The sequence below is a fragment of the Aethalodelphis obliquidens genome, unplaced genomic scaffold, assembly GCF_003676395.1.
Source record: "Aethalodelphis obliquidens isolate GAN/ISIS:26980383/991018 unplaced genomic scaffold, ASM367639v1 scaffold7, whole genome shotgun sequence".
NCBI lineage: Eukaryota > Metazoa > Chordata > Mammalia > Artiodactyla > Delphinidae > Aethalodelphis > Aethalodelphis obliquidens.
This window is the reverse complement of record NW_020837951.1, coordinates 7,116,777-7,183,616: the sequence shown is the minus strand read 5'-3', so window position 1 is coordinate 7,183,616 and position 66,840 is coordinate 7,116,777. Positions and strand designations below refer to the sequence as shown.

The following is a 66,840-nucleotide window of genomic DNA, read 5'->3' as shown; positions in this document are numbered from 1 at the left end:
GGCCTCCCCACTGCAGGCCCGAGAGCTGGAGATTGGGGTGCACTGGCGGGACTGGCGGCAGCTGTGTGGCGTGGCCTTCCTGAGGCTGGAGGACTTCCTGGACAATGCCTGTCACCAGCTCTCCCTCAGCCTGGTGCCGCAGGGGCTGCTCTTTGTCCAGGTGCCCACTGGCCCCTGCCCTCTGACCTCGTGGGCCCTGGCTCCGTTAGAGCAAAGAAGGGCCTTTGAGCCTGTGCTCTGCACCCACACGTAGGAGTGGAAATTGAGGCCCAGAGGGAGGAGATCTAGAGGAGGGAAGGATTCCCAGCCCCTCTCTGAGGACTTCGTGGGAGCCTAGCGGCCTGCATCCTTGTCCTGTCTGCCCTGCCGCGTGTGTGACCCTGGACCACCTCTCTTCTCCGGGCCTCGGTTTCCCCTCTGGTCCCAATGAGGATGTTGGATCCATCTCTCTGAGTCCTTCTGGCTCTTGTGTCTGTTGACATGAGCTCAGGCTGGGAGCCTGGAGGCTGAGGAGGTGCCCGTGGCAGGTGGGGTGGGAGGGGACTGGTCTTCAGCCCTGCCCCCTGCCCCCGCAGGTGACCTTCTGTGACCCTGTCATTGAGAGAAGGCCCCGGCTGCAGAGGCAGAAGCGCATTTTCTCAAAACGCAGAGGTGTGGAGTGGAGAAGGCTGGCTAGTAGGGAGCAGGGCTGGGACCCTTAGGAGACCCCGGGACTGAGCCCCCTTTTTCCCCAGGTCAGGACTTCCTGAGGGCTTCCCAGATGAACCTCAGCATGGCGGCCTGGGGGCGCTTGGTCATGAGCCTACTGCCCCCCTGCAGCTCTCCAAGCACCATCAGCCCCCCGAAAGGGTGCTCCCAGACCCCAGCCACACCCCGGGGGGCCGCCGACCCTGCCTCACCCAGGTGAGGAGCCTCGCCCCAGGCTGTCTGCTTCTCTGTGGAGTCACCTCACTCCAGATGCAGACAGTGCCTGTCCCCGTTGCTCGCCCTCTGACCCGTCTCTCTGTCTCACGCGGCTGTGGGTCCACCCCCGCCCCCGCATTCCATCCGCCTGTGCCCGGTCGTGTGTCTGCTTCTTCCCCACAGTAATTTCCCGCCCAAGAAGACCCCCTTGCGAGAAGAGATCCAATCCCCACCCAAGCCACCGCGCCTCTACCTGCCCCAGGAGCCGACCCCCGAGGAGATGCCGGTGAGCGGCGGCAGGGCTGGTCATGCTGGTGGCTGTCTGGGTGGGGACGGCAGGGCTGGAGGGAAGAAGGAGAGGAAGCCCCCTCTGCCCTGAGCCCCTCTGCCCTCACAGAGCACCAAACGCCCCCACATGGAGCCCAGGACTCGACTCGAGCCATCTCTGCCAGCCTCAGCCACCAGGTACCCCTGGCAGGCTCACCTTGGCGTTTGAGAGAGACATCTGTCCACTCACTTGGGTGTTTGCATGTCAGGCGTTCTCACATCGCCCCGAGCTCTTGGCTTGCTCTCAGGTTCTCACTTGCGGAGCCCACGTTACTGAGCTCCACCTGCATGCCAGACCCCAGGAAATGGCAGTCCTAGGAGCTCCCACCCGGCCTCTCCAGCCCCTGCCCCTCTTGCCTCACAGGTGGGGACAGCCCAGGACCAGGCGTGGAGGGAGGGTTTGGAGTGGCCCTTGGCGGAGCCCCAGCCCTTGTCCCAGGGGCTTCCTGTACCCTCTCTCTTGCAGGAAACCCCCCCGGCTTCAGGACTTCCGCTGCTTGGCCGTGCTGGGCCGGGGCCACTTCGGGAAGGTAGTGGGCTCATGAGGTGCAGTGGAGGGGGGTGGGCAGGCCCCGACACACGCTAGCTAGGGGGACTCTGGGGTCTGTGGGGCAGTGGGTGGGGGAAGTAGACTCCTGTACTGCCCACCTGGAGCCCAGTCTCTCTCTGGTCCCCAGGTCCTCCTGGTCCAGTTCAAGGGGACAGGTCAATACTATGCCATCAAAGCGCTGAAGAAGCAAGAGGTGCTGAGCCGGGACGAGATAGAGAGGTGTGTGCTGAGGCCAGGGGGTTCCCGGCATCCGGGCACGTGGAGGGTACCCAGGATGGCAGGCCTGGGCTGGTGGCCCCGGAAGGCAGCTGAATGCTACTGGGGCTTGTAAGAGGTGACCCTGTGGGGCCAGCCAGGCCTGGGCTCTCTTGTTAGCAACTGCAGTTGTTAACTGTGTGCCCTTGGGCAGGTCCCCTCGTTTATGCACCTCAGTTTCCTCATCTGTGAAATGGGAACAGGGTGGTTGTACAGGTTCAAGACCTATGTAAGGGACTTCCCTGGTGGTCCAGTGGTTAAGACTCTGCGCTTCCACTGCAGGGGGTGCTGGTTCCATCCCTGGTCGGGGAACTGAGATCCCGCATGCCACACAGCGTGGCCAAAAAAAAAGACCTGTGTGAGCTCCGGATACACGTGAACCATCACTCTAGCTGCCTCTGGCACTTTGACTTAAGAGCCAGTGACCCAGGGGTGTTGTGTGGGTGACAGGGCGTAGTCAGGGGAGGTTTTCATTCCCTTTTGGGTTCCCTCCTTCCCTCTAAAACCCACACCCTCCTCTTGCAGCCTGTACTGCGAGAAGCGAATCCTGGAGGCTGTGGGCCGCATGGGGCACCCCTTCCTACTCTCCCTCCTTGCCTGCTTCCACACCTCCAGCCACGCCTGCTTCGTGACTGAGTTTGTGCCCGGTGGCGACCTCATGATGCAGATCCACGAGGACGTCTTCCCTGAGCCCCAGGCCCGGTGGGTTCCCACCTCTCCTGTACGCCTCTTCCAGCAAGCCTTCCCTGCTTCCCTGTACCTGGCGACGCCTTCATCCTGCTTCCTCCAGGGTGCCCATCAGCAGAAGAGCATGGAGTCAGGGAGGCCTTGGTTCAAATCCTGGTTGTCAACCCTCATAGCGTTTGTGACCTCAGACCTCAGTTTATATAGCTGTGAATTGGGCTAATGATAACTATTTCATAGGCTTGTTGCATGGATGAACATAACATTTAGAAATTGCTGAGCACAGGGACTGGTGAGCAGTAAGTAACCAACAGCTGGTGGTGTTATTTCTTGCCCAGCAGAGTGGGCTCTGGAGCCCGGATTCACATATCTGCTCAGCCACTAGCTGTGCGACCCTGGGTGTGTCATTTACTGGGAGTCTGAGATCCTCGTTTGAAAAATAGGCGTGACGGGTGTCCACAGCAGGCTGCTGGGAGGATGCCAGGGTCGGCGTGAGGATACTCGGTGTCATCCCTGGCACAATCTCAGAGCCCAGGAAGGGCAGGCTGTTATCTGGAGGAGCTCCACCCCTGCTACACATGAGGCTCCTCCCAGTCTCTCACCCCCACATGACTCTGGCAGGGATATCTGGGGTCCCCAGGCCATGGCCATCCTGGTGCCTCCCTGCCCTGTCCCCCACAGTCCTGGGCCTGAACTACCCCCTGCCCCAACCCTCCAGGTTCTATCTGGCCTGTGTGGTCCTGGGGCTGCAGTTCTTACATGAGCAGAAGATCATTTACAGGTAACTTGCCCCCGAGATGCTGGGGGAGTGGGCGAGGGGGCAGATGCTACCCTCCTCCTGGGCTGCTCTAGGGTGGGGCCGCTGTTCCCTGGGCCTCAGCGCTTCTTAGCCCCTTTGATCTGCCCCGCCTTTGCCCTCAGAGACCTTAAGTTGGATAATCTTCTGCTGGATGCCCAGGGTTTCCTGAAGATCGCAGACTTTGGGCTCTGTAAGGAAGGTGGGTGCCTCCTGTCCAGGATCCCGTCTTTCAGTCGTGCTCACTCAGTCCAGGCCAGCAGGGTGGTGGGCAAGTGGCAGCTCCCAGGAAATCTGCCTCCCAGCCCTCATTCCAGGGACTAGCTGGACACATTGGCTCGTCCTTCCCAGCCCTAAAAGCTCTAAAAGAGCCCCTTGCCCTTGGCCAGAGGGAGCTCCTGGGCCGGGAGAGGGCACTGGGTTCTGCTTTCTGCGTGACCCTGGCACACGAGCTTGTCTGAGACTCAGATTCCTCATCAATCAAGTGGCATAAAAACCGTTCCCACCTCCGAGGGTGTGGGGCAGGGCTCGGCACAGGTTCAGACATGGGGTCATAAGGAGGGTGGGTGCTTGATTCTTACAGCGAGAGGTTCTTGTGGGTAACACACCACGCTGGCATCAGTGTGGATGTCGGTTTGCAGGGATTGGCTTTGGGGACCGGACGAGCACCTTCTGTGGCACCCCGGAGTTCCTGGCCCCTGAGGTGCTGACCCAGGAGGCCTATACGCGGGCTGTGGACTGGTGGGGGCTGGGCGTGCTGCTCTACGAGATGCTGGTGGGCGAGGTGAGCGCTGGACGGGGTGCTGGTGGGGCCTCCAGGTCGGGTGGGGGTGGGGGGGGCCCACGTACCCTGCTGAGCCCCATCCCTGCAGTGCCCGTTTCCAGGGGACACCGAGGAGGAGGTGTTTGACTGCATCGTCAATGCAGAAGCCCCATACCCGCGCTTTCTGTCGGTGCAAGGGCTTGAGCTCATTCAGAAGGTAATCGCGGGGACTTCCCCGGTGGTCCAGTGGTTAAGACTCTGCACTTCCACTGCAGGGGGCGCGGGTTCAATCCCTGGTCGGGGAAACTAAAATCCCGCAAGCTGCGTGGCGCGTCCCCCAAAAAACAAAACAAAACAAACTCTTTAGGAAAAAAAAAAAAAAAAAAGAAGGTAATCACCGCAGGGTCCAGGGCTGGGCCGACAGCTGCTCGTGGCTCAGGGATCCCTACCCGAGAGGCTGGAGAGGGGGAGGCGGGCAGGGCCTGGGGCCCGAACACCCTGAATGAGCACCTGTCCTGTCCCCCAGCTCCTCCAGAAGTGCCCCGAGAAGCGCCTGGGGGCAGGGGAGCGGGATGCTGAGGAGATCAAGACACAGCCTTTCTTCAGGGTGAGTGGCCAGGGCCGCAGTGGTCCAAGAGCCTGGCACAGTGGGAGGCATCGAGGGCCCGCGGGGCTGCCGCTCCCGTGGTCTGAGGCACCTCTACCCTTGCCCCCAGACCACCGACTGGCAGGCCCTGCTCGCCCGAGCCGTCCGGCCCCCATTTGTGCCCACCCTCTGCGGCCCCACAGACCTGCGCTACTTCGAGGGCGAGTTCACGGGGCTGCCGCCTGCCCTGACGCCGCCTGATGCCCGCAGCCCCCTCACGGCCCGCCAACAGGCTGCCTTCCGGGACTTCGACTTTGTGTCCCAGCGATTCCTGGAGCCCTGAGGGCCTCCCGGGCTCTCTACCCCCTGCCCCCCCGACGGTTGGAGCCTCTGCTTGCCCGCCTTTCTGCCCGCCTGGGCGCCCCGGTATTGATGAGCCCTTGGGACTCAAGGTGGCGGCCACGGGCTGCTGTCGTGGGCTTTGCTCAGTCACCGGGCAAAGTGCTGCCTCCCCTCCCTTCTCCCGACCACCTCTCCCCTGCCCGTTGCAAGACCTGGACCCGAAAGGGAGGCACAGCGAGGAGCAGTTTGGTTTGTTTTTTTGAATACTTGACTTGCTTTATGGATTATTAAATTTATAAAACTGTGCACTGGAGGCAGCCTGGCTTGGGGTGGGGAGGGTGGAAGTCTCCACAACCCAGGTCCTTGGTGCCCAAGCTCCCCATGGGTCCTCTTCCTCCTCTTCTGCCTTTGAGGCAGGGTTCTGTCCTTCAGCTCCACCCTGAGGCCTGGGAGGAGTGGGCAGCAGTGAGGAGGTCCAGGCCCTTGGAGCGCTGATGCCCCCGGGTGCAGCCCCTCTGGTTTTCAGGCACAAGACGGTGGCCCGGCCTCTAGCAACCCTAAACATCCTGGCTGCTGCCTTCCTCGTCCTCAGCCCAGAGGGTCTCCCAGGACCCCGAGGGCCATCCACAGAAGAAGTGGGCCAGGTTGCGGGTCAGGCCGCGGTCGAAGGGGTTGCCGGGGCGCTGGCGGAGGTAGGCGATACGGTGTGAGGAGATGAACTCCCAGGTGGTGGTGTTGCTGGCCACCAGGTAGAGGTGCGAGGCCAAGAGCAGGCTGGCCACCAGGGAGAAGAGCGACAGCAGCAGGAAGGTGGCAAACAGGAGCCCACTGGACCGCAGCCAGAGCCCCCAAGGCCGGAAGAAGCGGAGGCCAGACCTGCAGGGAAGGAGGGGGACAGGGACCCAGAGCTGGCGGATATGTGGTTGGCAGTTTTGCTCCAGGGACCCCAGGTGGGCCGGCCATTTGGGAGAGGGTCCGAGGCCCCTGAAGAGGGAGCCTGGCTCTCTCCACACCTGGTGGGTGCCTGCTGCCTGCCCCCCACCCACCACCCGGGGCGCTGGGGGAACCCACCATGCCAGGTACAGGCCCCACAGAAGCACCACCAGCTGCAGCGCCAGGTAGGCCACGAACACTGGGTGATTGCGCTCCCCCACGCAGTTCTCCATCCAGGGACAGTGGTGGTCATATCGGCGGACACAACGACGGCACTCACGGCAGTGACGCGCCCGCAGGGGTTGCTGTGGGCACACAGGGAATCAGGCCTCAACACTGGCTCCCTTCTGGACCCAACAATGTGGGCGGGAGGTCAGGGCTGGCATCTGGGAGGCCTTCCTGGAGGAGGGATGAGGCCAAGGAGCCTCAATCTTGCCCGACCCTCCCACGGAGGTCCCTGCATCACCCACCAGCACCATGCAGTATCTGCAGCGCCGAAGGGGGATGGCCTGAGGAACCATGGCTGTCTGCTCTTCCTTGGCCTCCTCCTGAAAATGGGGGGACACAGTATGAGATGGGGTTCCCTTGGGAGGCAGAGGGCACTGGTGGGTAGCTCCCTTGGGGGCCAGCTTAACTCTGGGTGTGCACGTTTGGGGATCCATCCCCTGTGTAATGGAGGTGGTAGAGTGGGGGCAGAGTGCCCTGGACGGCGAGGCTGTGTGACCTTTGCCAGTTACTTCCCCTCTCTGGGTCTTGGCAATTTCCTCATTGTAGGATGGGGCTCTAGGTCTGGCAAGACGATTCCCTGGGATTCCCTAGGAAAGCCCTCAGCACAGGGTCTAGCATGAGATTGTTACTGGGGCCTTGAGTTCCCTGTTGTGGGGGAGGAGATGTTTGGGAGCCCTGGTTACCTGGGGCTGGGGCAGGACATTCACGTATCCCGGGTCCATGAGTGACACAGCCAGGTAAAGCAGCAGGGAGCCCAGTACCAAGAGCAGGAAGGTGAGGGGCACGAGCAGCTCCCCCTGCTCTTCCCACTGCCGCAGCGCTGGAGAGGCCAGAGGGGGAGAGTGAGGCTGCGGCGACAGAATAGGAGGGTGCAGGTGAGGGGTGCAGCTGGAGGGGGGAAGTGTGTCCCTGGCTGAGGGAAGGCCTGGAGTTGGAGTTTGATGAATGGTCAGGTGTGGCCACTGCATAGGGTGCAGGAGGGAGAAGTTCACGTTCAGCAAAAAAAAAAAAGCAGCAGTTCATCTACACTCTCTCTGGAGCGCAATAGAGAACCATGGAAGGTTATAGGGTCAGGTATGTTTCTGAAAGCCCTCTTACTGCTAGAGAAAAGATGGATCAGAGGGGAGGCTTATCTGGGACATGGAGCGGAGCGTGTCTGGACAAGGGCAGTGGCAGGAAGGGTGGAGAAGAGGGGATGGACAGCAGGGTAAGGAGGCTGATGGGGCCAGACTTGGCTGGATGTGGGGGAGAGGGAGGAGGGGTCTGGCTCTGAGATGCGGAGAAGCTGGCCAGGTCCAAGATGCCCAAGAGACAGAGGAGGGCAGGGTCGGCAGGCTGGCTGGGATGCTGCAGAGGGACAACAGGGGAGCCCAGGCAAGGAAGGGTCCAGCCCATGGAGGTGACTGAAGGATTTTGGGAGGCGGGGGGCTGAAGAGCGAGGGGCAGGAGACGGCCAGACAGCCGAGTGTGGCCAACTCTGGTGCCCCTTGACTGTAAAAGGGAGCGGAGAAGGAAAGGGGGTTGCACTGAGGGGGGGTTCTTTCTGATGGGGAGACTGAGCAGGTTTTTAGGCTAAGGGGCAGAGGCAGTGGAGGAGACTTGAGGTCTTGGGAGGAAAGTGAGAACGCCCCCGGTCCGGGGTTTTATGCTGGAGCAAGGAGGGATGATGAGTGGGGGCTGTGATGGTGGTAGTGAGGGAGGGTGAAAACTTGTGCTGGAGGTGGCCACAGAGGTGGCCTGTGGTGGGTAAAGAGGAGGAAGGGTGGAAGGGGGTTGATGGGATGAATGAATGCTACGAGGGCGAGAATCAAGGATGAGGACGTGAGGGACAGGCTGCTCCCCTATGCGGTGTTCTCTTGCCTGAGGCTGGGGAGCCTGGACTTGGGCAGCTAGTGGCCACAGGGCTGGGCGGGACGCCAGTCCTTCATCTAGTTGATCCTCGGAATCTTGGGAGTCAATTCCTGGGAAGGGTCGGGCGGGTCCCAGGATCAGGGGAGAAGGGGGCTCGAGTCGGTCGTCGGATCTGGGGCACCGGGTGGGTCCTGGGACAGACAGGGTATCTGGCAGGGATCAGGAAGATTCTGGAATTAATTAGAGATCAACTGGGTATTAGGCAGAAAGCAGGTGGCTCTTGGAATGAGAGATGGGGAGGGGGCCTCAGGATGTGGAGGAGATTGGGTGAATCCCAGGATCTCTTGGGCTTCGGCAAGGGACTCAGTGAGACCCAAACATCTAGGGAATCATGCGGGATCGGGGGGGTCCAGGGTCGCGCGGGGTCCGGCTCACCGGTATCATGCAGGAAGAGCACCAGCGTGATCCCCCAGGTCAGGACGGTGTGCCCGGTCCGCACCAGGACCCCAGGCCTGAGCAGCGCCCACGGCGCCATCGCCTCTGCCCGGGGCCCCACCCGGAAGAAGCGCTCAGAGGGGCGGGCCCTCCGAGGGAGAGGACCCACCGCCACCCGGGGATTGGAGGAGACAGGCTGTGGGCGGGGCCGACTTGGGTGACGGAGACTGCCTATTGGACGATAGCTGCGGCCGAGTAGGCCCTCGAGCCCACAGGTGCCTGAAGAGGCTGAGGGCGGGGCCGGCGCGCGCGCAGCCGGTAACTCCCCCAACCCCACACCCCACCAGCCAGGTAACTTTCGAAAGCCGGGGAGCCGTCGGGAGCCTCGACCCAGCCCCACTGGGGTTCCACCACCAGCCCCAGGGCCACAGCCTAACGCATGCGTACAGCTTCCTGGACGCTTCAAAGATCCAGGTGTTGTGACTTCAGGTTGCAGAATTGTGCGCGGTTCGGAGATGTGACGCCTGAGGCCTCGAGAGGGGCAGGACTCGCCCAAGGTTGCGCCGTGGTGATACCCTTACCTCCTATTCATTTTCAGATATTGCAGATGGGATGAGAGCAGAGTGGAGGTACGTGGTGCAGATTCTGGCTATGAGGGGCCCAACTTGGGTCAGAGTCAGAAATCCCAGCACTGCCTCTTCCTACCTGTATGAGTTTGGGCAAGTTACTGAACCACTGCGAGCTCTGTTTTCTGTCTGTGTAATGGAGATGATAATAGTACCCCCCTGCTGAGGTGGTTGGAGGACTTAATAATGGAAATAAGAGTGTCTAGCACAGGACTGTCTTGTCTCCCCGGCTCTAAGCCAGCACCTACACCCTTCAGCCTTGCCCAACCCAGGGCTTCAGGCCAGGGAGGTCCCAGTGCAGCTTTGGTTTGTATAGAGGTGACTGGGTATTTTAAAGGGAGAATGAGGGAGTTGAGATGGGGAAGGGTAGGGGCTTGAAGAGACTCAGAGCAGTGAAAAATTACAAACAGTGGGTCAGGGTAAATGCTGATTAGGCCAGCTGTGTCTGCTATCTGGCAATAATTGAAGTTCAGCTTCTATCCTCCCACAGAGACTGGGAGACAGAGGCCTGATCCTTCCTGATGATTACATTTTAAAGGGATGGCTATCAGGTCCTTGAGAAAGACACTCCTGAGTTGTAGGAGGTACAAATACACCTCAGAGGGACAGAGAAAGCATTCACAATTGTAAGCCCTTTTTAGTAAATGCTCTAAGAAAGGGTGGTCAGGGTGTTGGTTAAAAACAGTAAATTCTTTTGGCAGCCTGGAGCTTTCTCAGGCAGGCACTTTAAGGGGGGGCTAGGGTCATCCTAGGGATGTGACCTTGAGCTGTTAGAAGCTATGTTAGTGTTTAAGTCTTTTAATGTCAGAGGTGGGAGTGAACGAAATCACTTGCGCTGAAGTCTGTAGTTGTTTGTGTTTTTTTGCGGTATGCGGGCCTCTCACTGTTGTGGCCTCTCCCGTTGCAGAGCACAGGCTCCGGATGCGCAGGCTCAGCGGCCATGGCTCACGGGCCCAGCCGCTCCGCGGCATGTGGGATCCTCCCGGACCGGGGCACGAACCCATGTCCCCTGCATCGGCAGGCGGACTCTCAACCACTGCGCCACCAGGGAAGCCCTGAAGTCTGTAGTTTTTATAGGCCAAGGTTGTGGCCTAGTGGAGAAGAGGGCCTGGAGCCTGGCTACAGTTTGGCCTAGGAGAGGGCCTTTGTCACTGGGCACTGGGGACACACCACCTGGCATGTTTGGGAATGGTTCCACTTGATCTGGGACCAGCACCTAGACTGTTCTTTGGGGAAGAGCTCTCCCTTATTGGGTGCAGCCTCAGTAGTACTTCAGGGGCACGGAAGTCACTGCTGATATTTACACTGGGACAACAGGTGTAAACCAGGACCATCCTGGGCCAAAGCTGAGTCATCTCAGGATTTGGCCCCGGCTCCTTCATCCCCTCCTGCTGGCGCCCTCGCCCTCCACTCTGCTGCAGCCACATAGGCGGCTTCGTGGTTCTCCCTGCGAGGTCTTCTCCTGGCAGGGCCCTCTGCCCAGGACACTCTTTCCCTGGACCCCTACAGCCAGGCCTGGCAGCCCGGTCTTTCTGCTGGATTCAGCTCGCATGTCTCCGCTTGTGAGAAGCCTCCCCTGCCCAGGATACCACACTGTCCCTTATCTGCACGTATGCTCTTCCGTCTCCCTAAGGGGCTGTGGCCCAGCTAACTCCAGCCTCTGCTGCACACTCCCACCGGCCCACAGGAGGGACCTGCTCTGTGCTCCCTTCTCCCTGCTCCTCACACACTGGGTCATAATCTCGTATTTAACATTTGTCTCTACCATCAGACAGCCATTCTGGGCGGGGGCCCTGTTGGTCTGTTGCCAGCTGTACCCTCAGTGTCTGGGCACAGGGGTGTGGAGAGGCTGCAAAGGAAAAACAGGTGCTCCAGCCCGATCTGCCACCTGTCACCAGTCTGCAGTTGACCCTCTGGGCTGGGCACACAAACTGACCCAACGCAACCTCACTCAAGGCCCACTGCCTGAGCCAGCCCAGGGCCCTCTCCAGACCCCATCCCTTCCACAAAAAAAGACACTCTGCTCCACTTTGCACAAAAATGTATTTCTGTGACATCCCGAAGTACAGACATTTACCCAGGCCCCAGGTGGTAATGCAATGCAATGTGAGCTCTGCCCGGGGCCTGGCTCAGGCCACGTGAGCATGGAAGGGAGGGGCAGATGTGGCCCATCTGCTAAGCTGAGGGACACAGGGCAGCTGGCCCTTCCCACGGCTGGGAGCGAAAGACCCCAGGGGAGAAAGGCCAGGTGCCTCTCCCCTGGGCTGCTCATCCAGACCGCTCTGTCTGCAGGCAGAAACACCAGGAGAATCCAAAAACAGGCCCAGGGAAGGAGGAGGGAAGAAAAGCCACCCCTCAAGGGCCACCTGCAGAGTCAGCTCTGCTCCCCAGCCCCTTGTTCCAGAGGGGCCTCCTCACCGCCGTCTGTGCCATGAGAAGCAATTCGGAGTGACATCAAGGGAGGACCACAAGATATTTCAAGATACGTTTGTGTCTCACACTTCTCTGAAACAACAGCACGGAGGTTTCCGAGGGAAAGCCTGGGGTCAGTATGGGAGGGGCGCGGGAAGGGCCCCGGAGGGCCGGGCAGGGCCGCTGCAGGATGTGCCAAATGCTGGTCTGGAGGTGTCTGCCTGTTGCCACCGGGAAAGGGTGGCTTGGGGACCTCCTGCCTGTGAGAGAGGTGTGGGGTCCTCTGGGCAGCGGGGCAGGCAGGGGCGAGTGAGGCAGGCTCAGTTCTGCTGGTGGGGTGCCTGGGCACCATGGGTGCTGCGGGCAGATGAGGGGTAGGGGGTGAGGGGAAAAAGCCCCTGGCCCCAGGAGGTGCTGGCTTCCAGGGTGGGGGGCAGGTTCTGGATATGTTTGGCAGAAGGGGCAGTGGAATCTGCCTGAATTCTGACCAGCCCTGGGCTGGGGCCTTCGACAGCCTGGGACCTGGTGGGAGACTAGGAGGCAGCCTCCATAGCAGCGTGGCCTCAGGCAGGCCTGGCCAGAGGGCAGCAGAGCCACTGTGCGCTCCACTCCTCGAGGGCCCTCTGGGGCTGGGACTGCCTGGACCTAGGCAGGTACGGCTTACTTGCTCGCCCCAGAGGCCCACAGCCGAGAGCACCAAGGCATTTGGGAGACCCAGTGGGGTTAGTTGTAATCTCCAAACCCCATCAGCTGCACCCAGGAACCTAGAGGGCGTTCTCAGGCTTTGGTGGGTGGGTTAGGGTGCTGGAGTGGGCTATCGAAAGCCCACTGCCTCTCCTAACAGGAAGGGAGGCCAAGGTCAGAGGTTACAGGGCGAGGGCTGGACACTCACAATGTTACAGGCATTTAGTCTGGCAGGGGTAGGAGTGAGTGTGGCAGCGATGAAGGCTTTGAGTTGGGGCTTGAGAATGGCCAAGGAAGCTGCGAGGACTCAGGGAGTGTTTCTTTTGTTTTTGTACAGAAATCATACACACAAAACTTCACACTTCCTAACCAAAAAAAAATAATATATATATATAATATATATATATAAAATATATATATATATAATATATATATATATTATATATATATATATATATCTCACTAATGTTAAGGAAAAGCGTCGGTTGTGCAAAAGTCCCCCTGTGTCCCTTCATCCAGTTGGGAGGCTCCCCGGGTGGGGATCTGCCAGCTGGGCTGCTTGAGAGTGCTTCCTCCCAGCCTCGTGGTCCAGAGCAGTGGCGGCCGTGGGGGCAGAGGCCTCTATCTGGATGTGTCCATGTTCTCCTCTTTAAAGTTACTGCAGTGCTCAATCACCTTGCTGGAGACAATGAGAGAAAGAGGATTGGAGGGTGGGCTGGGGTTGGGGTGGGCCCAGCCCCTCCCAGCTGATCAGGCTGCGGGATTTGTTAGCCAACGGTAACCATGATGTTGACGCTGAATGAGATGAAGTGTACAAAGTGGTGGGCAGAGTGGCCAGCATGTGCGGGGTACCCAGGAAATGGTACTCGTGGCCACGAATGCCATCAGCCCCGCGTGCTCCCCTCCTACTTCCCCAGGCCCCCTTTCCACCTCTCAGTGCCTGGGCATCTGTGGTTAGGGGCGTCCCTGAATCAGCTCAGGCCTAACCTCCAAAACCTTCTGGTCTTTTTTTCAGCAACATCTTCCTTCTTCACCTTTTCCCTGTACACCCAGGCCTTTTTCTTCCCCAAAGTCTACTGGTGATCCCCAAACTGGCTGCGCATCAGATTCACCCAGAGATCCTGCTCCAGCAGCAGGTCCGGGTAGGGCTAGGGCAGCTGTGCTTGCACAAGTACAAGGGCCCGACACCCTGCAGCGGCCAAGTCCCCGTGCAGCGTTTGGGAGTCACCCCTCATGCTCAGATCTCGAGTTTGTCTCTCACTCTAGTCTGCCCCTTGGGAACCGCCGTCAGGTGTCACCCTGAACCCTGCACGGCCTTCCCGTTCACACTAAGCCTCTGGGTTGGTGGCGGGTGTGTGTGTGTGTGTGTGTGTGTGTTCACGGCAGCCTTCATGTGCTAAAGAGGTGCCTCAATGCCTTTTAGGAAGTAAGGGATGCCTGGGGTGGGACAGGACTGGTGGTGAACAGGCAGAGGGATTTCTCCTAAGCACCCTGCCATCAGGCTGGCCAGCTTGGGTACACACCTCAAGTCTTACAGAGATGTTCAAAGTGACTGGGGTAGGTTACGGGTCAGTCTTACCCAGTGCTTCTCAAACCTCCTGGGAGCCCTGTTGACAATGCACATTCCCAGGCCCACCGGAAAAGAAAATCTAGGGTGGGACTGAATGTTTTTAACAATCTTTTTAGGTGATTCTTTAGGGAGATTAAGTTGGAGAACCACTCATTTTACCATTCTCAAACTCAGACCAATCTGTCAATTAAATGTTTAAGCAGTGGGCTTCCCTGGTGGTGCAGTGGTTAGGAATCCGCCTGCCAATGCAGGGGACACAGGTTCGAGCCCCGATCCGGGAAGATCCTACATGCCGCAGAGCAACTAAGCCCGTGCGCCACAACTACTGAGGCTGCGCTCTAGAGCCCACGAGCCACAACTACTGAGCCTGCGAGCCACAACTACTGAAGCCCGCATGCCTAGAGCCCATGCTCCGCAACAAGAGAAGCCACTGCAATGAGAAGTCCGCACACCGCAACGAAGAGTAGCCCCCGCTCGCCACAACTAGAGAAAGCCTGCGCGCAGCAACAAGGACCCAACATAGCCAAAAATAAATAAATTAAAAACAAAAATAGCGTTTAAGCGGTGCCTTTTTTTTTTTTTTTTTTTTTTGCGGTACGCAGGCCTCTCACTGTTGTGGCCTCTCCCGTTGCGGAGCACAGGCTCCGGAAGCGCAGGCTCAGCGGCCATGGCTCATGGGCCCAGCCGCTCCGCGGCATGTGGGATCTTCCCGGACCGGGGCACGAACCCGTGTCCCCTGTATCGGCAGGCGGACTCTCAACCACTGCGCAACCAGGGAAGCCCAAGCAGTGCCTTTTGCCCACAATAACTGCAGAAACAGCCAGTGAGTAGTTGTCTGGGGAGCCTCTGAGCTCCAGGCCCCTCCCCCACGATACTCTTTATTCTGCGCTGTGCTTAGAACTGGGTAAACTTAACTCTGTTCTCTTCTAGAATGTATCCCGGGGAAAGCAAGGTCGTTACTGCTGATTTCGACATGTAGCATCTCTGAGGGTCTCTCTTGTGCACTGATGGGTGTGAGATCCCGGTAGATGATATTTTAGACCCGGTAGTGAAAACGACACAACAGAGGAAGGCCTTGATGGCCCTGCCGTGTCCGGGGCCTTCACATTCAGAAACTCATTTGCATTCTGCCTGATCCCTATGTATTTTACCATACTGTGTCCTCTCTTTAGTTGGAATGTCTTTGGCCAAAAATAATGACAAGTTCTGACCTGACTTGCTAATGCCCAGGGATGAGAGGACGTAAGAAAATAAAGCTTACAGATGAGGGCAATGACGCTCCGCTCAGAGCTTGGTCATCCAGTTTCCGGCCGCACTGTGGCCAAAATGACACTCAGGGAGGCCCCAGCTGGACGTCAGTATGCTGTCCACCTCCTCACTCAGCTCTGAGTTGCCCCTGGGAATTTCAGCCATTCCTAACCACGAGAGGGCTTGGCTGTGTCCCTCGCTCCCCCAAGTCTAGGCTCCAAGCAGAAACACTGCCAGTCTCTCACCGGGCCATTTCCTTGGTCTCTTGCCGCGCGGTTGCCATCTTGATCATGTCCCTCAGGAGGGGCATTCCACCTTCTTTGATCAGCAGGGGGCAGTACTTGTCCGCTATGGATAGGGACAGACAGCAGGTGATCAGGGTGGGATTTCTATCAGCCTGTTGCTCAGAAACCCACCCTTGCTGCAAGAACTGCCCTCCCAGAAGGCGGGATGAAGACTCGGCCCTGAGTGAGGGCACTGCTGCAACCGGCCAGGAGCCATGTTTGCCCAGCCCTGGGGCCCAAGTTCTGAGGCCACCTGGGGGAAGCAAGGGGTGAACCCCTTGGAAAAGGCTCTTCCCTTCTTTGCCTCACTGTGGCATTTCCCCCCGCCAAATGTCACCCAAACCAGCACCTTCTACTCTGAGAAGTTTTTGTAAAAATAGAGCTTCCTAAGCACTGCCCTTGGCTATCCTGATTCAACAGATCCAGGAACCTGTTTATTTGTACTTTTAACAAAATATTTCCAGCCAGGATGGAACCACCAGGGCTACCTATTGGGTGGCTTCATGGCTCACTCCAACAGAGAACATTCTAGGGCTCGGTATCCAGGGCTATACGCTCCACGGAGAACACGGGCATGTCAGTGGCCCTCCAGCAGCTCTATGTCGTAGGAGCTATTTTTATCATCTCCATTTAATGATGAAAGAGCTGAGTTTCAGAGAGATGAAGTAATCCACTCAAAGTCACTCTAGAGGCTTGTCTGAGGGAGTCTGGGCTCAGGGCTCTTCCTCTGTGCTACACTGCCTCTTTGAGGTAAGGTGCTACTTTTTAGTAAGACTAACCTCAAGGAATAATAGAAAATTGGCAAATGCTTACTGAACAGCTGGGATGTGCCAAAGCACTCTTCCAAACACTTTACATGTCTTACTTCATAGCAATCCTATGCGGAAAGTACTATTACTACCCCATTTTAAAGATGAGGCAAATGAGGCATGGAGAGGTTGAGAAACCTGCTCAAAGTAACACAGGCAGTCTTCCCCCAAGGCCTGCACTCTTATTCACGCTGCCAGTAGCAGGACTGAGCAGTATCCAGGCACCAGGGCTCAGCACTTTCTGCTGGTTCTCTTTTCACATCAACCTTATGAGGTAAGTGTTATTATCCCCATTTTACAGAGGAGAAAACTGAGGCCCAGAGAGGTTAAATAACCTGCATGAGATCACATAACCAGTAAAGGAGAGAACTAGGGGTCAAACCTGGTCTGCAATCAAAGTCTCTTGGTGCTGCACCCTCTTTTTCCTCTCCCCCAAAGCCACTGAGCAGAGGACAGTTCAGGCTCTTCTAAAAGGGGGTGGGAGTCTCTCCGAGGAAATGAGTGAGACCTGTTTTCAAGTTCTCTCCTGTTCTCTCGGACGTCTGTTTCCTCGGGGGTTAGTTCTTGGTTTGGGTTGGTCTTACCCTGCCTTACAGAAGGCATGGAGATTTTTGACTATTCACTTGTATGGAAGCAGGAAACATTAAGAAAGCTGTCTGGGATCTCTGGATGGGCTGGCTCATCTGCCAGGCCTGCTTCTGCCGATGAGGCAGGGGCCAGCCATTATGCTGGGTGTCCCACCAGTGCCAGAAAGCGGAGGGCTGGGTGCTGAGACGCAGACACTGACACCAGCTCTCATAGTACTTCCACCCGGATTATCACCTCCCTGAGGGCAAGTCTGCTTTCAGCCGATGAGTGAACAAAGGGTTAGTGGGTACTCACGGTAGACAGACACCAGGTTGTACAGGGCCCAGGTGGCCCAATGCTGGCTGACAGGTGAGATGCCCTGGGGAAGGAGGCGAAGAATTGGCTCAAATGACCTATAGGAAGAAAAATCAAGGTCACTTTTTTTTTTTTTTGCCACTCCGTGCGGCTTGAGGGATCTCGGTTTCCTGACCAGGGAATGAAGCCTGGACATGGCAGTGAAAGCCTGGAATCCTAACCACTAGGCCACCAGGGAACTCCCTCAAGGTCACTTTTGATGCCGGGCATTGTGGGGGGAGGTGCATTGTCTCTTGTTGGGGGTTTGTCCTCACTGAAGGGTCCCGTGGACAAATGATGAGCAGGCCAGTAGGATGGAGGGGACGGGGGGCACCCGGCCCTTCAGGCTCCACAAAGAGAGCGCCCTGGTGAGACAGGTCATGAGCACCCTGGGAGGTGGGGGACAAAGGACCCTGGGAAGCAGAAGAGATTGACCGCACTTCCCATAATGGCCTTCTACTACGCATCATCTGGAGTCATGGTCCAAAAGCCTGAAAAATGTATGTGCAACCTCCACCCCCTCCCCGGGCCAGCGATTCCACTTCAGCTCTCCTCTGAAATGACAGTAATTGGAGTGTCGGCAAAGCCACGAGCATGAGCCTGTTCCTCCCAACACGGGTTTTCAACTTCAATGTCCATCAGTACAAGATGGCCCAGGTGCACACAGAAAGTGACTCAGTCATAAAACGATGAGGGAGACGCATAGCTGCGGCTGGAAATTCACACTCGAGATAGTAAGACTTGATGCCAGCTGGACTGGAGGTAATTAAATCTGTGCATAGAAAACTGCTGGAAAGGGAGACGCCAGAATGTTAGGGGGGAGATGCTCTTTTAGGGAATGAATGGTTTCCGTTTTGTTTCCTGCTGCGTGTCTGTATTTTCTCCTTTTTTTTTTCACAACTGGACAAGTATCAAATGTTTGTAAACGACAGGCTTTGGGTACACACAGGTGTCGACGTGAGGAAACAGGCACCAAACTGTAGAGGTGAGATGTGCGCATTTACATGCTGTGCTCTACGTGGACTATACCTCGGTTAGTAACACCTGACACAGGACTAGGAGGAGGGCAAGCAGCTCGCACCAGACCTTGTTGGGAAGGAGCATCCTGTCCTAGCACTTACCCCACGTCCACGTCCCACGCCTCCCCACTCCGCACCTGTAATTGATATTTCTCCGTGAGTTGATGTCCCAGCTCTGGATGGCTGCCCACATGCGCTCCTCTACCTCCTCCCGCTGGGGTTCACAGATGCCCCAGGCCTCAGGGCCATCAAACATGATGTGGGAGAGGACGCCACAGGCATTGTAGGAAACCTCAATCCCATCAGCCTTGCTCTCCAGCAGGTTGCTGCCAAGAAGAGAGAAGAATGGAGTCCTGATCCCCAAGTCCCTCTTCAGATACCAGCTGCTGGACCCCAACTAAAAGACCAGATACCAGAGGTACTATTGATTTCTTTATCACTTATCATTTGTACCCAGATGACTTCTAAAGGGTATATAAGGTCGCTTAAGGTAAGGTACAGCTACAACAGGACCATTTATGGAGGATTGAAAGAATAAGAAACTGCATCATAGAGTGAAGGCGGCATTCCTAACAGAAATCTAGGCTAACAGCAGTTACTGGAACTGAGCACTGACTAGAGCTCTGAGCATCCTGGCAGCCAAGGCAAAAAGGAAAAGAAGAGAAGTACCAACCTGAAGACACTGATGAATTGGGAAGTCATTAGCTGGGGCCGTAGCTCCTTCACCTCTGCCACATTCCCCAAGAGTCCTAGCATATTCCGATGCAGCTCCTGCTTCTCTGGGAACTCCTGGCAAAATGAGAGCCATTGGGGGTCGTATCAATGAGTACTTAATTAGTGTCTGATACTGGTAACCTAGAAGCTTTACGAGCATCTGTCTGGCCATTTCAACTAGATAGACAAAGCGGGGAGGGGGTGGGGGCGGGTGCAATCTGCTGCTCTCCTACCTTCCGGTACACCTAGGACAGTGCTGGGTACACACTACAAGGGATTAAAGTGGTAGAGCTCCCTGCCACAAAATCAAAGGCTGAGTGGAGATCTGACCTATAAAATTATGAATGGGACAAACATGATTCTATTTACCAAAGCTCAAAATATTAGTCTAAGGGAATACTTTTGGAAACTAGAGCAAGACAATCAAGAATGAGTTTTAGGATGAACAGACCATCCTACTGGACAGAATTCTGTCTGGCTGATACCTCAGTGGACCCCAGCCAGACCTGGAGAGTCTGAGAAATCGTGCTGAGAAGGACGGGTCTGAGTTCTCCCTTGGAGGGAGGGCTCTAAGGGAGCGCCCAGCCAGGTCGTCTGGGTCAGGGAAGACCTCTGGAGCTCCTTCCTGTTGGCAGCAAATCCTGGGTTGGCGGGTCTGTGAGTTGACCCCCGCTGCCCTTCCATGGGAACCATGGGGAGAGGGGTTGCTGGGGGACGTGGGGACAGAAGAGCGGCCAAGCGGGAGTAAGGAGGCTTCTGGAGAGGGCGCTACCTTCAGGCAGTCCAGGAAGAGCTTCATGCCGTTGAAGTTAAGGAACATCTCACAGTTGTCGGGGGTCTCATCCGTGATGTTCCACAGGGCGCTCCAGGAGAACTCCATCACCTGGTCACACTGCAGCGGGGAGAGGGCTCAGCACAGGTTCACCTGGATGGGCCCCCAGGCTCCTGGCACCCGGTGACAGGGTCCCCTGACACAATGTGGACACCCCCCCAGGGGCAAGCCAGTCCCTTCTCAGGCTAGGGGAGGGGCAGGGTGGCTCCATGAAGACTCAACTTACTATCTTGTCCAGCAGCTTCTTCTGAATCAGCTTCAGCATGGTCTGTGGGCAGAGAAGAGAACTTGCCAGGGGGGCCAGGGCTTCAAGAGCTACCATGTCCCCCAAGAACCAAGAGGGAGGGAAGAGTCAGCAATTCTATTCCTGTTAATACATCCCGACAAGACCAAATCTGCCTCTCTATTTGCGAGGCTGTTGGGAGAAGTACCACCCATGGACCTGATACTTGGCATCAGGACGCCTGGGTGCTAGTCCTGGCTCGAGCCTGACCCCACGTGGCTGTGGGCACGGCCCTCCTCCTCTGTGGGTTTCAGCCTCCCCAGTGATAACTGAAAGGAGGAGACTGGATGTGCCTTCCTTTCTTCAGCAAATATTTATTAACTCCCCACTGTGCACCAGGCCCTGTGCTAGGAAGTGCCGGGGACGGGATGATGGAAGGAACAAGCACGGCGTCTCTCCCTACGGAGCTCACAGCCAGTGGGGAGGCTGATGTTAAACAGATAGGCCCTCAGATATTTATTTAATCCCAGTTGGGAAGACATAAGAGGGGCACTTGGTCTGAGGAGGCAGGAGTGACTTGTACAGTGGGACCCAACAGGAGAGTGGAGGGGCTGGGAGAGGATGACAGAGTGTTCTCTAGGTGGAGGAAATCTACGGGTCATCAGCAACTTTCACCGTTAGGAAATTCTTCCTTTGGAAGTAGCTGGTTTTTTTTGGGGGGGCGGCTGTTCCACGCAGCACATGGGATCTTAGCTCCCCAGACCAGGGATCGAACCCACAGCCCCTGTATTGGAAGCTCAGAGTCTTAACCACTGGACCGCCAGGGAAGTCCCAGGAAATTCTTCCTTTGGTCCGGCCCAAATCCTCCCTTTGGGCAGTGGGGCTGTGGAGGAGGGAGGGAGACGCAGCCCCCGCCGCGCGCGCACGCACCACGACAAAGCCCATCTTGCCCACGGCCTCCTTGTGGTCGTTGTCCACCTGGCAGACCAGGGCGTTGCACAGGTGCACGGCGATGCGCTGGATCGACTCGTCCTGCCGCGTGGGGTTGAGGATGCTGAGCAAGAGCTCGTTGACTCGGCGGTACTGGAACTCCAGCTCCTCAGGGATGCTGAAGTTGCAGAGGGTCAGGCAGCAGTTCCGCTGGACCTGGGCGGGGCCAGGAGACAAGCGGAGCACAGTCAGGGTCAGCCGTGGGAGCTGGACTTGAGGGGCTCCCTAGAGGTGTGAGATCATCCAGAGCTGTGGTGGTCCACGAAGGCTGCCTGGAAGAGGAGACTACGAGGCTTTTTTTTTTTTTTAATATTTTTTAAAAACGTGAGCTGTAATATACAGAAGAGTGCATAAAACACAAATGTATAGTTTTGCAAATAATTATAAAGCAAACAAGCTTTTCAACAACCATGTAAACACCATTTGGGTCAAGAAACAACATTGCCAGCACCCAGAAGTCCCCATATGTCCCTTCCTGGTCATAAGCCCCTCTCCCCACGAGAGAGCCCCATCCCTGCCTTTCACTTGAAAGATTCTCTAGCATCTTGTGGCTTTTTGTTCAACCACAGGTTTGCAAGATCAACCATCTTGTTATAAGTAGCTGAAATGCATTTTTTTTCATTTGCAGTATAGAATTCTAATTTATTTATGCAGTCCACTGCTAGCGGACGTTCGGGTAGACTTCAGTGTTTGGCTACTTCAAACAATGTCCTGTACGTGCATCCTGGTGTCCACGTGTGTGGGCTCCTCTAGGGCACCCACGCGCAGGGTGGAGTTTCTAGGTCACAAGGTGTGCACGTCTTCAGCTTTACCAGGTAACACCAGACTGTTTCCAAGGTGGCTGTACCAGTTTATACTCCCACCAGAAGCACAGAAAAGTTCCAGTCACTCCACATCCTCAATTACTCTTTGTGCTGTCTGTGGGTTTCTTTCTTTCTTTATTTTACAGTATTCTCAGTGCATTTTCCTCATAATTTCCTTCCATGCTTTCTCAATAGATACTGGAAGTTCACCATACTTCATTACTTATATAAATTAGAGGATATCCTAATCCTCTAATTAACTTGTTAACCCTTGTTAACTCTGTCCTTTTTCTCCCCCACAATATACATATATTTCATAATTTGAGAAAAAAAATTATTTTAAATCATAAAAGCAATACTTACTATAAAAATTTCAAAAAATACTATCTGAGTACAAAGTTATAAAGTCCCCCACTTAATTCTTCAGAAGTAATTGCCGTTAAAAGTTTGATGCAGGACTTCCCTGGTGGCGCAGTGGTTAAGGATCCGCCTGCCAATGTAGGGGACACGGGTTCGAGCCCTGGTCCAGGAAGATCCCACATGCTGCGGAGCAACTAAGCCTGTGCGCCACGACTACTGAGCCTGTGCTCTGGAGCCCGCAAGCCACAACTGCTGAGCCCACGTGCCACAACTACTGAAGCCCGCACACCTAGAACCCGTGTCCCGCAGCAAGAGACGCCACCGCAATGAGAAGCCCACGTACCACAACAAAGAGTAGCCCCTGCTTGCCGCAACTAGAGAAAGCCTGCGCACAGCAATGAAGACCCAACGCAGCCAAAAATATTAAAAGAAAAAAAAGTTTGATGCACAACCTTCTAGATTTTTCTACCATGGAAATACAAATGTATACTTGGGGGAGGGGAGAGGCGAAAGAAGGTTTTATCCATATTGGTCCAAAACTTCTCTTCACTTATCAACATGCAGGGCCATCCATCTTTCCATGTTAGGATGTACAGATTTACCATCACATCCCATGATGTGGGCAGATCTTACGTTAATCTTTCAGGTCCAGGCACCTATTGCTAAAACATTTTGGTTGCCTCTGACTTCTTATTTAATCAAAAAGGGAGGATGTACATGTATCTTTTTCCTCTAAGAACATTTCTAACTGTGGAATTTACGCCAAAAGATAAATGCATTCACAGTTTTGGCAGGTTCTGCAAGTTGCCCTGTGAAGAGGTTGTTCAGGTCACACCTCACCAGTGGAAAGTGCGAGTGTGTTCTTCCCCTGACCTTTGTCAACGGACATCTTCAATCTCTCGAGTCAAAAAGTGATTATCGGGCTTCCCTGGTGGCGCAGTGGTTGAGAATCTGCCTGCCAACGCAGGGGACATGGGTTCGGGCCCTGGTCTGGGAGGATCCCACATGCTGCGGAGCAACTAGGCCCTTGAGCCACAACTACTGAGCCTGCGCGTCTGGAGCCTGTGCGTCTGGAGCCTGTGCTCCGCAACAAGAGAGGCCATGACAGTGAGAGGCCCGCGCACCGCGATGAAGAGTGGCCCCCGCTTGCCACAACTAGAGAAAGCCCTTGCACAGAAACGAAGACCCAACACAGCCAAAAATAACTAACTAAATAAATAAATTTTAAAAAGTGATTATCTTGTTACTTGAATTTCTATTTCTTTGAAAGAGTTTATGAATTTGCGAGTCTTCAGCTAGCATTCTTTTCTCGTTAAAAAAAAAAAAAAAAAGACAAGCCTTTTACCTGATTATAAAATCAATCTCAATGCAGGAAGAACTGTTGCTCTAAGGTCTGGAGTTGGCAGGCAGTGGGAAAGGGGGCCTTCTCATCCCTGCAGAGACTATATCCCCACCAGAGCCTTTCTGGAGGACAATGCAAGAACACGTACCAAATGCTTTAAAAATACACAAACCCACTGCTCCAGCCATTCTCCTTTTTAGACGTGTCTCGTGAGGAGCATCAATTACTTGTATTCAGCAAAGCCTTATTTGAAATAGCAAAACATGAAAAGCAACCTAAATGTTCAACCGTGGGGCTGACTCAGTAAGTGCAGCCCGTGTATTCGGGGGAGCCCCGTCCTGCTGCCCCTCGGGGATGGGGCTTGACCACTGCCTCTGAGCCCCAGCACAGAGTCAGCACCAGGGCAGCCTCTCCTTGAATGGGAACACTTCACACTATGCCGACACCAACAATTAGGAAGCCGACTTGTTCAAACCAGCTGCCCCGGGGGGGAGGAGAGCTGGGATTGGAACTTTCACTTTCTAGTTAGTGCATTTTCTATTACTTGAATTTGTTTTCTAAGCATTAGGTATCTCACTTTTGTAATCAGAAAAGAAACAATGCTTTTAAAATTTTGTTGTAAAATGTTTTGTTGATATGGGAGATGTTCACATTTACAAGACGCTGTTGAAATGAAAATCCAGGTTATACAACAGTACACACAGAATGGTCCCATTTACTAAATAAATATGCACAGACTAAAAGCCACAACAGTAGATATCCATCGTTAATCTTGGCTCTCTGTGTGCTGGGATTACGGGTTGTTGTTGTTTTTTTCTTTTATACCTGTAATTTTTCTCCAGTAAAAATTTTGATTACTTTTATAATAAAAGCAGTTATTGAAAAAAATACCCACCTCAGCAGAGTGTCACTGGGCAGGCTAAGGAGTTAGCACGAGCAAAGGCCCAGAGTCAGGAGGACAGGGCCCCTGGGGGAGGGTGGCAGTGGGCGATGGACTGGCCGGGTGGGGCCAGGTCCCAGGGCCCTGAATGCCAGGTCCCAGAGTCTGGCAGCGATGCCGCGGGAAAGGGGGGTTGGGGGGGGGCGGTACAGAGCCAGGAGAGAAAGGGCGAGAGCAAGCATGGCACCGGGAGGGCTCTGCGAGCCTGCTGGCGAGGCTGGGGCACACAGGGTGAGCAGGAAGTGGGGTGTCTGGGTCAGAGCAGGCAGCGGGTGGGGGCTCACCGTCACCTCCTGGTAGGATTCCATGCCATTCAGCACCACCTGGATGACCTGCCGGCGCAGCTTGATGCTCTGCTCTGAGCGATACTCGGAATTGGTCAGGTAGAAGAGGGCAGCGCTGCCCGTCACTTGAATGTTCTTGTCATACTTGTGGCACTTGAGGGCCGTGATGACCAGCTGTATGAAGACAGAGTACGGGCCGGGGTTGGCCAGGCCTGTCCAAGTTGCGCGGGGACAGGCCTGGGGCTGTGAGAGGGGCTTGGATGGTCCTCTGGGGCAGGGCTCAGCCTGATCCTGCTGCCTGAGGGCAGAAGTAGGGGTTGGGGAGCAGAAACTGGGGCAGGCCACAGTCCTGGGACGAGGCCAGTGCTGGGGCAAGTTAGGCACCGCGAGGCGGGGCTGGGGTTTGGGAGGCGGCACGGCTGGTGTCCTGGGGAAGAGGAGGGGTGTAGAGGAGGGAGTGGTGGGAATGCACCGGAGCCCGAGGGCCCCCAGGGTCGGGACTGACCTTCAGGGCCCGCAGAAGCTGGTTGCAGCGTTCAATGCGTGCGATGTCGAAAAGCAGGTTGATGGCCCGTGAGGTGATCTCCGGCCTGTGCTCCGTGTAGGCCTCGATGGCATTCAGCACCTGTTCCTCATTTTTGTCACCACTCACCTGGAGATGGAGCATGATCAGAACATCCCAGAAGAGGCCAAGCACTGGGATGCCCGATCCCAGTGCCGCCATCTCTAGGCCCAGGGCAGACAGACCCCTCCTTCCCTTCTCCCGGGGCACCCTGGTCCTCCCCTCCCCCTCCCCCTCTCACTTTGTAGGCCGGAATGTGCGTGAGGCGGCACAGGGAGGTCTCGAAGAGCCCAAGGAACTGCAGTGGCCTCTTCAGAGCCCGGAACGGCATGATGCTGCTCTTGGAAGGCTCGATGCTGAGGGAAAAGGGTGTTGGGGTGAGTGGCCTGGGGCCCGGGGCTGCCCTGGGTCAGCACAAACAAGGGCCTCTCCCTGGGGGGTGGTGAGGCGTTTCCTTGGGGCCCTCTGCTAGGCCCTCCAGCCTTGTCTATTTTGTTTTTGATTTTTTCTTGGCTGTGTTGGGTCTTTGTTGCTGAGCACAGGCTTTCTCCAGTTGTGGCGAGCAGGGGTTACTCTTTGTTGCGGTGCACGGGCTTCTCACTGGGGTGGCTTCTCCTGTTGTGGAGCACGGGCTCCAGGCATGTGGGCTTCAGTAGTTGTGGCACGCGGGCTCAGTAGTTGCGGCACGTGGGCTCAGTAGTTGTGGCACGCGGGCTCAGTAATTGCGGCACGCGGGCTCAGTAGTTGTGACACCCGGGCTCAGTAGTTGTGGCACACGGGCTCAGTAGTTGTGGCACGTGGGCTCAGTAGTTGCGGCATGCAGGCTCAGTTGTGGTGGCACGCGGACTCTAGAGCGCAGGCCCAGCAGTTGTGGCGCACGGGCTTAGTTGCTCCGCAGCACATGGGGTCTTCACGGACCAGGGTTCGAACCCGTGTCCCCTGCACTGGCAGGAGGATTCTTATCCACTGTGCCACCAGGGAAGCAGAGAAGTCCCTTTTTTTTTTTTTAAAGGCAGGGGACGGACATAGACCCCACCTCTTGATGGGAGGATGACAAGGTCACACTGTAGAGAACATGTGGGATAGGAGATACTGTTGCAGCCATCTTTGGAGAATCCTATCTGCCATTCTAGTGAGGATGTGTCATCTTTAGGTTCCCCCAACAGTCATGAAGGGACATGCCCATCAACCAAACCCCACTCCATTCCGGTCGGGGAGAGGGTTTACGGCCAGTGACAGCTGGATGGGTTTGAATCAGCTCTCTCCTCCAAACAACAAACCTGGGGACCAGCCTGTCTGCCGTAACACCTAACGAGTGGCGGGTATGCTGGCCTTACCTTAATACCACCACACCAGCTCCGGCCCGTCTGAGCGCCGTAATCTCCCAGTTACTCCCCATGCAGTACCTCCAGCCTTTGCACGTGCTGTCTCCTCTGCTAGAACACCCTTCCTCTGGCAAACTCAGAATGAGCTCTCTGCACAGCCTGGGTGCCATTCCTCCTCCTCCCTCCTTCCTGACCCTCAGGGCAACCCCAGAGCCCTGTGCAGCCCTAATAATGACCCGTCTGTCCCCAGTAGCTCACACAGACTCGGGAGGGTCTGATTTGTTTCTTTCTGTCCAGCATCCAGGACAAGCACTTGACAGAGGGGCACTTGGTCAATGCCTGTTGAATGATACCCTGCTAGCAAACATGGCAGGTGGGTCCCCACCTGGTCTGTCCTGCATCCTCGTCCATCTTAGAGATGCTGCAGTTCTCCAGGATCATGTGGCCAGAGATGTCCAGGGACATCAGGTTCCCCAGCTTCTGCACAAAGAGGCTCAGCACCTTGCGAGTCAGCTTGAACTTGTAGTAGCTGGAGAGGCGGTCTCGGGAGATGTCCAGGTGTCTGGAGATTGGAGTTGGGGGCACAGGTCAGGAGCTGGACACAGACTGGGGCTGCCTCGTAGACCCCTCCTATTTCAGTCCATGGCAGGGGAGGGCCCATCCCTGTTACAACCACTCCAGGGCGTTCTGGGAAAAAACGTGCTGGGACCCAGGTGCCCTTAACAGCCCCGGTCAGACCAAAACAGTGGGTTTAAGGAATAGGACTGTCTCTTCTATCCCCACCTTCTGCCTGGCCGGGGGCTCAGGAATCTTCTGGGACTGACAATCCGCACCTCCCCACCCCCACCCCGCGAGCTCTGGGCTCGCAGCTCACCGCAGCTTGTGCAACTGGACAATAACACGGATGTGGTCGTCAGACAGGTCCATGTTGTAGAGCACGAGGGACACCAGGCTGTCTTTCCACTGGGTTAGGAAGGCCGCGTCGCTCGTCTGGATGCCCGAGAGGTCCAAGGCGGCCAGCGAGTTGAGCGGCCGCAGCAGGGACTCCACGGGGACCCCATCGATCATGCGGCCCAGGTTCAGGAAGCGCAGGCGGCTAAAGCCCTCGAAGGTGAAGTCCTTGACCAGCACCTGACAGGTGGGGTTGACGAGGCACTCGTCTTCACAGCCCCCCGGGTTCTCCTCCTCGTAGAAGATGTTCGCGCAGCCGAACAGGCTCAAGGACACCAGGGTGTGGCTGAAGCTCCTCAGCGTCTGCAGGCTCTTGGCGGACAGCTTCTCGCAGTTGGTCAGGTACAGCTCCACCAGGTCCTGGCGGCGGGCACAGCCCCGTTATCACCTCTGCACCCACACCCCAGCCTAGGCCTGGCCCTGAGCCACACGTGGGGCTTGGGGAGGGGTCTGCACGAGGGGGAGAGCCCTGGAGGCGCCTCAGGATTCCTGGGCTGGAGGTGACCGGTCCTGCCCCAACTCTGCCTGACCGTCTCAGGGTGGCCTCCCCCGGCCATCCCCGGTGCCTGGTGACCAGGTCTCACCTGCTTGCGAATGGCTTCCAGGTCCTGGTCCTGCACCAGGTCCTCGCGGAGGTGGATTCGGGTGAGGCGGGTGCTGCGGGGGTCTGAGAAGAGGCTGAAGAAGCTCTCATGCGGCTCAAAGTTGCAGGCGGCGTTGACCAGCTCCACATACCTGGGAGGGAAGGAAGCCTGGCTCAGGGGAGGGACCCGCATGCTACCTTCAAGGCCCAGCACAAGCCCTCCCCTTCCTCTGAAGCCTTCCCTGGCCACCCCGGCAGCAACCTCCACCTCCTCCCCTCCTCTTCCTCACAGCACCTGGTTGGATCCGGACTACCCTACAGATGAGATTAAGGGTGGCCCCAGCACCCAGGAGTCCAAAGGTAGACCAGCTGGTGATAAAGGGGCCTCTAGCAATGGCAAATCCCAAGCTCTTCCCCGCCAAACTGTAGACGCTTCTATAACAAACATTCACGTCCACACTCCCCATCTTCTTTAAGCCAGCTTCTGATTCCTTGATCAGCCCTTCCCAGAACCCTGTCCAACAGGAAGACTGAGCCGAGGGGTTTGGAGTTCCCAGCTGGGTACAGAGCGAGCGCTCAACAAAACTCTGTTGAGATACCAGCAGATGCTGGTCTGGTGGAAAAGGCTGTGGAGTCATACACCACCCTGGCTTGGCTGTTCACTACCTGGGCAACTTCACACGAGTAACTGCAATTCCCCAGACCTCAGTTCCTTCATCTGTAAAATGGACACAACTCTGCTCTGCAGTGTCCAATATAGTGCCTGACCCACATTAGATGCTCAGAATGTTTTTACAAGTTGGGCTCTCAGGTCACACACAGGTTCCCACTTTTATATGCAACTGTCTGGTCTAACAATTTCCCTCTGGGCATCTGGACCGAACCTCCAGCAGTCAGGCCTGTGTATCACCCTTCTAGGAGCCTCTATTAGTGGGGAGTCCCTTGGAGAAGCCACAGAGAGATTTTCTGAATGACCTGATCCCTGCTCAGGGGTCCATTGTTCCGGCACTGGTGCATAAATATGTATGTATTCAGGTTCACACACAGACACGTGTTCACAGGCACAGGCGCATCGTGTGTGTACGCACACACGTGTGCGTACACAAATACACACACAGGACAGCATATAACTCCTTCATTTATATTATAGGAGAGGTTTCTACACCCTCTCATAGGTGTAATGCATACCTGCAGTTTTACACTCAAACCTACCCTGTGCTGCAGAAGCCCACGTGTGTGCAAACACATTCCTTCACGTGCGCCCCCCTCCACACACATACCAACATGCGCAATTACAACTTCATGGTTATGGAGGGGCCAGTGTTCTCTTGCACCCACGGATCCCCACGTGTGTGCATATCCCCACGGGGGGCACACACAATGCTCCCAATCTCTCGCACACACTCATGCTGAGGCTCAGGCCCCTGCCCCAGCCCCACGCCTGCTCACTCGTTGACGAGCCGGTCACAGATCTCGCTGGGCAGGAAGATGTCTGGATGGAGCCGCAGAGTCTCCTTGTCCAGCAGGTAGCCCAAGGTACCATCCAGGTTGCGCAGGCAGAAGTCAGTGCAGAGGGCCATCAGGGACTCAGGGGTGTCTGACGCCATGCTGGGAGCAGACAGGTAGGCCACTCTGGGACAGGGGCCCCCAGGGGCAATGGTGACTCCCTGACACTCACAGGATCATTAGCTGAGCCACGGCCTGGGGAACGGGAAAGAAGCTAAGTGAGCCATGCATAAGGGCCAGAACTACCAGCTGCCCTATGTCCATCCTCTAGTAGAAAAACTGAGGCCCCTGGATGGTACATACAAGCTAGCAGCTTAGCAGGGTCAGGGCCCGGGACTCCTGATTCCTCCCTTCCCTGCCCTGCTGTGCTACCACCTACATGTGATTTGACCTGCAAAGAACAGGGGGCGTTGTCTGAGCATTTCCATGACCTCCCAATGTCTGTGGGCAGATGTGTGTGCTGGGGACCCAGTGCTTGGGTGGGGATTACAGGGGATTTTTTTTGGCCACACCACACGGCTTGTGGGATATTAGTTCCCTGACCAGGGATTGAACCCGGGCCACGGCAGTGAAAGCACCGAGTCCTAACCACTGGACCGTCAGGGTGGTGTCCGTTGCTGTGTGTGTGTGAGTGTGTGTGTGTGTGTGTGTGTGTGTGTGTGTGTGTGTGTGTGTATAACCTGCATATAGCTGTCACTGTTTGAATGCTTAGTATGTGCCAGGGCTTTAAAGACACGTCATCAGTGAATCTCATTGTATATGATTAAGAATGAAGGCTCCTCACGAGAGCAATGAAAATATACTTCCACATAAAAGTTGTACATAGTGGTATTATCCATAATAGTCAAAATGGAAACAATTCAAATGCCCATCAACTGATAAACGGATAGACAAAAACATGGTATAGCCATATAATGGAACCTTATTTAGCAATAACAGGAATGAAAAGTACTGACACACGCTACAACACTGCACCTTAAAAACGTTATGCTAGGGCTTCCCTGGTGGTGCAGTGGTTGAGAGTCCGCCTGCCGATGCAGGGGACGCGGGTTCGTGCCCCGGTCCGGGAAGATCCCACGTGCCGCGGAGCGGCTGGGCCCGTGAGCCATGGCCACTGAGCCTGCGCGTCCAGAGCCAGTGCTCCGCAACGGGAGAGGCCACAACGGTGAGAGGCCCGCGTACCGCAAAAAAAAGAAAAACGTTATGCTAAGTGAAAGAAACCAGTCACAAAAGGCCACATATTTTATGATTCCATTTGTATGAAATGTTTAGCCAGAACAGGCAAACCTACAGAGACAGAAGTAGATTAGTGGTTGCCTGGGGCTAAGAGGTTGGTGTGGGGGCGGGGATGGGGAGTGACTGCTAATGGCTGTGGATTTCTTTTTGGGGGGAAGAAAATGTTCTAAAATTGACTGTGGTGATGGTTGCACAACTCTGTGAATATCCCCGAAACCCACTGAACTGTCTACTTTAAATACATGAACTGTATGGCATAGGAATTACAGCTCAATAAAACTGTTATTAAAAAAGTAAGGTCTTGGGCTTCCCTGGTGGGGCAGTGGTTAAGAATCTGCCTGCCAATGCAAGGGACATGGGTTCAAGCCCTGGCCTGGGAAGATCCCACATGCTGCGGAGCAACTAAGCCCGTGCGCTACAACTACTGAGCCTGAGCTCTAGAGCCCGCAAGCCACAACTACTGAAGCCTGCACGCCTAGAGCCCGTGCTCCACAGCGAAAAGCCATGACAATGAGAAGCCCGCGCACGGCAACGAAGAGTAGCCCCCACTCACCACAACTAAAGAAAGTTTGTACACAGCAACGAAGACCCAACACAGCCAAAAATAAATAAATAAATTTATTTATTTATTAAAAAAAAAAAGTAAGGTCTTGGGACTTCCCTGGTGGTCCAGTGGTTAAGACTCCGTGCTCCCAATGTTGGGAGCCTGGGTTTGATTCCTGGTCAGGGAACTAGATCCCACATGCTGCAACTAAAGATCCCACATGAGGCAACGAAGACCCTGTGTGCTGCAAATCAGACCCAGCACAGCCAAATAAATTAATTAAAAAAAAAAAAAGTAAGCTCTCATCAGACAGAGAAACACAAATACTGTATGATATCACTTACATGTGGAATCTAAAAAATAGAACAAACTAATGAATATAACAAAAAGGAAACAGACTCACAGAAATAGAGAACAAACTAGTGGTTACCAGTGGGGAGAGGGAAGGGGAAGGGGCAAGACAGGGGGAGGGGAGTAACAGGTACAAACTATCATGTATAAAATAGTTTATAAGGATATATTGTACAACATAGGGAATACAGCCAATATTTTATAGTAACTATAAATGAAGTGTAACCTTTAAAACTGTGAATCAGTATGTTGTACACCTGTAACATATAATATTGTACATGAACTATACCTCAATAAAAAAAAAGTGAAGTCTCCTACTACCTTCATGACCTTGAGATAGGTAAAGATTTCTTAAGTAGGACTCATAAGGGAAAAATGATAAACTGATATGCACCGAAGTGAAGAATGTTCGTTCATATACACACAAAAATTAATTTGACATGGACCACAGACCTATACGTGAAAGGTAAAACGATAGGTTTCTAGAAGAAAACATAGGAGTATATCTTTATGATTTTCGAGTAGTCAATAATTTCTTAAATAGGTCACAAAAAAAAACAGAGAGAAACTGATAAATTGGACTGCCTCAAAATTTAATGTTCTTTTCATCAAAAGGTACCATTAAGAAAGAGAAAAGGCAAGGGACCTCCCTGGTGGCGCAGTGGTTAAGAATCCGCCTGCCAGTCCAAGGGACATGGGTTCGAGCCCTGGTCTGGGAAGATCCCACATGCCGTGGAGCAACTAAGCCTGTGAGTCACAGCTACTGAGCCTGTGTTCCAGAGCCCGCGAGCCACAACTACTGAGCCCACGTGCCACAACTACTGAAGCCCATGCACCTAGAGCCCATGCTCCACAACAAGAGAAGCCGCTGCAATGAGAAGCCCGCACACCACAATGAAGAGTAGCCCCCGCTTGCCGCAACTGGGCAACGAAGACCCAACGCAACCAAAAATAAATAAATAAATAAATTTATAAAAATAGGAAAAAAAAAGAAAGAGAAAAGGCAAGCCACAAACTAGAAGACGTTTCCAATAATATATCCAACAAAAGGCTTGTATTCAGAATATATAAACAACTTCTACAGATCAGGACATAGCATCCAGTTAAAAAATAGGCAAAGGACTTGAACAGGCGTTTCATAAAGGATAAAGAAATGCGCAATAAACGTAAAGGAAAGGAGAACCATAATGAGATACCATTTTGCACCCACCAGAAAGGTTCCATTGGAAACAACAGTAATACAGGCAACACCCAGCTTGTGTTATAGTGAAGCTATGGAACGAGGGGAAGTTACCCACACTGCTGGTGGGAGTGTGAATTGGTGTGAACTGGCAGTGTAACGAATACTGTGTGACACTATCTACTAAAGCTGAACAAACACATATGTTCAGTGTTCAGCAGCTCCACTACCAGATATACACCCATCAGCAATGCATATAAATGTTCACAAAAAGACACAGACAAAATGTCCACAGCAGCACGATTCCTGATAGAACAGAACCTAAATGTCCACTGACATGAGAATGAACATTAGGGTCCACTCACCAGGGAAACACTACACAGCAATGAGAATGTACCACCTCACAACAGCTTGGATGGACCTCACAATGTTTAGTGAAAGGAGCCAGACGCAAAAGAGTGTATACTCATATACTGAATGAACCCATTTATGTTTTACTCCCTTAAGTTAAAAAACAGGAAAATCTGGGACTTCCCAGTGGTCCAGTGGTTAGGACTGCATGCTTCCACTTCAGGGGGTACGGGTTCGATCCCTGGTTAAGGAACTAAGGTCCTGTATGCCGGTGGCAGGGCAAAACAAACAAACAAAATAAAAAAAAACAGGAAAATCTAATCTGTGGTGGCAGAAGTCAGGATTGTGGTTACTTTGGGGGTTTGGTTCGGAGCTAAGAAGCTTCTAGTCCCTTACCTGAGTGCTGGGCATACAGGCATGTGCACTTTGTGAATATTCAGGGAGCTGTATATTATGACGTGTGCACTTTTAAAAATGTATACTGCGATTCAACAAAAAGTTAAGAAAATGGCCTGGACACCTAAGAGGTCCACGTTTAAAAGGAATTCGGGGTTCAGCGAAGTAACGATCTAACTGACTATGCATCCTCAGCTACAATAAGTGGCTAGGAGAGAATGAAAACTGAACCTTCACATTCAAGTTGAGTGAACAAGATAGAAAACAATCCACCATTTATAGACCTGAGGACAGTCAGGAATTAGTCCCAAACCTTTTTCCTATGAGAGTTTACATCAGAAAGGGGAAAAAATAGGCAAAATGAATCTATGGTGTTAGAAGTAAGGGTGGTGATTACCTTTGCAGGGAGGCAGTAATTAGAAAGTGACAGGGGGGCCTCTGGGAGGGCTGGGACAGGTGTTTACACCTGTGGAAATTCATCAAACTGTCTGCTCATGCTTTGTGGTCCTTTCCTTATCTATATTATCCTTCAGTAGCTATTGCTTTTTTTCCCTTTAAGTGAAGGCTCTAGGTTAGACAGATCTATGTTTCAATCCAGTTCCACAATTCACGGGTCTATTACTTAACCTCTCTGGACCTCAGTTTCCTCGCCTGGAAAGTGGGGACAATAATCCCCACTTCACAGGGCTGTTGGGAAAATGCCTCATCTCAAGCTTGAGATGACTCAGTGCACAACAAATGGTGGCTATGAGCCCACCTTACAGATGAGGAAACTCAAGCTCAGAGAGAGGGTCTACTCTGTCCAAACTGGCATGTGCACCTCATCTCGTGGAGGGTTATGCAGGAGCTCAGTTTGCCCCTGGCTTCTTGGAGCCTCCTAGTCCACATGTGAGCCTTCCAGGATGCTCAGGAAACCGAGTGGGCGCCACAGAACGCTGTGCCCTTTGCAGTGGCCAGCTCTCAATTCCGGCAGCACCACTCACTGGTGACCGTGCTCTAAGAGCTCTGGAGCCAGGCCGACCCAGCTCCAAGTCTCAGCCCTGCTGCATAAGAGCCGGTGAACTTGGGCAAGTGCCTTCACCTCTGTGCCTCAGTTTCTTCTCTAAAATAGAGAACACTGTGTGCAGATGGACACGGAACAATACAGAAAGGGCTTAGCGTGGTGCCTGGCACATAGTGACTGCTCACTAAGAGGCAGCTTTCATCATCAACATCCCTTTCTCCTGCCTCACCTGCCCTGGGCCCTAGAGCAAGGTCTGTTCCTGCCCAGCTCCAGGCCCTTGCTTCTCAGGCCTGGGTCTCCTGCCGCGAGGCCCACTGTGCCAGCTGCCCCAGTGGTGCCATGACACCCTCGAGGAAAAGCACAAGAAACAGGTTGCCTGGACCCTGGGCATGGCCTTCCTTTGCCTGCACTCACTTTCGGATCTTGACCCAGAAGGAGCACCGCTGGCAGGGAGACATGCCCTGCTGGAAACTGCCAAGTCCAATCTCTTCAAGCAGTCACTCAGGGCTTCCAGAAGTGGGACCAGCTCTGCGGCCTACTCACCACCCCCCGACCCCCTACTCCCGCTGAACTGGCCTCCTTCGTTGTACTGGCAATAGGCCAGAGGCACAAGGTCACCTTCGGACCTTTGGTCATCCACTTTCTGTTCTAAATACTGCTCCTAAACCCCCAAACACATTCATGTCCCTCTTCCAGGAAGCATCTCCCAACCACTCCAGCCCACAATACCTTTGAATTCTCCTCTTGACTCAGCTCATGTCTATGCACCCTCAGGCCTTAGTGTCACTTCCTACAGGAAGCCTTCCCTGACCCGCCAGGGTGCTCTTGCTGTGTGCCCCCATAGGCCCTACCATAACAACTAACATTTAGGACTGATGCTGTTTTAATTACCCAGTTTCCCTGCCAGACGGCCAGCTGCACGAGGGCAGGAACCGGGCTCTCTCCTCTGACATCATCCCTGTACTTAGCCCAGGGTTAGTGTCTATTGAGCACTGTAGGTCCACGGGTGAGCGAAACCAGACAAGGTCTTTGTCCTCGTGGAGCACACTGGCTCTGGAGCGAGACAGATCTCCACCTAAGAAGCACACAAACCCATGCCACGGAACTGGGCCCAGTGCTCTGAAGGAGAGGGTGGGACCTGGGACCCTGGGTGCCCGTGCCAGGGGACCTGCCCTGGACTAGGGAGTCAGGGCAGGCGTCCTTGGAAGTGACATCTCAGCAGCGACCCAAAAGATGAGTCATAGTTCACTCCGGTGGCGGGGAGAGAAGGGAAAGGCGTTCCAGGAAGAAGGATAAGATGCTCACAGGCTGAAAGGGCAGAGGGTGTGGGACACTGGCACTATGGGCCCAATACCACGACTATTGGCTGAACGAGGGGCTGCACACCCCATGTGGGTCTGACACATTGTAGGGTTGCAGCACATGCAGGGAACCTGGGAGGCAAGGCACGCTCTCAGATTCCCCCTGCCCACCATGCCCAGGACAGTGCTGGGCACCCAGTGGCCACAGTGGAACCCTCACCACTCTGGATGAGAGAGCCGCCAGGGGCTTTGCCCTTTCTGCAGGATGAGCTCAGTCACCCAGGTAGCCACTCTGCCCTAACCCTGCTCCCCAGGTGGAAGAAACACCACCTTGTCAGCCGCCAAGATCACCAAAAGCCTCCAAAAGATAACCCGGGCAGATGGCACAGATCTGCTAACCACCTTTCGCAGTGCTGACCCCGCTGCAGGGGGCTGGCGTGAGCCGGAGGAGGAAGGAGCCATCTGTCTTGGCACCAAGGCTGGAGGCCCGGGGGCCGGAGCACCCTGCCACTTGGGCCCCTTCCAGCTACAGCCTGGCACCGGCCAGAGGTGGCCATCTCTACCCACCCCATGCCCAGCCCCTAGGGTTTCTCATTCTTGTGGCAGGCACCAGCCATCTGGGATTCTGGCAACGGGAGATGGAGGGATCTCTGATTATGACAGAAGAGCACACAGTAAGAAGGACCCTGTGTCTTTCTCCATCCCGTCTCTTGCCTGGATCCACCACGAGCTATGACATCCTGGGGGGTGGGGAGCAGTGGAGAGCAAATAGCGGCCACCTCCAAGCTGGTTGCTTCCAGTCTGAGCTCCTTAAGGGGTTTATTTCATACAGTCTCTAACTTAACCAACGGACGACATTGCCTAGGATCCTGTGCTTGCGGCTAATTCACCATTTATATAACAATCTGTCTAACGACCCCTCCCCCAGCCCACAAGCTCCAGGAGGACAAGAACACTTTCCGCTTCCACACTCCTGGATCCTCAGGGCCCGGCCTGTGCCTGGCATGTAACAGAATAAAGGTTTGTTCTTGCCTGAGTTATCACACTAAAATACCGTGAGATAGAGATTGTTACCCGGTTTTCTGACGAAGACACTGAGGCTTGTCTAAAATCACACAACTAGGGACTTCCCTGGTGGTGCAGTTGTTAAGAATCCGTCTGCCAATGCAGGAGACATGGGTTCGAGCCCTGGTCTGGGAAGATCCCACATGCCGCGGAGCAACTAAGCCCGTGTGCCACAACTGCTGAGCCTGTGCTCTAGAGCCCACGAGCCACAACTACTGAGCCTGCGTGCCACAACTACTGAAGCCCGCATGCCTAGAGCCCGTGCTCCGCAATGAAAGAAGCCACCGCAATGAGAAGCCTACATACCGCAACGAAAAGTAGCCCTTACTCGCCGCAACTAGAGAAAGCCCACGCTCAGCAGTGAAGACCCAACAGAGCCAAAAATAAATAAATAAATAAAATCACACAAGTAACAAGAGTGGGACACAATCCAAACCTAAAGCAAAGCCATGCTTCTCACCAAACTATCCAGTCTTCTGTCCATCCAGTGTAGGGGGAAGAGAATGTGAGGTCCAGAGGAGGGAGCACGGGACCCCACCAGTGTCCTGACCCCCAGCCTCTCTGTTGGCTGAGGGAGCCAGAAGCTCTGAGCCTTGGAGCGGCACCCACCCTGTGAAATATTAACCCAGGAGCTGGGGGGAAAACCCAAACAAATATCCTATTTACAGAGGCTGGAAGCTTTCCAGGAGGGAGTGGATCACAGGCCAGATACTGGGGGTGGGAGGCTGATGTGAAGGGAGCCAAGGCAAGTGCCAGGGGCCCCCTGGGGGCAGGGGTGCAGTTGAGGATCTGAGGGCATCCCGGGGGGTCACTGACCTGCATAGACTAATCTGCAGGGTGGGTTACATTAGGAAGATATGAGGGGGGAATGCGCATCACCCCTCACTGGTGCCACCTGGAGGCAGAGGGCCTTGGGGATACCTGGGTTCCAGGCTGGCAGTCAAACAGTGATCACAGCCATACTGAGCACCGTATTCCAAGGACTCTGCTAAGTACTCCACATGCATCAACTCACTTAATTCTCCCAACAACTACACGAGGCAGGAATTATAATCGACAACTTACAGATGAGGCAGCTGAGACTCAGTGGTGACGTGACCGGCCACAGACTATGTACGTGTACAAGGGTCTATATGTACCTATCAGTATGTATACATGTATTCATTAGTTTGAGACCCAGAATTCTGAGCTTTCCATGCATGTTTTCATTGAAGCCACAAATAACCTATAAGGACATACTATTCTGTTTTCCAGATGAAGAAACTATGGTTCAAATATGTGCATTAATGTGCCCAAGTCCCCCAGTAAGTGCCTGGCTCTCTCCACCATTATGCTATGGGCAGGAACTGTTTCTCCAAGCCTCAGGTCTCCCTTCTGCGGCATGAGCCTTTGCCTGCTTACAACCTGGAGGGTCCTGGGCCCTGAGCACAGATGATCGGGCATCACCGGTAACTATTCTACAGGCATATATCATTTTTTGACCACAGGACTAGAAGCTTCCTGAGGACGAGACCTAGTGTGACTCATGGGGTCTCCATGACACAGTGAGTGCATGACTGGTTGGTTGCGGGTGAAGGAGCCTCAGCTCCATGAGGTCCCCAGGCAATATTTACCAGCCTCAATATTCATCAGGGTCCTTATCTGTCAATGGGTTGCAAACCTACCACATGGGGCTGCTGAGCAGATGCCATGAAATAATGGCAAGAAGGTGGTGACCAATAATTATGGAGTGATTTCCTAAGAATAATGCTTGGAGAGATCCTTCTGCTCATTTCTGAAGCTGGAAAATCAGCTTCAGGGATTGAACCAGATATAGGATGTTTGTCTCAAAGTAAATGATCCAACAGGGGTCTCTGAACTCGCATTTCGGGGGTCAAGAACAGCTGAGGTACTGAAGCCTTCTGCCCCAAAATAAGTCGCAGAATCCTGGTGGTGCTAATGACAACAAGAACTGTTTTTAACCTTTGTAGAGAGCTTTAGAATGCACCGAGTTCTTTCATCCTCCCAGTAGCCTTCAGTTAGTGTAGAGATAGGAAAACTGAGGCACAGACAGGGGATAGGACTTGCCCAAGTTCACACAGTGAACCATAGCAGAGCCGGGCTTGAACCCAGCTCCCCAGATGACTAGTCCGCACTTTTCCCCACAACAACCGGCTTCAGCACCCTGGCTCTCAGCGTTGGTGTGCGTGACTTTTCGTTTTCAAATCCACTGGCCCAGCTGCCCTGCTCAGCTTATGACCCAGGCCTGATGACATAGTCCAGGCTTAGGGGTTGAGGAGAGAGAGCAACCATTGTTCCACTCCCTATAAGGCATGTTGCAGTCTCAGCCTCTGCTGGGCACATCTAGGATCAACAGTCTCCAGCAAATCCGCCACACACAACCCAACCACACAAACAGAGTCAACATATACTGCCCTTCCCAACCCATCTCCATGTCATATTTATTTCAACACCACCATTTAGCCTATATTATATGGCAGAATAGGGATTTGCTCGCTCTTTAAAAAAAAAAAGCCCCCATAACCTTCCACTGGTGTGAAAAAAGACAGGACCAAGCCACCATGACAGTGATGTGCAACCACTGTTCCCACTGAGGGGTGACAGCAAGTTTCCACTTTGTCTCCCCCGCTGTTCTCCAAAATTCTACTAGTTCAGGGAGGCAGCCAACAGCTGGTGACATCATCAGCTGGTGCTAAAAAGAAAGGCTTTGAGGTAGACACATGCAAATATTTCCTCACCATTGTCATTGCCATCGGCATACCTGCAATGTCCTGAGGATTTAATATGGGCTAAATGATGCACTAAGCGCTTCAGTGCATGACCTCTCATTTAGCCCAACAACCCTATTTTACAGATGCGGACGTTGAGGTGGGAAAAGGTGAGTTGAAAGTGAAACTGACTGCTGGCTACCATAGCTCTGTGGGTGGTACTTGACTTGGCTGCTTGACTCGCCCAAGTTCTCACAACCAAAAAGTAAGTGGCATGACCAGATTTAACTACAGTGTTCTGTGACTGTCCTTTTAAAATTTATTCCATCAGTGGCCATTATAAAGGTGGAGAAAGGGTACTTACAATGCCAGGCCAGAGCACAATGTCCATTTGTCATCTAGAACATATTTTCTCTGAACACCAGACACTTCAAATTAATACAGTTCTGAAAGGGTGCCCCATTAGACACCCTGTGACCCTGCATCACATGAACAGCCCCTGATATCCTCCCCACCAATATCTGGCCCCTACTCTTCTCTGATTTCCTTGTCAACCACTCTTCCTCTCCTTCACTCTGCTCCAGCCCTATTGTCCTCCTGCTGGTTTTTAAAATCATCAGATATACTACCTCAGGACCTTTGCGCTTGCTGCATGGCTTGCTCCCTCCCTCCCTTCAGGTCTTTGCTCAGATATCACCTTATTAGAGCCCTTCTCTGACCACCCTCTATAAAAAGGGCAACTCCACTCTCTGGCCCTTACCGTGGCCCTTCCTGCTCTATTTTTCTCCACCCTACATATATTTTTCTCCTCCTTACATATATTTCTGATTTGCTGAATGAACTAGTGAACTGAAACAGAGAGACCCCCTCACCACTGGCAACCACCTCCTGCCCTAAGTACACTCTCCTGTGACCCTTTTCAAAGCTGTCCTCAATGCTCATTCTAACCAGTTTGAACCCTGAAGAGAAACATTCTGTAGGAAAGATCATATGGGGTGATTTTTCCATGGAGGCATCAGGCATTCCCCCTCTGATTTAAAAATCAAATGTGCTGACAGGCACAAAGACTGGAAGTCTTGGACTCCTTGGGCCAAAAAGCAGCCAAGTCAAGTTCCACCCACAGAGCTATAGCAGCCAGCAGTCAGTTTCACTTTCAACCCACCTATCAGGCTCCCTTGGCCCTTAGGTTTGCTACCACCCCATCCCTTTGCCACCCTGTTGGATTTCCCCGCGCCTTGTCATCCCTGAGCTTTCAAGCACTGCTTTGGGGAAACTTAAGCTCATCCAACAGGTAGGAGGGGCAGAGGCTGCCTCTTTCAGCCCTGCATCTATCCCCCATTTTGTAGGGGCATGAGACAGGGCGTCATTTTCTTTCTGGAGGAAGGGTGCTCACTTTTAAAGGCATGTTTCTCAGACCTGGCAGCAGAGGTAGAGAAGGGAGTCCTCCCACCACTGGCCGAGATGGACCTTTGCAAATGGTTGCAGCGGCGATGGTGAGGCACCGGAGGCAAGAAGGGAAGGGGGGAGGACGCAGAGATATCCCTTGGCCCCGGGAGCGGACGGGATGCTTCCTCGGCGAGGAAGAGCGGAGGATGCGGCCCGGGAGATGCTGGGGAGGCATGGGATCTAGTCGGGCTAGGGCCGGGGTCTGCGGAAGACGAGGGTCGGAGGGGTGGAGCTTGGGATCCCACGGACAGGAGCCGGGGGCGAGATGGGGGTCGCGCCGGGGGGACTCCGTGGCCATTACCTTGCCCTTAGGGCGGCGGGCGGGGCTGAGGGACGCCGGGTGCTGGCTCCGGGGCCCGGCCCCTCCCCCGATCCGGCTCCTACGGCTCGCAGCCTGCAGCTGCCGCCGCCTCCGCTGTCAACAAACCCGGGGCGCGTCACTTCCGGGGCCGCCCCTTAGCAACAGCTAACGGGTTCCCCCGACGGGTCCCGCGGCGAACGAGGGCGGCGGCGGCCGAAGGTTCCGGAGCCCCGCGGCGGCTCTTCTCCCGGACACCGGTTGGGTCTGCGGGTGGAGGAGGGAGCGGTTGGTCCCCACCCCAGTCCTCAGCGCGCTTCTCACGGGCTCTCGCTGGGCTGGGGGAGCTGGGGAGGACCCGCTCGGTGACACCGGCTTCCGGGCCCGCTCTGCCTTGCGGTTTCCCGAAGTCCAGGGAATGATTAAGGGCGGACTGACTCCACCTTCCTCGTCAGCACGGACATGCCTCCAGCGCCAGCCCCTACATCCAGCGCCCTATTGAACATCTATCCCTGGCTTATCCGCAGGTAGCTCGCACCCACGCGTCCAAAAGCGGTCACCATCTTCCCCCCGAAACGCGCTGCTACTTCTCCAGCTAGTTAATGCGCCCTCCAGGCAACGCGGCTGTCACCTGGGAAATGGGGAGTCGGCCTTGGCCCCTGCGTTTCCCTTAGCTCCTCTTCCAGTCGCCAAGTCCTAAGGATCTCTCAAACCAGCCCCTCCCCTCCGCCAGTAGTGCCCGACTCTGTCCACCATCATTTCTCCTTTGGATTTCTGCAACAGCCTCCTAACAGAACTCCCGGCTCCCTCCCCTCATTCTCTCCACAGTTCGACAGTGAATTTTCCAAAACCAATAAATCTGATCACAGCACCCCGCTGCTTATAACCCTTATGGTAGACAAGGATGATCTGTCCCCCGTCTCTCTCCCCACCCTCTTCCCTTATTTGCCCCCCCCCACGCTTTCATTCTCCAATTCAGACAGTTTAAAGCAATTTTGGTTCTTTTAATGATCCTCTTCTCTTACATAGGCTCAAATAATTTCTTCCCTACTAAACACTTTTCTTGCTCCCATCTGTATCCTCGTCCTTCTGGTCTCAGTTTAGATGCTGTTTTCTTGACGAACCCTTTCTTGACACGACCCTCCTAATAACCACTTTTGTGGATGTTTTCGTTCTGTACAGTATCTTTTAGTCTTTAACTATGTGTAAGCGTGTTTGTGCAATTTTGAATCCTTTAAAAAGCCTTTTGATTTTGAATTCTCAAAACAAGATGTTCTTGTTTAAATAAAAAATCTAAACATTACAGAAATATAGGGTGGAAAAAATGAAAAGTCCCATTCAAACCCTAACCCAACCCCAATTTCATTCCCTTCCCCAGGGGGCACCACTCTTTAACAGTTTGGTGAGTATCCCCTTAGTCGTTTAAAAATATGCATGCAAGAGCTAAAACTATAAAATTCTTAGGAGAAAATAAAGGCATAAGTCTTTGTGATTTAGGGTTAGGCAATGGTTTCTTAGGTATGACACCAAAAGCATAAGCACAAGAGAAAAAAATAGACAAACTGGATTTCATCAAAATTAAAAACTTTTGGGCTTCCCTGGTGGCGCAGTGGTTGAGAGTCCGCCTGCCAATGCAGGGGACACGGGTTCGTGCCCCGGTCCGGGAAGATCCCACATGCCGCGGAGCGGCTGGGCCCGTGAGACATGGCCGCTGAGCCTGCGTGTCCGGAGCCTGTGCTCCGCAACGGGAGAGCCCACAACAGTGAGAGGCCTGCGTACCGCAAAAAAAAAAAAAAAAATTAAAAACTTTTGTGCTTCAAAGGGCACCATCAAGAAAGTGAAAACACAACTCACAGAATGGGAGAAGATATTTGCAAATCACATATCTGGTAAAGAACTAGTAATCCAGACTATATAAAGAATTTATGACTAAATAATAAAAAGACAAGTAACCTAATGTAAAATAGGCAAAAGAGCTGACTAGACATTTCTCCAAAGAAGATACGCAAATGGCCAAGAAGCACACGAAATTATACTCGACATCATTAGTCATCAGGAAAATGTAAATCAAAACCTCAAAGAGATACAACTTCATATCCTAGGATGGATACAATCAAAGAGATAGACAATAACAAGTATTGGCCAGGATGTGGAGAAATGGGAACCCTCCTACGTTGCTGATGGGAACTTAAAATGGTGCAGCAGCTTTGGAAAACAGTTTGGCAGTTCTTCAAAAAAGTTAAACATAGAGTTATCATATAACCTTGCAATTCCACTTCTAAGTATATACCCAAGAGAAAATTTTCACAGCACCATTATTCATAATAGACAAGAAGTAGAAATAACCCAAATGTCCTTCAACTGGTGAATGAATATGATATGGAATAATATAGTCATACGATGGAATATTATTTGGTGAGAAAAAGGAATGAAGTAGTGATACATGCTACAATATGCATGGGACTTGGAAACATGGTAAATGAAAGATACCAGTCACAAAAGATGATACATTTATGATTATATTCCTATGTCCAGAATACACAAATCTATAGAGACAGAAAGTAGATTAGTGGTTGCCTAGGGCTGAGGGGGTGGGGGAAAAAGGAATTACTGCTAATGGGTACAGGGTTTCTTTTTGGGGTGATGAAAATGATCTAAAATTAGATGGTGATGATCATTGCATGGTTGATGGATGATAGTTGTATATGTACAGCTCTGTGGATATTCTGAGAAACAGTGAATTGTTCACTTTAAATGTATGCTCTAAATGTATTGTATATGCGGGGCTTGCCTGGTGTCGCAGTGGTTAAGAATCTGCCTGCCAATGCAGGGAACACAGGTTTGAGCCCTGGTCCGGGAAGATTCCACATTCTGTGGAGCAACTAAGCCCGTGCGCCACAACTACTGAGCCTGTGCTCTAGAGCCTGTGAGCCACAACTACTGAGCCCGCATGCCTAGAGCCCATGCTCCCCAACAAGGGAAGCCACTGCAATGAGAAGCCCACGCATCACAACAAAGAGTAGCCCCCGCTCAGCACAACTAGAGAAAGCCAGCATGCAGCAATGAAGACCAAAAAAAAACGGTATGTGAATTATATCCCAATAAAGGTGTTAAAAATGCATTTATAAACATGTATATGTAAACTCATGATGCAAGATGGATTTAACAACATAAATAGGATCATTCTATACAAATTGTTCTGGGACATATTTTTATCACTTTTTATGTCAGATCATATAATCCTGTTTAATTCTTTAGAATGGTTGCATTGTATTCCAGTAATTGCACAATCTTCTTATTGGTGGAATTTGGTTGACAAATTTAGGTAGAAGACCTAAATAGACATTTCTCCAAAGAAGACATACAGATGGCCAAGAAGCACATGAAAAGCTGTTCAACATCACTAATTACTAGAGAAATGCAAATCAAAACTACAATGAGGTATCACCTCAAACCAGTTAGAATGGGCATCATCAGAAAATCTACAAGCAACAAATGCTGGAGAGGGTGTGGAGAAAAGGGAACCCTCTTGCACTGTTGGTGGGCATGTAAATTGATACAGCCACTGTGGAGAACAGTCTGGAGGTTCCTTATAAAACTAAAAGCAAAATTACCATATGATCCAGCAATCCCACTACTGGGCATATACCCAGAGAAAACCATAATTCAAAAATACACATGCACCCCAATGTTCATTGCAGCACTGTTTACAATAGCCAGGACATGGAAGCAACCTAAATGCCCATCGACAGATGAATGGATAAAGAAGATGTGGTACATATATACAATGGAATATTACTCAGCCATAAAAAGGAACAAAATTGGGTCATTTGTAGAGATGTGGATGGATCTAGAGAATGTCATACAGAGTGAAGTAAGTCAGAAAGAAAATCAAATATCATATATTAACGCATATATGTGGAACCTAGAAAATGGTACAGATGAACCGGTTTGAAGAGCAGAAATTGAGACACAGATGTAGAGAACAAATGTATGGACACCAAGGGGGGAAAGCGGCGGGGGGGTGGAGGTGGTGCTGGGATGAATTGGGCGATTGGGATTGACATGTATACACTGATGTGTATAAAATGGATGACTAATAAGAAAAATTAAATAAAAAATAAACATTAAAAAAAGAGTATGAGGGCTTCCCTGGTGGCACAGTGGTTGAGAGTCCGCCTGCCGATGCAGGGGACACAGGTTCGTGCCCTGGTCTGGGAAGATCCCACATGCCGTGGAGCGGCTGAGCCCGTGAGCCATGGCCGCTGAGCCTGCACGTCCGGAGCCTGTGCTCCGCAACAGGAGAGGCCACAACAGTGAGAGGCCCGGGTACCGAAAAAAAAAAAAAAAGATTGTCACTGTAAAAAAGAATATGAAAAAGAATGTATATGTATATATATATATATATATATATATATATATATATATATGTAACTGAATCACTTTGGTGTACACCAGAAATCAACTACACTTCAATAAAATAAATTTTAAAAAAATTAAAAAAAATCTCTCATAAATTCTACCAGACACTTAAGGGGTAAATATACCAAATAGTACCAGTTCTACACAACTTCCATAAAATTGAAGGGGAGGGAAGACATTCCTACTCATTTTATGAGGCCATCATTACCCTGATACCAAAGATAGACAAAGACATGACAAGAATATAAAACTATAGACCAATATCCCTTGTGAATATAGATGCAAAAATTTTAACAGAATTTTCAACAGAATAAATACAGAATAAACTGAATTCATTTTTTTGTTTGTTTTTTTATAAATTTGCCGTGCGCAGGCTTCTCATTGCAGTGGCTTCTCTTTATTGCAGAGCACAGGCTCTAGGCGCCCGGGCTTCAGTAATTGTGGCACGCGGGCTCTAGAGCGCAGGCTCAGCACTAGTGGCGCACAGGCTTAGTTGCTCCGCGGCAGGGAAGTCCTCAAACTAATGATTGAGTTTAGCAAGATTTCTGGATACGAGATCAAGAAAAGCAATTAAAAATAAATAATAGCGGGCTTCCCTGGTGGCGCAGTGGTTGAGAGTCTGCCTGCCGATGCAGGGGACACGGGTTCGTGCCCCGGTCCGGGAAGATCCCACATGCCGTGGAGTGGGTGGGCCCGTGCGCCATGGCCGCTGAGCCTGCGCGTCCGGAGTCTGTGCTCCGCAACGGGAGAGGCCACAATAGTGAGAGGCCCGCGTACCGCAAAAAAAAAAAAAAAAAAAATGAAACCAGCGGAATTCCCTGCCGGTCCAGGGGTTAGGACTCCATGCTTTCACTTTTGAGGACCCGAGTTCAATCCTTGATTGGGGAACTAAGATCCCGCAAGCCGCGCAGCACAGCCAAAAAAAAAAAAAGAAGAAAAATAAAAAAGAAACCACTGAGGAGAACCTATAATATTTCAATATATAAAGTTAAAAAATTTTTATTAGTGCTTGTCAAATTGCTCTGTGAAAAGTCTTTACAGGTTAACTCTCTTTAAAGCTGTTTGAGAGAAGTTTGTTTCTCTACAACCTAGTGATGGTAGGTGCAATAAATACTGATGACTTTTCCCAGACCAAGAGGCACAGTATGGTTGTTCAATTCATATTCCTCTGAGTATTAGTCCAATTTATTGTTATTTCAGGTTCTAGCGAGACATTTTTATTTCTTCTTTTTTTAAAAAATAAATTTATTTATTTATTTATTTTTGGCTGCGGGTCTGCGTTGCTGCACGCGGGCTTTCTCTAGTTGTGACGAGCGGGGGCTACTCTTCGTTGCGGTGCGCGGGCTTCTCACTGCAGTGGCTTCTCTTGTCGTGGAGCACAGACTCTAGGCACGCAGGCTTCAGTAGTTGTGGCACGCAGGCTCAGTAGTTGTGGCTCGTGGGCTCTAGAGCGCAGGCTCAGTAGTTGTGGCGCACAGGTTTAGTTGCTCCGCTGCGTGGGGGATCTTCCCGGACCAGGGCTCAAACCCGTGTCCCCTGCATTGGCAGGCGGCTTCTTACCCACTGCACCACGAGAGAAGTCTCATTTCTTCTTTGAAGTGCCTGCTTATAAGCGTTGCTGTCTTACCTCCTTCAGGTGTTTGCTTAGACATCACCTCAGAGCAGTTTTCCTGACCCCCTATGTAAAATTGCAGCCCCTCCCGCTGCCCACTCCTGTTTTATTTTCCCCTGTCGGAATTTATCACCATCTGATGTACCATTTAGTTTACTTATTTACCTTATTTAATGTCTAACTCCCCTCACTAAAATGTCAGTGCTTCGAAGGCAGAGACTTTTGTCTTTTATTCACTACTAAATTCCCAATACCTAGGACATATCTGGCATGTCGTAGGCACTCAATACATTTCTTGAATGACTGAATGCTTTTTTTTTTTCTTCTTCTTCTTGGGGTGTTTGTCTTTTTCTTGTTGATTTAAGAACTCTCTATACATTAGGGAGATTAACCCTTTATCATAAAGGGTACATATATTTTCCCCTGTTGATGCTTGTCTTTTCCTTTACCATTTAGAGACTGAAAATTTTAGGTAGTTATATATCTGTCTTATATTTCATGGCTTCTGGGCCTTATGTCTTCCTTCTCCAAGATTCTAAACATTTTTCTATATATTTTTGTTCTAATCCCATAGGATTTTTCCCTTGCAGAGCTTTAATTCATTCAGAATTTACTTTCCTGTCAGATGTCAGATAAGAACAGACCTTTATTTTTTTCCGAATGATAGCCAACTGTCTTTTTTTCTTAACACGTTGTTTGTGTTTTTCCCTGTCTTTCTAATCAATCTTTCAAAGGGCTGGTGGTATTTTTTTTTTTAACCTGGAAAAAATTCCTGTCCTATTGTGCAATTAAGTCAACATTTATTCATTTCTTACATTTCATGCAAAGGAACATAATCTTTGTATTCTGATGAAACATTTATCACAGTACCTAGCACATAGTGGGAGCAGAAATTGTGGGATGAGTGAATAAAGGAACAGGTCTCCCTGTGCTTGCTCCATGGAGTAGTGAAATCCTGGTGGGCAGCAGCTGAGAGCTGGAGGGGCTTTCGAGATTATACAGTCCAGTGACAAACTTTTCACCGATCTGTGGAGAAATTTAAAAAGTAAGGACAGGAGTTCCCTGGTGGTGCAGTGGTTGAGAATCCACCTGCCAATGCAGGGGACACTGGTTCGAGCCCTGGTCCGGGAAAATCCCACGTGCTGCGGAGCAACTAAGCCCGTGTGCCACAACTACTGAGCCTGTACTCTAGAGCCCGTGAGCCACAACTACTGAGACTATGTGCTGCAACTACTGAAGCCCGCGCTCCTAGAGCCTGTGCTCTGCAACAAAAGAAAGCACTGCAATGAAGAGTAGCCCCCGCTTGCCGCAGCTAAAAAGCCCGTGCGCAGCAACAAAGACCCAACACAGCCAAAAATAAATAAATGAATTTATTTAAAAAAAGAAAATCTGCCTGCCAATGCAGGGGAGAAGGGTTTGATCCCCAATCTGGGAAGATCCCACATGCCGCCGAGCAACTAAGCCCGTGCGCCACAACTACTGAGCCTGCGCTCTAGAGCCCGCGAGCAACAACTACTGAAGCCTGCACGCCACAATTACTGATGCCGAGCACCTAGAGCGTGTGCTCCACGAAAGGAGAAGCCATTGCAAGGAGAAGCCCGGGCACTGCAACAAAGAGCAGCCCAGCTGGCTGAGCGCAGCAATGAAGACCCAACGCAGCCAAACATAAAATAAATAAAATAAAATTTCCCTTCTGAAAAAAAAAAAAAAGGACAATTATGCACATATGCACATATAGGTGTAGAGAAAAAACACTGAGAGGCTGCCAACTGTTTTTTCTTGGGAAGGATCCTGAAATTTTGGCTTTCCTTTTCTATTGTCCTGATATTATGATAAATTTCATGTTCATGAAATCCAAAAGTCAAGGAAACACTGAACTGTAGTCTTGCTCTTCCATCCAATGTTTATTGAACCATCTGCTCTGTGCAGTCACTGCTATAGGCGTCGAGGGTTCAGCAGTGAAAAGACCAGCAGGCAGGCCTTGTATAGTTTAGCAGGGAAGGTCTACATTCCTGAAACGATAACTCAATAGCTTATTGCAGGTGATGAACGTGTAAGGAAGAGGACAAGGTGACAGATATACTGCCTAGTTGGAAGCTGAGGCCCAGGAAAGGTCAAGGAATAGCCTCGGGGAGCATAGACCGCGCGGTCACCTGCGCGATGGCGCTCTAGGTCCGCGGGCCTCGTAGGTGGGGGAGCGGAGGCGGGACCGTGTTCCCGGCGTTCTCTTGCCCCGCCCACCCCGCCGCGCCGCCAGAAGGCAGAGCGGAGAAGGGGTGGCACGTGAACGGGGCGGGGCGGAGCAGAACGCGCGCGCCTGAGGCTGAGTTTCCGGTCGGAGGCCTTTGCCCAGCGCCCCGCGTCCCTGAGGGGCGGCGGCGCTGGCGGCGGCGGAGGCAGCGGGGGGATCCGGAAGTCAACACCATGTCGAGTCTGCACAAGAGCCGGTAAGGGGCCATTGGGGCAGACCATCCAGGCCGCTCCTGGCCGGGTTGCCCCTTCTGACCTGCGGAGGGGGCGCGCGGATGCGGCCATGAACCGAGACACCCCCCGCCCTGCCCCTGGCAGAAGGTTTTGGGCGCCTACTTTACAACCTCTTTGCTGTGGGCCTGAGGGGGGCACGGAACGTGGACACCTCTCCTGCCCCTCGGTGTCGCCCCTTTTCTCTCTTCCTGTCTCTTCCTCGCCCTGGATCCCTTCCCCTGGTGTCTTCCTCTTCCAGGGCCTCGATGCCCGATCTCACCCCCACCTCCCGTCCTTTTTTCCCTTGTTAACCCTTTGCCCCAGTACCCTAGTCTGTCCAGATGCTCCCCGTCCCACGTGTCCTTTTCTTACTAGAAATGCTAGAAAACCTGGATTCTCCAGTTTGTTCTCTTCTCAGGCCAAATCCTGCAGCGTTGGCTAATTTTGCTCACTTCAGTTTTCCTCCAGGACTTGTTTTTTTTTAAATATAATTTTATTTACTTTTTGTACATCAGGTTCTTATTAGTTATCTGTTTTATATATTAGTGTATATATGTCAATCCCAATCACCCAATTCATCCCCCTCCCCCCACTTTCCCCCCCGTGGTGCAGGACTTGTTTTTTAAACCTTTTGTCCTTGCCTGCGGGCAGGCCCAGAGGTCTTCTAATGGTTATACATTTGAGCTTGGAATGCTGATTACACAGGTCCTTGTCTACAGATCAAATTACTCCTGATTCCTAGGGTTTTTTGAGTTCAGATAGCAGCAGTGTGTTGGGCCTGGCCAGCAGGAAGTGCCGTATAAATGCCAGCTCACTAAATATTAGAATGTATCTGATTTCGTGGTGCTCATTTGAGAACCTCTAGACAAGAATATCTGTACGTTTCTGGGCTTAGAGGAAAAAGTGATCTCTAGTTCTCCAAAGCTGCCTTTGGCCAGGTTTTGCTTGAGCTTTGCACATCTGTATGTCCCGAAGGGGAGGGAGGAACAGGTTGGAGACTGGTGGTGTAAGGGAGCTGTGGGCTTTAGGAGTGGTCGCTAAGCCTGTCATCTTGGGGTTTGGTTGTCCTCCATTTGCCTCCCCCTCCCTCCTTCTAGGATTGCAGATTTCCAGGATGTCCTGAAGGAGCCCACGATTGCCTTGGAAAAGCTTCAGGAGCTCAGTTTTAGCGGTAAGAGGCAACTCTCCGTTTTCAGGGTTTTCCTAGAGCAGCGTTGTGACTAAGATGGAGGGGAGGGTGCCCAAGGCCACACCTGGCCGGGTCTGGGGGCCAGCCTGCCTTTTGGGGCCATCTCCAGCTTCTGTGGAGCTGAACAACCAGTGACTACCCTGAGCTTGGAGGGGGTTCCTGGAGCAGTGGCGGCCACAATTAGCATGCCTGTAGGCCTTAGACAGGGTGCTTATGGGCCTATAAATGATGCTCATTGCTTCCTGAGAGTAACTGGAGGGCAGAGGGGAGACTTCGTGAGCAGAGGTCAGGTCTTTCCTCATTCCTCAGCAAGCTTCCTGTCTTGTAGAATTTGGTTAGCTACAGAGTGGTTCCTGGTTCTATCCCTGGCTTAGGATCAAAGCCAACTCAGGCAACAGTGAACTTTGGTTAATGGTAAGATTCCAGCCTTGAGACACTCACTTTAAGGAGCTGAACCCCAGCAGCTTTTGACTTTGCCCTCCGTGGCCTGTTAACTTCTCAACACAGAGGCTTTTGCTTGTCTTTAAAAATACCCGAAGGTGTTCTGGGTAGCTTCTTGTGACTGCTCTGCCCTTGTAACTGTGTCAGCAAGTAATGCTTGAGTTGCCTTCTTCATCCCCATGCAGATTCTGAGGTGGGTAGCTCCTGTTCACTGTACTGGGGAGACGGTAGCAACAGCTGCTTTAGCGAGGTTCATGACAGTATTTCAGGAGAAGTTTGTTTTTCTGTTCAGGAGTGATATTTAGGCCCTGAAGATCTTTTTTTTTATTATTTTTTTAAATATCTTTATTGGAGTATAATTGCTTTACAGTGGTGTGTTAGTTTCTGCGTTATAACATGGCCCTGAAGATCTTGAGGGGTTTTGGCATCTGTGCTGAGCTGAAGAATCTGCCAGGCCCCAGGGGATGCAGCCTGCTGAGTTGGGCTCTAGAGTCAGACAGACCTGTGTGTGAGTCCTTGATTTCTCTATCTTTACAGATGCGTTTCTTTATCTGTAAGATGGGGACAATAATGCTGATCTTCCCTACTTACTAGGGCTGTAATGAGGATTAAGTGAAATAATGTCCGTGAAGCCCAAAACACTTAGCATTCATAGCTTTGTTTATATTCCACAGATACTTATGGACTACCTGTTGTGGGCCATGCCCTGGGCTAGGTACTGGGACTGTAAGACAAATTTGGTCCTCGTCTTTCTGGGGCTTACCCAGTAGTAGGGGTTAAAGATGTTAAATAAATATACAGATTACATTACACGATCCCATTTGTGGTGGATGTTGTGAAGGAGAAGCGATGGAGTTATTACTGTTTATGTCAAGGGACCTGACTTTGTTTGGGAAGAGATGGTGGTTGGTAAAGGCTGCTCTGAGGAAGAAATATCAAGGGTGAGAAGGTGTTATCCTCAAAAGAACATTCCAGACGGGCCATGGAGAGAGAGTACACACAGGATTAGCATCTAGTCTAGTGATCTTTCTGGCAGAAAACCAACCTTGAAGAAGTACTTCTTGCCCACTCCATTCCCTGCCGACTGGCTCCAAGGTGGAGGACTGGGGGGTTCTGGGACTCTGCGGGGGCGTGACCTTTGCCTGCTATGTCCACAGGCATCCCCTGTGAGGGCGGACTGCGGTGCCTCTGCTGGAAGGTGGGTGTGCCTGGGTTGGAGCTTCTGCTCTTCTGAGAGTCCCTGGGTTCCTGCATGGGCTGCCCCCACCCCTGGCCCCTTCTTCCTGTTCTCTGTCTTTCCTTGCTTGTCCCAGGAAGCTCTTCTGGGAAGTTCTGTGTTTTCTGTTTCTCTTGGCGTCCCCTCCAGGATCCCCTTGGGGATGGAACACTTTGTAATGCCAGCGAAGCCCTCTGCTTCCTGGTCCAGACAGCTCAGTGGTAGTGATGCTTATTGGGACAAAAAAAGGCTGCGCTTCGCCTAAAGCCTTTCGCTGAGGTGGGAGCAGAACCCCGGTTTCCTGGTTTCCAACCCCTTTGAGCACAGAGTTTTATTATCGTTTGGAAGAGTCTGTGTGAGGAAATGCAGTAAAAAGGGCTGGTTCAAGATGAAGGTGGGGGAAGCCAGTGGGGAGAAAAGGGGAGGCTGCCCCCAGCCCATGCCTGTGTTCCTGGGTTTTATTTAGCCCATCTTGCTGTCTCCGGGGTTTCTCAGACATTTTCTTTGAGGCCTCTCAGCCTCCATCTACTTCCAGGGTTGGGCTGCGGGGGTCGCCAGAGCTTTGCTCTTCTCTCTCTCTTCAGATTCTCTTGAACTACCTCCCCTTGGAGAGAGCGTCTTGGACCTCCATCCTGGCCAAGCAGAGGTGAGACCCTGACAAAGGCGGGTGATGGGAGGCCCTTTGTATCAGACAGAGCAGGTGGTGTGAGCCCGGCCCACTTCCTGTTGCTGCTGCTGCGCTCCGGGCTCCCTGGGTGAGACCTTTGGGGATCATCCCTCTCTCCTCTTCTCTCCTACAGGGAGCTGTATTCTCAGTTCCTGAGGGAAATGATCATCCAGCCTGGCATCGCCAAGGCCAACATGGGTGTATCCAGGGAGGATGTGACCTTTGAGGACCATGTGAGTAGGGGTCCGCAGTGGGGACCGAGGCTGCAGAGTGGGGAGAGGTGTGGGCTTTGGAATGGACTAGGTCCCTCATGCCAGAGGCCAGGTGCAGCTGCTCTTGGTCCCCTCTGGCCCTCCCAGTACCTCATTTCTGCATTTAGCTCCTCAGCCCCTGAAGGCTGTTGTCTCTCCCTGTTCTCCGCAGGCTCTGGGCCCAGTCGGGACTGTAAGCAATGACTGGGATCACAGGAGCATGTGTGTGCAGCGCTGAGCCAGGTCCTCCACGTGCATTGTCTCCTTTCCTCCTCAGTCCCCTTCCTCGAGGAAGGTTCTGTGATATTATAGTTGAAGGGAGTCAGAGCAGGGCCGGCGGGAGGATAAACTGCCTTTGTGTGGCCTGGAGGAAGCCTCGTTCCAGCCACAAATACCGAGCTCCTCCCTGGTGCTTTGCAGTCGGGAAGTGGAGATGGATTGGACCCAGGCCGATCCTCCAAGGACTGGAATTGGCAACTCAAAGTAGTAATGAGTTAGATTCGAAGAGACCTAATGATACAATATTCATTCATTCAGCAGGCAAGCGTTTAGTGAGCACCTGTTACATGCAGCATTCTAGAGCTACAGACAGGAAAGACAGAGTCCTTGCTGCGCAGGGAAGTACTCAGAGCGGACTATGGGGCTCGGCTTCCGGGTGTGGAGTGTGATCGTGCTTTGGGAGGCTGCACGAGGCCTGTGCTGCCCCCCAGCTAGCTCACAGGCTGTCTCAGCAACAGCTGCGTCTCTGCTGGGAAGGCTGGTTCGGAGGCACTGCTCAGGCCCCCAGACTGGTATCTGTCCCTGGGCTTCTAGCCGGCCGAGGACAGAGCAGCTCATTTTCCCTGACAGCCACTCAACCCTAACCCCGACAGCCGATGGAACACGTACTTCAAGGACAACGAGGTGCTGCTGCAGATCGACAAAGATGTCCGGTGAGCAGGGCGCTGGGCGCTGGGAGCCGGCCCCTGGGGCTTCTGTGGGATTTCCAGTTCTTCTGCCCTGTCCCTTCCCAGCCCAGGCCCGCAGGGGCGTGTTTGAGGAACTGCTGGTGAGTTGTCCTGGTAGCTGCGTCCAGGCCCTAGTGGTAGCAGGCCTGGGGTGGGGCTGGTGGTGCGGGGAGTGCCCTGAGTGCCCGGCTCTCCTCTCTCCCTGCCTTAGTTTCAGTTGTAGCCCTGGCGTCTGTGGATTCATCTCTTCCTTCCTTCAGCAAATATTGAGGCCCCGCTACATGGCAGGCTCAATGGCAGGCTGGGCGTTGAACGCGGAATAGACAGACATGGCCCCTCTCCTTAAGGAACCTAGAAGCTGGCAGGGAGGACGGGAAGACGGATGTTCAACAAAACAGATCCGTGTCACTAAAGTTTGTGGAGAATGCTCTGAAGGCAGAGTTCAGGGTGCTTCAGGGCACCCTGAGGTCGGGAAGCCTCGCCTGAGGCGGCAGCTGAGATGGGAGGAGCGGGCACCTTGGGGCAGGAGGGAGGGGAGGGGAGGGCCCTGTGGTGCTGGGCAAGGAGCTGCTGTGGGAGGCCCTGCGAGCCTGCAGAGCTTGGCTGAGGAGCAGTGCGAAGGCCCGTGTGCCTGCGGCCACACTGGAGGCAAGCGGGGGTCGGACCATCACTCCATCCCAGGGATGTGGGGCAGGCGCGCAGAGGTTTTAAGCACAGGAGCGACAGGGTCAGAAGTGTGTTTTTTTTAAACTGTGAGCTACGCTGTGTGCATGTGCATGCCGTTCCTCCTGGTAGAGAAGTGTGGAGACGCTGGCTGTGCTGTCCTGTTGGGTGGGCGAGTCTGGCAGCGGGTGACTCTTCCACAGGGCTGGGTGAGGAGCCGGCAGGCCTGTCTGCAGTGGACCCAGTGCTCAGAGCTTGGGTTCTGAGTCTGCCCGCCTGCTTTCAGTTCTGCCTTCGCCGTTTGTGTTTGCAGCCCCTCGCCACCTGGGGCTGCTCCTCTCCTGTGCGCATTGTGCCCGCAGTGGGACCCCAACCCTGGGCTGCTCAGCCAGGGGGCAGAACAGGCTCTTGCCTCCTTCCTTCTCAGTCTGGAGCCTCTGCTCACCAGGTGTTTAATAGCCCCATTTAAGTCAGGAACCCCATCTTGAACCCAGTTCTGGGGAAACAGGTTCTTACCCTGGTAGTGATTGTAGCACGTTGTTCAGTGTTTATAGAGGGCAAGTTTGCAGTGTGCTCTGTATAAGATCTTTGGAAAATGTGCGTGTACTGCAGTACATATATTTTAAAAACTTGATCACGATCTAGAGCCTGTCTCCCAACTTGCTTTTTTCTCTTGCTCTGTCTTGAGCATCTCCTATGTCAGCTGTGTAACATTCTGTTGTATAATGTGTAACTTAACGAAACCTCTTCTACCATTTTAAGCCACAATGCAGTTGATACGTTTGTACATATGAGATATTGTTGACATGGAAAGACGTTTGTTTTAAGAGAAGAGTTAAGACCTTAAGGACACTTAAAAATACATATGCGTGTGTGTGTGTCTATTTGCAAATACACGTAAGATATATGGGTATGTAGACATATACCATGACTGTATTGCTTTTGAAATAAAATGTTATTAATTAAAAAACACACACACACATACAAGAGGCTTTGGGGATGCTGGGGCATCTGGCAGCAGGGTGCTGGTGGGATGCCTAAAAATCCCACGCTGAGTAACAGTCCTCTCCTGTTCCGTCTTGACAGAAGGCTGTGCCCAGACATATCCTTCTTCCAGAGGGCCACCGAGTACCCCTGCCTCCTCATCCTGGATCCGCAGAATGAGTTCGAGACCCTTCGTAAGCGGGTGGAACAGACGACACTGAAATCCCAGACGGTGGCCCGGAACCGGAGCGGGGTCACAAATGTGAGAGGCAACCTGGCAGCCCCAGGGACGCCCCGTGATCGCCTTTTCCTTCCTGCTTCTCTTGGACTTGTGGCCACGGGCCATCAGACCCCTGACCGTCTGCCCCGAGAGTTACCCAAAGCAGCCTTGGTCCTGCCCGGTCCCCCTCCAGGCTCTCTGAAAGTCAGGCATCAAAGGCTGGTGTAATGGGTGTGGGGGAGGGCCCTGCTGTGCAGTGAAGGAGCCACACTTCTGGTCTGTGGTGTAGACGGCGCTTGGAAAAGTAACTACCAGTGTGATGAGAAGGTGCGGTGGGAACAGTGATGGGGGGAGCCGACCTGGTCTGGGCATCAGGGAAGACTTCCCTGAGGAAGTGACATTTAAGCTGAGGCTCCAAGGATGAAGAGGAAAGAAACTTCCAGGTGGAGAGGATGGCATGTGTGGACGTCCTCAGGCCGGAGAGAGCTGGGTGTGTTCAAGGAAGGGAGTCCAGCATGAGGTGGGGCAGGGTGGGGTTGGGGGGTGGGTTCGCGGGGGAGGGCTGCTGGAGGATGCTGGAGAGATGAGTGGTGGTGAGGCCAGCGGGGCCTTTATCCTGGGGGCTGGGGACCCCTGCACCATTCTAAGAGCAGGGATGTGATTTAAGTCTGCCTTTATACAAGATTTGACTGGCGGGGGCAGGAATGGAGGTGGAGAGGCCGCCTGGGAGGCAGCTGAGGCGTCCAGGCAACGGGGGGTGGGGGTGGGGGTGGGGGCTGGGGTGGAGTGGGGAGGGGTGTGAGAGACCTAGGAGAAAAGAATGGTAGGTCTTGTGCTGGCCGGGTGATGCCGAGTGCTTGAACTTCGGTCTTCTAGCAAGTTCCTGTGGTTCTGAGAAGCTGCTTGTAGCTAAACAAGTATGTTGTCTTGTTCCTTAATTCACACCTACTGCTTTGGCACCTGGAGCTTTGACTTGTTCCTCACAATTTTTCGCTGTCTTCCAACAATGGAAAAATCCTCTGTAACCTCCAACAAGCTAAGCTCGTTTCCCCCAAGTGGAGTGACCGGTCAGGGCTTTGTGTTTCCAGGAGAGCAGCCGTTTTCCACCACAGGGGTGATGGGGCCGTTCTGGCTGATCCCCGGGTTCCACGTGCTCACGACAGCTGGGTGTGTCAGGAGGTGCCACGTGCTTGGCTAAGTGGCCCCGTGGCCGGGTTGGTAGCCCTGCTGCTTGGCTGCTGTTCTAGCTGCCTGGCTAGATGGGCACCCGGCTTCTGTCATGCATTTTACTACAGTGATTGGTGGCTGAGAACTGATTTTAGGTTTGGACCTGGTCCTGGTGATAGAGAACCGGACCACAAGCTCCATTGCTAAACCTCTGGACCAGTGGCTGGGCAGTTTTGAGTGTAAGCGGACTGTTTGATCCTGGGCAACTAACACCAGACTCACCTTCCTGGGCCTCCGCCTCTTCTTCTGTAAACTGGGTGTGATCATTTCCGCCCTGTCTGGCTTTTGAATTGCCCAGAGGGTGAAATGAGGTCATGGCTGTGCAGATTCTTGGAAAGCAGTGGGCACTCTCTGAGGCCTGGGCCTCGGGTTCTAGAGTGAGCTGGTCTGGGCTCACTTTAGTGCGAGACGTCTGAAGAGTGGCCTAACATTTCTGAGCCTCAGTTTCCTCATCTTGAAAATGATGTTGAGAGAGTATTCTAGGCCGTTCAGGGCATTAAACAGGAAGGCTTGTGGAGCTCTGTTTTGCAATAGAACACTCTGGGTAAACATTAGTGATGTGTGTGTCTGTGTGTGTGCACACGTACACGCATATGTATATGTGTATATATAGTGGAAAAGGGAGTTTCCTGTTTCCAGGACCCTGGGCTTCCAGGACAGCTTCATACTCTGTCCCTGCATGGGTGTGCCTGTGGCTCTCATACAGTTAACCCCAGGCACCTGAACCTTTACGAAGCTCTCAGGGGATCCTGATGTTGGGGACCTCGGCTCTATTGCATGAGTTTTCAGCAGGGATCATCTCTTCATTCATCTCCTAACTTTTTCTTATGAAAATTTTGAAACATTCAGAAAAGTCGAAAGAAGAGTACAATGCACACCTATATACTTTCCACCTAAATTCAACAGTTGTTAACCTTTGGCCATGTTTGTGTGTGTGTCATATATAGACAGACGTCCTGACCCTTTACCTCCAAGTACTTCAGCAGGCATCCCGTGAGAATAAGGACATCCTCCTTACCACTGTCTCATCTACGGAGATTAACCATAATCCGTAATAAGACCTCACATCCAGTCCAGGATCGGGTGTCCTCAGTCGTACTAAGAATATTTTGGTGGTTTTAAATCCAGACCGGCACCTCTTTAGGGTTTATGCGTTGCATTAGGATGTTACGTTTCTTTAGTCTCTTCATCTGGAGCACGCCTCCACTCCCCCCTCCTCAACATTTGACTTTTTTGAAGAGTCTTAACCAGTTGTCTGTTTTTGATATATTTTTATATATTTTTTAAGTTTTTTTTAATTGAAGTATAACTTACAATAAATGCACAAATCTTAGGTATACAACTAGATGGACTTTTTCTTATCTATACACCCGTGTAACTGCCAACCAGATCAAGACACGGAGCGTTCCCATCATCCAGAAAGTTCCCTCATGCCCCTTCCTAGTCAGTACGCCTTCCCTCAGAGGTAAGCACCATCTGACCTGTATCACCATAAACGAGATTGCAGCCCAGCTGGCTTGTAGACTGTCGCACGTTCTGGATTTGTCCGCTTGTTCCCGGTGGTGTTGGACGCGTTCCTCTGTGCCCTGGGTTGCCCATGAGATGGAAGTTAGGTTTCGGCTCGTGGGTGAACATATCCGGTGAGAACATACTGTCGGTAGTGCCACCCACCTTAACGGGCTGCTCCTCTTCTCCCCCAGATGAGTTCCCCGCACAAGAACGCGGCGCCCTCATCCGTGAACGAGTATCAGGTGCTGCCCAACGGCTGTGAGGCCCACTGGGAGGTGGTGGAGCGGATTCTGTTCATCTACGCCAAGCTCAACCCTGGCATCGCTTACGTGCAGGGCATGAATGAGATCGTGGGGCCCCTGTACTACACCTTTGCCACCGACCCCAACAGCGAGTGGAAGGGTAGATAAACGGGCTCCAGGCTAATGGGCTTTATTGTATCTAGCTGTGCAGCTCACTTCCCTCTTTTGGGCCTTCATTTTCTGTCGGATAAGCGGGTTGGCCTGGATCATCTCAGATCTTTTCTGGCTTGAACTTTCTAGAATGTTAGATGTTTACTGACCTCTTGCTATCTGTAACTGAATTTCTGGTAGAGGAGATGAGCTGTATATACAGGAAGCTGAACGATAGAAAGGATTTAAGTAAATCACGATTTGAAAAAATGTCAGCAGAAGAGTATGTAATCAGTTGCTGAGCTGGTGTACAGCATTGTCAGGTGTGAGAAGAAAGAAGTGATGTCCTTAGTCGGGGGTGGAGAGTGGCCACGGACAGAGGAGGGGCGCAGCCTGACCAAGGTGGGGTGACTTGGTGAGGCTCAGAGGGGAGGGGGGTCTCGTGTAGCTGAGCGGTGGGGTGGGACGCGGGAGGGTGCCAGTTCTCTCACGGCTGCCCTCACCCTGCCCGTCTCTCCCAGAGCACGCTGAGGCGGACACCTTTTTCTGCTTCACCAACCTCATGGCTGAGATCCGGGACAACTTCATCAAGAGCCTTGACGACTCACAGTGTGGCATCACCTACAAGATGGAAAAGGTGTACTCCACCCTGAAGGATAAGGACATGGAGCTCTACCTGAAACTGGTGAGGACCCCCAGCGCCACACGGGCCAGGGCAGACAGAAAGGGGCAGAGGACGGCAGGCTTCTGAGCAGCCCAGGCCCAGGGTGAGGACTGGCTGGAGCCTGGGGCTTGGATGTGGCTGCTGCCGCCAGGGAGTGCTGAGCCGGGTGCCGAGGCGGGGCCGGGGGACCTGGGCAGCAGGTGGTGGGAGCCTAGCGGGCTGGGGGTGGGGGAGGTGGATGCGGTGCCCCGTGTGCCAGGCACGGTGCGGGGCCTTTACTGTGTGCTGTTAGTCCCCTAAGAAAGGAAGTATGAATTTCATTTTTAAAAATTAGTGGAGTGGCATTCCATGTTTATTTCAGGAAACAGTTCAGTAAAAAGGACATTTACTTATAAACAAAACAAGTTTCATGAACAAGAAGATATACATATATATAAACATATGTTTTTAAGCAAATATGGAATCACATCTTGCTGTTTTGTAACACGCTTTTTCGGTCAATAGTATTCGCTGTGGCTGACCAGAGGGCTCGTCTCCATTGGGAATAATTGCCTTGCAGGGCTGCCGTATGGAGTAAATAAATGAGATATTTACCATGTTAAGCACAAGGCCAGACATGTAATGAGTGCCCAGTAATGGTTTCTGTGTCCATAAATCCAAAGTTATAATCTGTGTAGTGTATTTATTAATCTAAGGAGCTGATATAAAAGTTTGGGTATCTGGCTTCTCTCAAAAAAACATCAGACGATCTGACAGCATTGGCTGGCAGCAAGCAGGAGCTGCGCCTTGCACTGAGCGAGGCTCCCTAGGCAGCTCCGTGCCATCCCCGCCCCAGCGTGCCTGGCGCTTACGCCTGGCCTGCTGCTTGTATGAATTCATGTCTAATAGGTTGCATGGTGTTCCGTGGCAACCAGCCAACACGGATTCTTGCACCCACCCTGCACCTCTGTCTCCCCAGCAAGAGCAGAATATCAAGCCCCAGTTCTTCGCCTTCCGCTGGCTGACGCTGCTGCTGTCCCAGGAGTTCTTGCTGCCTGATGTCATCCGGATCTGGGACTCCCTGTTTGCCGACAACAGCCGCTTTGATTTCCTCCTTCTGGTCTGCTGCGCCATGCTCATGTGAGTGTGGCCGCGAGCAGGGGGCGGGCAGGGCCTGCTCTTGAGAGGCTGGTGAGAGCTTCTGGGATTCTCAGGCGAGCATCAAACCAAACTTGCTGCGGGTGCGGTGGGACGGCAGGAGTGGGAAGGGGCCTGGCGGGCCTGCACTCAGAGTGGCCCAGGGGCCCAGCGCTTTTGTTGCTTGTTTTTCTTAGACTGATCCGCGAGCACTTGCTGGAAGGGGACTTTACGGTAAACATGCGGCTCCTGCAGGTAATGGAGTTTGGAGGGGCAGGCTCAGTCTTCAGCCATGAGACAGACACTTAGCAGGCGGCCGCCCCATGCCAGCTGCTGTGATAGGCTGCGTCAGGATCAGGAGAGGGTAGCAGGGCTTAAGAGTCCAGACCCCTGAGGCAGGTCTGTGTTTGGATCTGGGTTAAATCTGGCTTTGCCACTGACCTTGAGTGTGGTGTGGGCTTGAGTGAATGACTTGGCTTCTCTGAACCAAGCTGGTTCAGAGAAGCCAAGTCATTCACTCAAGGCTGCGACTTATTACCCAGTATGTGGTTATAATGCCCGTTGGTAATCGTGCTCAAACCAGGGGAAGGAAAGCGTGGGCCTTAGTGGTTAAGAACATGGGCTTGAGAGTCAGACGATTTGGGGTTCACATCTTTGTTCTCCCATGCTAGTCATGTGACCTAAGCTAAGTGGCAACCTCTCTAGGCCTTAATTTCTTTGCCAACGCCTGGCCTGGGGTTGGTTTTCAATAACTTCATTGACTAGATCTGTAAAACGGGCAGATTCACAGTAAGCCCTCATTGGGCTGTTGAGGTGACCCAGTGAGCTAGTACATGGACAGTGTCTGGCCCTGTTCCAGGCTCATTGTCAGTGGAGGTCAGGGTTCGATGGCAGGAGTGGGGAGAGGTGAAGCAGGTGGTCCTTGTCCTAGGGAAGGGGCTGTGAGACCTTTTGGGTGGTGACTAGTTGGGTTGGTTAAGTTAACTGCTGCAGTGGGTGTAGTATAGCTCCATGCAAGGTTTGGGCAGACTGGGCCTATCCTGTGCTCCCTATCCCTTAGGCCTGGGGTCCAGCATGGTGACAGGTCTACTGGAGAGGGCTGGGGGCAGCAGAGGTGGTGAAGGGTGAGCTGAATTCTCAAGCATACTGTTGGCCTTTCCCCTGCCCAGGATTACCCCATCACAGACGTCTGCCAGATCCTACAGAAAGCCAAGGAACTCCAAGACTCCCAGTAGCCTGGCAGCAAGAGGCCCAGGTTTGGGAGAGAAGCCACCGCCGACCCCTGTGCCCTGGCTTCTGGGACGAGCAGGAGGCCGTGGGGTCCCAGCCAGCGGGGCCGCTGCAGGATCAGCCCACTCCAGGCCTCTCACCCTGGTCGCTCCCACCGGGGGCCCGCTGGGCCCTGCTCTTCCCAACCACCGAGCCCTGGCTCCTCCCCCCACTCCACCCCTTCAACCCTGGACCCTTGACCCAGGCTGCTGAGCAGGGCAGGAGCTTGTGAGGTGGTATCCTGGGGCTGGGGCAGATGCGGGCCCTGCGGGCAGGCAGGGGCCCCTCCCTGCCTCTGCTCTGCTTCTCTCTTCCTGCTCTCCTGCTCTGTCTTCTGGGCGCTGGTCAGGGAGGTGCTTGGCAAATGAGCCAGAAACCACTTCTGGAGGTCGGTGCTTGTGCCTTCTCCACAGGGAAGGTGACACCGTGAAGGAGCTAAGAGGCTGCCAGGCCCAGGTCTCACCCTCTGTCTCTTTCCCACAGAGTGTTTTTGTGTGTGTGTGTGTGTGTGTGTGTGTGTGTGTGTGTGTGTGTGTGTAGTTGTGGGTTGCTGTGTATGTCTTCTAATCCCCCTTGTGTGTGCTTCTCTTTCGTCTGTGTGTGTTTTCATGTGTATGGAGGGAGGTGACTCCCTCTTGGTCTTTGCTTTTTGTCTGTCTCTGCCTCTGTCTCCCTCTCTCTGCTTCCACCTCTTTCACTGAGGGTGTGTGGCTCTCACTCTGTCCGCCCCTCTCTCCGTTGGCTCGCTCTCTCCCCTCTCTTTGGGTTGCCTTATCCCCAGCCTCTCCCCCACCCTCCTCGCTATGCCCAAGAACCCTGGAGACAGAATGAAGAGTCTGGCTGAGCCAGGCTCCTGGAGGTCAGCCTTGACCTTCGCAGCCTGTTCCCATCTCCCAGCTCTAGGCTCCCAGGGCCCCCAGTCCACAGTGCCTCACTCGAGGGCCCTGAACCCTTGCCCCACCGCAGGATTCTTGGAAACCCAGAGTTGCTGAGAATTAATAGCCATGAAGCTTTGAGCCTCACCCACCTGCCCAGCGAGGGAGGGGGGAGGAGAGGGAGAGCTGGGTCTTCCAGAGGTTCCCCCAAAGGTCCTTCTCTCCCGAAAGAAAAAGGACATTAAGGTTGGGATCCAGGTGCTTCTAAGGTGTAGTCGTTCCCATGGCTTCCAGGTGCCGGCCCAGGGCAGGCGAGTCCCATAAAGGGCGGTGGGATCAAAGGGAGTCTCTCTGGGCCAGGTGTGGCCAAGCTCAAAGGCCTGGGTCCTGTCAGGGCCAGGAGAGCCATGTCTCCCTCAGGCAGGGGAGCTGAAGGAGGTGCAGGCCCTTCTCCGGTCACCTGCCGGGCTGCTTCCAGGATGTGGGGCCCATGCCTACTGAGTAGGAGCAGCCGGCTCCTCCCAGTCTGGGCTGTGGGACTAGTGGGCCTATTCCGACCAAGGCCCTCCCTCCTTTTGTGAGGAGGCAGCTGGTTTGCATCTGGAAGGCTGGGTAACGTAGCACGTAGCACGGGTCCTCTTCATCTCCCCAGACTGGCCAGCAGGGACCCTCAGGCCCCCCGGAAACTTCCTTAGCCTGACAGCCAGGACTTGTGGCTATGGGCCAGGGACAGTTTTCCCGAGGAGGCGCCTTTCCAGGCTGTCCATTGGATGCTTCTAGGACTCCATGCACTTGCCTTTTTCCTCCTCCCCTCCCAGCACAGTATTTGGGAGATTTTTACTATTTATTCAGACTCCTGGTTATTTATTGCAGATTGGCAAGTGCTTGATTTGGGGATGAAGGGTAGGACTCCAATGGTGGAAACCAGCTGGAGTCATGGTCTTCCTGACCTTCCAAGGTCAGTCAACATCCTCTCCGCCTGCCTCTGGGACCTTCCTGGTTTTCCAGCAGGTCCTGCCTGGGAGGGCCCTGAGCTCTGTAATAGAACTGGGTCTAAGGGAGACAAGAGAGTTGGTATCCTTGCCAGCCTCCAAGACACCGGCATGGGGTAAAAACGCTGCTTCCCAGCAGCCTGGCTCACCCTCTTCCCAGAACTTGTCAGCTGGTGGTTCAGTCACAACTTGATCCCTTCACAGCCTGTCGCTTGGGCCACAGCCTGGGTCCCAGCAGACACTGCCCAGGACACCTGATGCATTGCCTCTTACCTGTCCCTCTACCTTCCCTCCTGGGACCATACTAGAATCACTGCGTCTCATTTGCCTCAGTGGCAGACCTGGGTCCAGTGCCCTCTCCTTGACCTTGTGATGAAGGTCAAAAGAGCACAGGGGCCATGTCCAGGTTAGACTGAGCTCGCCAATGGGAGGACCTGCCCTTCTCCCTCCCCAGACTCTCAAGGGAGGTCCCCAGAGAGCTAGAGACCCCGAGGCTTCCTGCTTGGGAAGCTGCCCCCAGGACTTCGGATGCTTAGAGAATGGGCTGTATGAATTCAGCAGGTCTCATTCCAAGGGTCAGAATGTTAGTCTGCTTTTGTTTTTTCATCTGTTTCGTTCTTTGAATCAGTGCTGTTGATGACAAGTTGTCTTTAATAAATCATGTGTTCTTTGCAGTGGGCATTGGTTCTGTGAGGGGCTGAAACCTTCAAGACCTCTGAGCAGGAAAAATGAGCAAAGATGGAGTCAGGAAGCTCTTAGAATGGTCAAAGGAAAAGGTTAGGAAATTGTGGGAAGAGCCTATTCAACTCTTTAACAACTGCAATTTGCAGTTGTAGGGAGGAGAGAGTGTGCACTGGGGCAGGAGGTATTATTACATTATGATTTCATAGCAAGTTAGTTTTTAGATTGAGAAAATTTTGAAATTCAACAAGTCGTTCACAGCCCACAATCTGGAGAAAATCACCGATAACATGTTGGTCTTCTCTTCGTTGATGTAATTACTATTATATAATTGTCATTTTCTTGATACGGAGTTTTGTGTATTGTCTCTCCCTTCACGTTAGGTGGTGAGCAAGTTGCTGTATGATTTAAAAATATTTTTATGGGCTTCCCTGGTGGCGCAGTGGTTGAGAGTCCGCCTGCCGATGCAGGGGACATGGGTTCGTGCCCCGGTCTGGGAAGATCCCACGTGCCTCGGAGCGGCTGGGCCCGTGAGCCATGGCCGATGGGCCTGTGCGTCCGGAGCCTGTGCTCCGCAGCGGGAGAGGCCGCAACAGTGAGAGGCCCGCATACCGAAAAAATATATATATATATATTTTTATGGTCTAGATACTATTCTAATGTGCTAAAAATGTCCGGAACCAGTGTCTATTTCCGAATATTTTGCTTATTCCCCGGCCTCTATTATAAGTAATACGGTGGGGAATCCTTGCATTCCTGATTTATTTCCCCAGCTCAGTCCTCTAAGTGATTTAGAAGGTATGAACCTTTATAAAGCTTTTTTTTTTTGTCCGCTGGGGGCTTGCGGGATCTTAGTTGGCGGAGCGGGAGGATCCCTCGGTGGAGACCAAGGCGACCTGGCGGGGCGGAGCCGGTTCTGGGGGCAGCCAATCACAAACCGCGACGGCGATGCCACGCCCTCTCAGCGCCCAGTCTTAACAAGGGCAAAGGAAGGGCCTCGGGAAGTCCAGTTGGGCCGGTGGTGACGCCTGGAAGGGCCCCGGGAGGTCCAGTTGGGCCGGTCCTGACGCCTACTGTTGGCTTCCTGAGTATAATATTAATACTTTGGAGCGCTCGGGAGTGGAAGGGACCCGCGTTCCGCTGTCTTACTCCTCCACTTGGCGCTATCCTCGCGGTGGGCCCCGCAGGCCTGTGCGGCCCCTTTCAGAGACTCCCGGGTCGGACGCGTGAGGTCGAGGCTTTCTTTCGTCTCCGCGGACCGCTCTCCATCCGCGCTCCGGCCACAATCCATGGCCAAGCAGTTGCTTCGGGGCGGCTTGACCCTGGCGCTGGGCGCAGGGCTGGGTGCAGCCGCCGAGGGCTGGCGGCGGCGGGCGGACGCACGGGCGGCGCCGGGGCTGCTGAGCCGGCTGCCCGTGCTGCCTGTGGCGGCGGCGGCCGGGCTTCCCGCCGTGCCCGGGGCTCCGACGGGCGGCAGCCCCGGCGAGCTGGCGAAGTACGGGCTGCCCGGGGTGGCGCAG

At 53.1% G+C, this 66,840-nt stretch overlaps 5 protein-coding genes across 21 annotated transcripts in view; 3 read left to right on the top strand and 2 right to left on the bottom strand.

Moving 5' to 3' along the window:
• PKN3 (protein kinase N3) overlaps positions 1–5,512 on the top strand; it is an 11,985-nt gene extending 6,473 nt beyond the window's left edge. For 2 of the 9 annotated variants that reach the window (XM_027104635.1, XM_027104636.1), the window contains exons 9-20: positions 17–160; positions 576–651; positions 820–1,189; positions 1,301–1,760; positions 1,908–1,999; positions 2,561–2,737; positions 3,438–3,500; positions 3,641–3,717; positions 4,157–4,299; positions 4,388–4,495; positions 4,805–4,885; positions 4,995–5,512. In XM_027104635.1, coding sequence (XP_026960436.1) covers positions 17–160; positions 576–651; positions 820–1,189; positions 1,301–1,760; positions 1,908–1,999; positions 2,561–2,737; positions 3,438–3,500; positions 3,641–3,717; positions 4,157–4,299; positions 4,388–4,495; positions 4,805–4,885; positions 4,995–5,207 — 2,004 coding nt within the window. In that variant the 3' untranslated portion in view covers positions 5,208–5,512. Of the gene's footprint in view, positions 1–16; positions 161–575; positions 652–734; positions 1,190–1,300; positions 1,761–1,907; positions 2,000–2,560; positions 2,738–3,437; positions 3,501–3,640; positions 3,718–4,137; positions 4,300–4,387; positions 4,496–4,804; positions 4,886–4,991 lie in introns of those variants that run through there. The other 7 variants (XM_027104642.1, XM_027104640.1, XM_027104638.1 and 4 more) reach the window with 7 other exon arrangements.
• Positions 5,454–8,786, bottom strand: ZDHHC12 (zDHHC palmitoyltransferase 12). 5 transcript variants are annotated; one of them, XM_027104644.1, is made up of 5 exons: positions 8,654–8,782; positions 7,051–7,187; positions 6,610–6,687; positions 6,278–6,444; positions 5,454–6,082 (listed from the first exon to the last, which is right to left on the bottom strand). In XM_027104644.1, exons 1-5 carry the CDS (start codon positions 8,751–8,753, stop codon positions 5,764–5,766), a joined length of 801 nt encoding a protein of 266 aa, XP_026960445.1. In that variant the 5' UTR covers positions 8,754–8,782; the 3' UTR covers positions 5,454–5,763. The 5 variants fall into 5 exon arrangements, with proteins under 5 accessions (XP_026960445.1, XP_026960448.1, XP_026960447.1 ...); XM_027104647.1 differs by having other exon boundaries at positions 5,495–6,061; positions 6,279–6,444; positions 8,654–8,786; XM_027104646.1 differs by having other exon boundaries at positions 5,497–6,082; positions 6,256–6,444; positions 8,654–8,784.
• Positions 8,787–12,797: 4,011 nt separating this feature from the next.
• ZER1 (zyg-11 related cell cycle regulator) lies at positions 12,798–41,655 on the bottom strand. 2 transcript variants are annotated; one of them, XM_027104633.1, is made up of 16 exons: positions 41,524–41,655; positions 29,585–29,836; positions 28,137–28,287; positions 27,476–27,912; positions 26,987–27,163; positions 25,518–25,632; positions 25,220–25,366; positions 24,715–24,888; positions 20,926–21,141; positions 19,999–20,040; positions 19,713–19,832; positions 18,900–19,015; positions 18,364–18,552; positions 17,169–17,266; positions 15,439–15,541; positions 12,798–13,054 (listed from the first exon to the last, which is right to left on the bottom strand). In XM_027104633.1, the coding sequence occupies exons 2-16, from the start codon at positions 29,740–29,742 to the stop codon at positions 12,997–12,999; spliced, it is 2,301 nt and encodes a 766-aa protein (XP_026960434.1). In that variant the 5' UTR covers positions 29,743–29,836; positions 41,524–41,655; the 3' UTR covers positions 12,798–12,996. The 2 variants fall into 2 exon arrangements, with proteins under 2 accessions (XP_026960434.1, XP_026960435.1); XM_027104634.1 differs by having other exon boundaries at positions 12,816–13,054; positions 24,721–24,888.
• An 8,211-nt stretch (positions 41,656–49,866) lies between these two features.
• TBC1D13 (TBC1 domain family member 13) lies at positions 49,867–63,302 on the top strand. Of its 4 annotated transcripts, none has more exons than XM_027104630.1 (12): positions 49,867–50,001; positions 51,115–51,188; positions 52,805–52,845; positions 53,448–53,509; positions 53,664–53,763; positions 54,631–54,713; positions 56,478–56,637; positions 59,523–59,733; positions 60,245–60,408; positions 61,346–61,506; positions 61,701–61,758; positions 62,673–63,302. In XM_027104630.1, exons 1-12 carry the CDS (start codon positions 49,979–49,981, stop codon positions 62,736–62,738), a joined length of 1,203 nt encoding a protein of 400 aa, XP_026960431.1. In that variant the 5' UTR covers positions 49,867–49,978; the 3' UTR covers positions 62,739–63,302. The 4 variants fall into 4 exon arrangements, with proteins under 4 accessions (XP_026960431.1, XP_026960433.1, XP_026960430.1 ...); XM_027104629.1 differs by lacking the exon at positions 49,867–50,001 and adding an exon at positions 50,073–50,125 and having other exon boundaries at positions 56,481–56,637; XM_027104628.1 differs by lacking the exon at positions 49,867–50,001 and adding an exon at positions 50,073–50,125.
• A 2,562-nt stretch (positions 63,303–65,864) lies between these two features.
• Positions 65,865–66,840, top strand: part of ENDOG (endonuclease G) — a 4,189-nt gene continuing 3,213 nt past the window's right edge. Inside the window, exon 1 of the mRNA XM_027104627.1 lies at positions 65,865–66,840. This exon is cut by the window's right edge and continues 279 nt beyond it. Within this exon, the coding sequence (XP_026960428.1) occupies positions 66,610–66,840 (231 nt within the window). The 5' untranslated portion in view covers positions 65,865–66,609.

What these genes read in the sequence shown, in the direction of transcription:
- TBC1D13 (XM_027104628.1), top strand. Translation starts at nt 50,088, where the DNA reads ATGAACCGAGACACCCCCCGCCCTGCCCCTGGCAGAAG. An exon ending in TCAGGAGCTCAGTTTTAGCG is followed by an intron (nt 51,189 to 52,804) that starts GTAAGAGGCAAC and finishes CTATGTCCACAG; the next exon opens with GCATCCCCTGTGAGGGCGGA. An exon ending in CAGATCGACAAAGATGTCCG is followed by an intron (nt 54,714 to 56,477) that starts GTGAGCAGGGCG and finishes CCGTCTTGACAG; the next exon opens with AAGGCTGTGCCCAGACATAT.
- ZDHHC12 (XM_027104643.1), bottom strand. Translation starts at nt 8,753, where the DNA reads ATGGCGCCGTGGGCGCTGCTCAGGCCTGGGGTCCTGGTGCGGACCGGG. An exon ending in GCTCTTCCTGCATGATACCG is followed by an intron (nt 8,428 to 8,653) that starts GTGAGCCGGACC and finishes GATCCCTGCCAG; the next exon opens with ATACCCTGTCTGTCCCAGGA. An exon ending in TCCAGGCTCCCCAGCCTCAG is followed by an intron (nt 6,688 to 8,227) that starts GCAAGAGAACAC and finishes CCCCATTTTCAG; the next exon opens with GAGGAGGCCAAGGAAGAGCA.
- ZER1 (XM_027104633.1), bottom strand. Translation starts at nt 29,742, where the DNA reads ATGGCGTCAGACACCCCTGAGTCCCTGATGGCCCTCTGCACTGACTTC. An exon ending in TCTTCCTGGACTGCCTGAAG is followed by an intron (nt 19,016 to 19,712) that starts GTAGCGCCCTCT and finishes TCATTTTGCCAG; the next exon opens with GAGTTCCCAGAGAAGCAGGA. An exon ending in GAGACCAAGGAAATGGCCCG is followed by an intron (nt 13,055 to 15,438) that starts GTGAGAGACTGG and finishes CATTGTCTCCAG; the next exon opens with CAAGGTGATTGAGCACTGCA.